The 60,948-nt window shown below is 37.3% G+C and overlaps 2 protein-coding genes across 8 annotated transcripts in view; both read right to left on the reverse strand.

The window, feature by feature from the left end:
* The window catches only part of LOC114665275 (nuclear GTPase SLIP-GC-like), a 170,475-nt gene extending 154,106 nt beyond the window's left edge, over nt 1-16,369 (reverse strand). For 3 of the 4 annotated variants that reach the window (XM_051918742.1, XM_051918740.1, XM_051918741.1), the window contains exons 1-5: nt 16,234-16,368; nt 12,045-12,642; nt 10,822-10,899; nt 5,839-5,944; nt 5,369-5,600 (exon numbers count right to left, since the gene is read on the reverse strand). In XM_051918742.1, the coding sequence (XP_051774702.1) occupies nt 5,369-5,600; nt 5,839-5,944; nt 10,822-10,899; nt 12,045-12,624 (996 nt within the window). In that variant the 5' untranslated portion in view covers nt 12,625-12,642; nt 16,234-16,368. Of the gene's footprint in view, nt 1-5,368; nt 5,601-5,838; nt 5,945-10,821; nt 10,900-12,044; nt 12,643-16,233 lie in introns of all 4 variants that reach the window. The other variant, XM_051918743.1, reaches the window with a different exon arrangement.
* Nucleotides 16,370-21,583: 5,214 nt separating this feature from the next.
* Nucleotides 21,584-57,145, reverse strand: LOC114664461 (nuclear GTPase SLIP-GC-like). Of its 4 annotated transcripts, none has more exons than XM_051918737.1 (19): nt 57,043-57,145; nt 54,122-54,960; nt 52,718-52,801; nt 51,153-51,261; nt 48,468-48,693; nt 47,517-47,735; nt 47,007-47,204; nt 46,745-46,914; nt 46,623-46,656; nt 46,265-46,363; nt 44,063-44,186; nt 43,665-43,798; nt 39,932-40,105; nt 39,622-39,779; nt 30,352-30,481; nt 29,383-29,491; nt 26,869-27,002; nt 22,521-22,608; nt 21,584-22,083 (listed from the first exon to the last, which is right to left on the reverse strand). In XM_051918737.1, exons 1-19 carry the CDS (start codon nt 57,066-57,068, stop codon nt 22,016-22,018), a joined length of 3,123 nt encoding a protein of 1,040 aa, XP_051774697.1. In that variant the 5' UTR covers nt 57,069-57,145; the 3' UTR covers nt 21,584-22,015. The 4 variants fall into 4 exon arrangements, 3 of the variants coding, with proteins under 3 accessions (XP_051774697.1, XP_028674393.1, XP_028674391.1); XM_028818560.2 differs by having other exon boundaries at nt 54,122-54,981; nt 57,030-57,145; XM_028818558.2 differs by having other exon boundaries at nt 54,122-54,981; nt 57,060-57,143.
* Nucleotides 57,146-60,948: the final 3,803 nt, after the last annotated feature.

Here is a 60,948-nt window from a genome sequence, read left to right on the forward strand (position 1 = left end):
TAAACAAAATAACGACTTGTTACAATGTGCATCATATAGACCAATTTCACTCCTGAATAATGATGTTAAGATACTCTCAAAAATCCTAGCTAGAAGGATGGAGAAAGTGCTGCCCTCGGTAATATCACAAGATCAAACTGGATTTATTAAAGGCCAACATCTATCTTCAAATCTCCGACGCTTGTTTAATGTTATATATTCACCAGCAAAATCAAACACCCCAGAGATATTACTATCATTAGACGCAGAAAAGGCATTTGACATGATCGAATGGAATTACCTTTTCACTGCATTGGAGAAATTTGGGTTTGGCCCGAATATTTGTGCTTGGATTAAACTACTGTATACCAGTCCAGAAGCTTCAGTTTGTATTAATAAAATTTGCTCAGACTACTTTAAACTAGAATGTGGTACCAGACAAGGATGTCCCTTGTCGCCACTGTTGTTTGCAATCGCTATTGAACCACTGGCGGTTCACTGCCGAAATTCTTATCAGATAAAGGGGATTGTCAGAGAAGGACTGGAACAGAAAATTTCTCTATATGCAGATGATATGGTCTTATATATATCGGACCCAGAAAACACTGTCCCTGCTGTTTTAACAGCACTAACAGAATTTCAAAACATATCTGGTCTTAGAATTAATCTGTATAAAAGTATACTCTTTCCAGTGAATTCACAAGCATATAATATTAAATTAGACACCCTACCTTTTACCATAGCAGATCAGTTTAAATACCTAGGGGTAAATATCACAAGTAAACATAAAGCTCTTTATCAACAAAATTTTGGCGTCTGTATGGAAAAAATTAAGCAAGACTTGCATAGATGGTCAACCCTTCATCTCACTCTAGCCGGAAGAATTAACATTGTTAAGATGAATATCCTTCCTAAACTTCTCTTTTTATTTCAAAACATTTCAATATATATCAATAAATCGTTTTTTAAACAGTTAGATTCAATAATAACCTCATTCATTTGGAACTCAAAACACCCACGTATCCGAAGAGCGACCCTACAAAGACCTCAGGCAGAAGGTGGCATAGCTTTACCTAATTTTCAGTTTTATTACTGGGCAGCAAACATGCAAGCCATAAAAACCTGGACGCAAATAAATGCACATACACAGGCTTGGTCCGCAATAGAAGTAAAATCCTGTAGTACTTCTTTATATTCCCTGCTCTGCTCTCCAATAAATGAAAGTTATCGCAAATATACTAATAACCCAATTGTGCTTTACTCACTCAGAATATGGAACCAAATTAGGAAGCATTTTAAGATGGAAAATCTTTTATCAGTGGCACCTCTGCAAGGGAACCACCTCTTTCAACCTTCGCAAGTATATCCAGTTTTTAATACCTGGAAAAGTTTTGGGATTAAAATGCTCAGAGATCTTTATATAGACAACATATTTACATCTTTTGAACAATTACGTTTGAAATTTAACCTCCCAGCTACACATTTCTTTTACTATCTTCAAATTAGAAATTTTGTTAAACAGAAATTGCCCGATTTCCCCCACCTTGCACCCTCCACAATGCTGGAAAAAATACTGCTCAATTCCGAGGAAACAAACACTATTTCCGCAATATATAAAATCTTATTAGAGTCCCTACCTTTCAAAGATCCAAGAGGACATTGGGAAGAAGATCTCTTAATCAATATATCAGAAAAGGAGTGGAAGGTAGCAAAGCAGAGAATTCACTCGAGTTCTATATGCGCAAAGCATAGAATTATTCAACTAAAAATTATATATCGAGCTCATCTGTCTCGCTTAAAACTGTCCAAAATGTTTCCAGGCCAGGATCCGACCTGCGAGCGCTGCAACCAAGCTCCTGCCTCACTGGGTCACATGTTCTGGGCCTGCACCAAACTAACATCATTTTGGACAAAAATTTTTAAGTGCCTCTCAGACAGCCTTAGTATCACAATCCCTCCTAACCCACTAACAGCTGTGTTTGGTGTCCTTCCAGATGGACTTGAATTGGAGAAGGACAAGCAAACGGTGATTGCATTCACTACACTCTTGGCACGCAGACTTATTTTGTTAAATTGGAAGAATCCTAATTCTCCTCTTATAAGTCAGTGGGAAACCGATGTTTTATATTATTTGAAATTGGAAAAAATCAAATTTTCAGTTAGAGGATCTGTACAAAATTTTTTCAAAACTTGGCAGGATTTAATCAATATTATTTTAGAATAAGAGAATTAACTATTATTGCATTTAACTCCCTTCTCCATCTCTTATTTATATAGATATTTACTTCTCCCCTTCTTTTGTCTAATGTTGCCTTATTAAAAAGCTTAAAGAAATTTTCCTTTAGCTAAGCTCTCCTTCTCAGGGGTGGGGTTTGATTTGTTTTCAAATTTGTTGGGTTATAAATTGATCTGTTTGTATGGAATGATTACAATGAAAATTAATAAAATAAAAATATTTAAAAAAAAATTATATTGATCAAAGTGAAAAATTCAATCAAAACCAGGATCCTCTTTGGAACCCACTGTGTGTGGCTCATTCCCCAACCTGTGATGCTCACAGCCTCACCACAGAGCAGGCACAGATGTTACCCATCAACTAAACTAAAGAAGACAAATGTGATCATCCATATTATTTATTATCATTGTTCTCTGCTGAGGTGGTATCATTATGAATTTAATGATATGTGGGAGGAATGTGGTGTTGAATTAAATTGATGAGAGTGGTAATAAGACTGAAGAAGTCCAGCCATACCTCCGCTTTATACATGCAAAAGTGTGTTGTGAAATGGTGGGGCTAAACAAATTAATCCAGCTTAATGTACTGTAGACAGGTGGCTTAACCAGGCTATAGTATTTCATAGTAGGAACTTTCAGTTTTATCTATCTTCTGGAAGTTTCCCTTGTTCATTTGTTGTCTGTCAATATCTATAAAATAAGGCAATTTCTAAATATGTAGGGTAAGTATCTTATTATCATAAATACTGGGAACGGAATGGTAGGTGTACACATTGGTACTTTTGGTTAGTACCACTTTCTCAGATCTCAGGATGCTGAATTTTTCCATCGTATATATAAACTGCTCAGAAAAAATTAAAGGAACACTTTGAAAACACATCAGATCTCAATGGGAAAAAAAATCCTGCTGGATATCTATACCGATATGGACTGGGTAATGTGTTAGGAACAAAAGGATGCCACATCCTTTGATGGAAATGATAATTATCAACTTACATAGGGCTGAATTCAAAGACACCCCGAAAATCAAACTGAAAAAATGATGCAGCAGGCTATTCCATTTTGCCGAAATTTCATTGCAGCAACTCAAAATTGTACTCATTAGTTTGTATGGCCCCCACGTGCTTGTATACGTGCCTGACAATGTCGGGGGGAGGCAGGCATGTTCCTATTGAGACGACGAATGGTGTCCCGGGGGATCTCCTGGATAGTCTGAGAAGCAACCTGGAGGCGTTGAATGGACCGAAACATAATGTCCCAGAGGTGTTCTATTGGATGTAGGTCAGATGAGCGGAGAAATCAATCAATGGTATCAATTCCTTCATCCTCCAGAAACTGCTTGTACACTGTCACCACATGAGGCATTGTTGTGCACCAGGAGGAATCCAGGACCCACTGCACCAGCATAGGGTCTGACAGTGGGTCCAAGGATTTCATCCCGATACCTAATGGCAGTCAAGGCGCCGTTGTCTTGCCTGTAGAGGTCTGTGCATCCCTCCATGGATATGCCTCCCCAGGCCATCACTGACCCACCACCAAAATGGTCATGCTGAACGATGTTACAGGCAGCATAACGTTCTCCATGGCTTCTCCAGACCCTTTCATGTCTGTCACATGTGCTCAGGGTGAACCTGCTCTCATCTGTGAAAAGCACACAGCGCCAGTGGTGGACCTGGCAATTCTGGTATTCTTTGGTAAATGCCAATCGAGCTCCACGGTGCTGGGCAGTGAGCACCAAATGCAAAACTAGTGAAAAAACACTCCGAAAAGATGACAAGGGAAAAATGTCAGTGGCATCCACCTGTTTAACTATTTCCTGTTTTGGGGGTCGTCTCATTGTTGCCCCTCTAGTGCACCTGTTGTTAATTTCATTAACACCAAAACAGCTGAAACTGATTAACTACCCCTTCTGCTACTTAACTGACCAGATCAATATGTCAGAAGTTTCATTGACTTGATGCTATACTCTAATTAAAAAGTGTTCCTTTAATTTTTTTGAGCAGTATATATGTATAGTATACACTAGATCTACCTGCACCAAGCATTCCGTAACTCAACTAAAGATGTTTAATTAATCATATTTATCTTCCATAAAACTTTCCAAAATGTACCCAGGGTAAGCCCCAACCATCAGGTGCTCCAGCATCAGTAGGCCACATGTTTTGAGATTGAACAAATGAACATCATTTTGGACTAAAATCTTTAAATACTTCTTAAACAGCCTTGGTGTTACAATAACTCAAAATCCATTAACAGCAATATTTGATATACTCCCTAATTGTATTAAAATGCTTTGGTAGAATTTGATTGTAACAGCTTACACCACACTATTAGCACACAGACTTACCTTGCTTATTTGGAAATATCTCAACCCACCATCTATAACTCAGTGGGCAAGTGAAGTTCTATATTATCTCAAATAAGAAAAAATCTAATTCTATCATACAGGATCTGTCTAAAACTTTATTAAAAAATATGGCAAGAATTTGTTAATATTATTTTAGAAAAAGCCATTTTGCCAAAGTCTGTCTTCTTATTTTCTTTCTTAAGGGTAGGAGTTGAATTTTTTTTTTTAAGACATTTTTGAGGAGACTGATAAAGATTAATTTCCATCCATCCATCCATCCATTATCCAACCCGCTATATCCTAACTACAGGGTCACGGGGGTCTGCTGGAGCCAATCTCAGCCAACACAGGGCGCAAGGCAGGAAACAAGGCGCCAGCCCACCGCAGGGCATACACACACACACATACACACACACACACACACACCAAGCACACACTAGGGACAATTTAGGATCGCCAATGCACCTAACCTGCATGTCTTTGGACTGTGGGAGGAAACCGGAGAGCCACCTTGCCACCCAAGATTAATTTAGTCATGAAAATCTTTTAATTTTTATAATCTTCTTAAATATGCTTTAGATTACTGTGAGCTGTACTGTTACAATAATTAATTACTAATGTATTTACAAGTTCCTAATGAGCACCTTCATCTTTCATTACTTTCATTATCTGTTTTCCTTGCACGATATGGTCGCCGTACTAGTTTTCAGGTTCTATAGATAAATAACCCCCCAAAGGTCATGTGAAAACACAGTTTCCCCTCTTGGATTAATACAATATATCAAAAGCAAAAAATGTGAAGAGTACCTCTTTGCTGATAAATTCAATTTCTGCCTTGTACGTTTCATTAAATAAATCTTCATGAGCCTTTACTTCCACAATGCAGGATGTGCACGCCTTCTGGCCTGATGTGGGCAACAAATTAATTTCATTCAGAAGGGCGTTTATCAGTGAACTTTTTCCAGCCCCAGTCTTTCCAAATATTCCAACATATAAGTTGTCATAAATCTTCTTGGAGCTTAGGATAAAAGTCATTTTCCTGAAAAATGCAAAAAAGTGCTGCTTTTATACCAAAACCAAAAGCCAAGAGAAATAGTTTAAAGGTGGACATTTTGTACAGTGCATCTGCCCTCATAACTTACCTATTTAATAAGCTTGTAGCATATTATGGACATGTTAGATACATGAGCTTTTTAAGCACTAAAGAAGCGAGGACTGATTATAAAATGAAAAGTAACTGTAAGGAATTTAATATTCATCACACAAGTAGCTCATACCTCAGTTGGTTTAGAAACTCTTCATCATTACCAGAGCAAGATAGCGGCTGTAGTTTTTCATGCACTGATGATATAATATATCTTGCTTCTTTTTCTGACTCATAACCTATCAGAAAATATTAAAAACAGAGCTAGTAATAATAAGTATAGGGTTGTAAGCAGCTTAGACAAAGCATATCTTATCAGACTAACCACTTTATTTTTAAACTGCAGAACTTTGAAAAAATTAAACTTATTTTTTTATAACTACCTGATTGCTTTTTAGTGTTACACAGGTGTACTTTATTTGCTTAATTATTTATTTTTTTTATTTTTGAACTTTTCTCCTATTTTGTATTATTTTTCTTAAATCAGTTGAATTATCATACCAATAATAGGCCTATACATATTCTAAAACTATGTCATATTTTTAGTTTTCACTTATATGTTCTTTATGTTACTTTTAATCATTCTCAGCTCAAAATCTTATAGAATAAATGTTGTTTTCCACAGAATTAGACAGATCCAATAAGTCCTATTAGTTGATCTCTGATACTGAATATCATACTTCATACAGTATGTGCACTAGATCCTCAAAAATATCAATAAGTGCTTTTAAATTATGAAGTGTAAAAGCTTCCTTTCTTTACTTTATTTCTAAGCAGTGGGATTCCTGTTTTCATTAAGCTTAAGGTTAAAATAACAAAACATCAGACTTTTGTTGAGTATGAAAAACGCATGTGCTACTAAAAATGCTTTGCTCTATAAAAATGTGCTTTACAAACATTTTATTTACATTGTTTAAATAGTTACATCTGTGTTTCCATTTTCTGCATTTGTTTAAAAAAATCAGTGTAATAGGAGGAGAGAGCCTATTCTGTCAACATCAGATGCAAGGAGGGGACCAGCCCTACAAAGATGGACACACACAATGCGACTTTTACAATTTTTGTGAGTCATATGAACATTTGAATAAAAGTGAACTTAACATTTAGTAGATGTTTAGTCAACTGTTGTCACACATAAGAAGCAAAAAATGTTTGGTGATCTAGTTATCTGGCTATCTGCATCCTTTGCATTCCAGTCGGATTTTCTAGCTTGTAGGTGAGGTTTGGTTATATGTTCACAAAATGTAAAATCTTTCCTGACATCTGTTAGTACTTCCTCTTTCTCCTTGTATACATAACGAGCTGTATATACCCGGCGTTGCCCGGGGCAGAAGTAACGTAATCGGTCAAACACTTACATATATACCAAAGTAAACCTAATCGGTCAAACAGTTACATATATAAAAAAACCGAACCTAATCGGACAAACAGCTTCATATATACAGAAGCGAACCTAATCGGACAAACAGCTAATCTATATACATAACCAAACCTAATTGGTCAAACAGTTACATAAATACAAAAGCAAACCTAATCGATGAAACAGCTTCATATATACAGAAGCGAACCTAATTGGTCAAACAGTTATGCATGTGCAGAATAATTTTACAAAGATTATGCGTGTTAACAATCATTAAAAAGAAAAGATTGAGGAACTCTTCTTCTATATGTGATGAAGCTGGATGAAGCTGACTTGACGAAGACGTAGGTGGCATAGATTGGTTTTTCTAAAACAGAAGAAAAAAATGAGTATCTATTATTATTTTAAATTAGAATGAAAATGAGAACCTTGATTAGAGATAGATTATCCGTATTAAAATATGTGCATGAATAAACTTTTGCTAACTCTCTAGCAAAAGTTTATTCATACAAATTGGCATGGGATGGCTTTGTGAAAAAGTAAAAATTAGATAAAAATAAATTGAGAATGCGTACTTCGATTTGACTGAGATTATCTGTAATGATGAAAAAAAAGTTTAGTATGTTTTTTTTTCCATACGGGAAGGATGTAAAACCTTACATAGGCACCCTTCAGCCCATACTGAAGGGTAGTGTCAGATTCTTACTGACTAAAAAACACCCTTTTTATTCCACAGCTACCCCAAAAACCACTATTAGGCATTACTTTGGGGTGGCAGTAGTTTAGTTATGAAACAGCTGGGTCCTGAAAAAAATCTGTCTTATTAGTGGCTTCATCACATATAGAAGAACAGTTCCTCAATCTTTTCTTTTTAATGATTGTTAACACGCATAATGTTTGTAAAATCATTCTGCACATGCATAACTGTTTGACCAATTACGTTCGCTTCTGTATATATGAAGCTGTTTGATCGATTAGGTTTGCTTTTGTATTTATGTAACTGTTTGACCAATTAGGTTTGCTTATGTATATAGATTAGCTGTTTGTCCGATTAGGTTCGCTTCTGTATATATGAAGCTGTTTGTCCGATTAGGTTTGGTTTTTTTATATATGTAACTGTTTGACCGATTAGGTTTACTTTGGTATATATGTAAGTGTTTGACCGATTACGTTACTTCTGCCCCGGGCAACGCCGGGTATATACAGCTCGTTTCATATAAATATAAATTATTAAACAGTAAAATCTTCTTCTGTAATTTGCTACCGTGGCAATTTGTGTGTCTGTCCAGGATTTTAAATGACCTGTAGCTCGCAAACCGTTGCACCTATACACTTGAAATGTGGTACACATATAGTACGTCACGTCTACTATCCGCTTTATGGGTGATGATTGTTTTAGTCTTTTTATCTTTATTTTATTTTATTGTACAATCAAGTGCTATCTGCGCACAGCAGGGCAGCCGTGGGCGGATGCGTATGGTGTATTCACTCGATGTTATCGTGCATTGCGCTGTCAGTGGTATTTTGATAAAAGAATTTGAACAACATATAAGAAGCGTATAAATTATTAAACAGTAAAACATTAACATTTAAGAAGTAAAGTTACATTAAGTACTACTGCTGTGCCTTCGGGTATACCTCATTTTTTGTTTGCCCATTACATGCTTAAATGTATAAATTTTTTGGTGCACCTACCCGAGAACACGCGACATATAACCGAGCGTGGGAGAAGCATGGATTTTAAACACGCGTTGAGTTGATGTGCTGGTCTCCCTCGTGAAATAACTGGTAATGTTTGACTAAAATCTACAGCGAGTAAAACGACATTAGCTCCTATTTTTTTTTTTTACGATCTCTGAGATGTTGCTTTTTTCGGTTCAAGGCTTCATAAGCTCTTTTATGTTGTATGGTGTACTTATCCCAAACCATCATCTTTGAATGTTGCAAGACTTTCGCCTTGTATGTAGATCGGGGTAATTACATTCATTGCATTCCTAGTCTGAATCACAATGTGATTGTATGGGTGGTTACCTGGCACTGTAGGGTTGCCACCCGTCCTTTAAAATACGGAATCGTGCCGCGTTTGAGAATGAAATTGCGCGTCCCGTTTTGAATCAATACTGGACGGGATTTATCCCGTATTTTTTTTATCATTTTTTTTTTAAAGCAGCGTCTCATGCAAATCATCCCACACGCATTTTATGAAGATGCCTCCTTTCCTACTTTTGATTGGGTAATACTTGATGTCATCGTTAGTTTGATTGGTGTTTTTAACTGTCCAGTGAGTAGGGCGTGTCTTTCAACCGTAAGCAGATTTTTTGCACTGGTATCACTGACCTCGACGACGGCGACGTTATACGTCAAAAATAAATTACGATAAATGACGATTTTAGCGATACTTTATTACGACAGCGGCTACATAGACACGATCAAATAAAAACAAAAAAATCAAATAATCATTCTACATTTTCAAAACGTCGAAAAAACGACGGAATGAAAAAAAGGCCCACCCGACGACCCACCCATTCCATTTTTATATATATAGATGAGGAAGAATAATAATAAATTAATAAAGTATAAGTAGAGCTGAAAAAAGGAAGCCTTAAACGTAAGACCTTAATTCAAATCATTAACATGAGCAGAAGAGATGAACTAAACCTCATTCATGAGGATGAATAAAAAAGCAAACCAAAATGGCAGTTAAATCATAAAAAAGTGAAGAAAAATGCAGAACTGACATAATATGAAGGAAGCCTTGGCAAAAAGAATGATCAATCCCATATTACTTATGTCCTGCCCAGTGTTGCCAGGTCAGTGGTTTTCTCGCCATTTGGACTATTTTTGGTCATCATCCACAGGAAAATTGGGCTTTCGCAGGTTGCCCTATTTTGGGCTACTTTTTAAAAACAATGTGGTATTTTGGGATATTTTTCAACCACCCCTCCAACTAATTTTTATCCTGTTTTTCATCAATCTGGCACCCCTTCCCCTGCTATTTATACTCATATTATGTTCTTTACCATTCTAAAATCCCCACCAACTTGGGCTTAAGTATTATCTAACACTCCATTGTTCTGATACCACCCGCGGTTTTCTAGTTTCTAGTCTATTTTTAAGCAGTCATTGGGCTATATTTTCTTTTAGGAAAGTGGCAAACCTGGTCCTGCCCTTTATTTAGTCTGAAGCCCTTTTTAAGACTGCACACAAAGGACAAGACTACCTACCACACAATTAAAACAAAAAAACAGAAAGACTATCTAACACAAGCATGAAAACATTTAAAAGTTTAAGTACACACTACACTCTTGCTATTAGCCATTTTATTACTGATATTGCAAAAAATTATTTTGTGAAAATTGATAAACACAAGGATTTTAAAAGCAGGGGAAAAGAAATAAGAATTGCATTAATAAAGACATAACATTCAATTCACTTATGCTTCAGCAATATTTGTCTGTATTTCCTTTTTAATTATTTATTTTGTGGATTATAAATTATATTAGGCAAACATTAAATACGATGGAGTCCTTAACGCAAAACTGGACATTTGTTATAGATGCGATCAAAGCTACACCACATTTGACTGCAGTTATTACTAAATGAAGTGTTTGCTTATTGACAGGCTAATTTGTGTCTACAGCTACTTACAGATTTTAAAATCTATTGCAAAGTGTAATTCTAATTAACATTTTGTGATGATTCTTAAATAAAACAACAACATTCCTGTTACACTACAGTTAATACATTATACTTTACATTTATCCAGTTTCTGTTGAGCTTCTAAAGGCAGGCTACTTAATTCTCTTCGTCTTTTGCAAGGTCTTGCTGAAAATTCTGAAATATAACAGAAATTGAAAGAGGTCAGATGGATAAATCATTACTTTGTCTCATTCACACTCTGATTACTGTGATCATGAAGTCATTGAGCCTTTGTTTGCCCCTAAAGTGGTTAAAAGTAGGCTTGGTTTATGAAACTTTTTACCACTAAGACTGGGTAACAAAAACAACATCAGTGGTGAGAATGCACTGTAACATTGGAGGATTAATAATCTGAACAAAACAAAAAGTAAGCCAGAGTTGAAAACTTTAAACAGTTTCTTTAATTTTTAGTTATCCTTCAAATAAATTCAAATTATTTCCATACCAAATGTTAGAATCACAACTTTTCTGCCATGGAGATTTCCTCAAACTCTACTTTACATATTTATTTTGTTTCTAGATCAGTTCATTGAGCTTTTCACTTCTATTCCAGGAATACATATCACTGATTTCAATAATAAAACTTTCAATTGATTACGAAACTGTGTTATCTCTCTATTATACAAAAAAATCCTGAGATGAGACGAGACTTTTTAGCCTGGGACAACGTTTTCAGTAAGATACTTTCATGTCCCGCGAAATAGGACTTTGTGCCAAGAGATTTAACCACACCTGGTGTCGGAAATAAAACACAAAGAGTAGATGACAAAGTAGAATGTCATAAAGAGGTTCAAAAACATTGGCGCGATACACATGCAGAGCAGGTTAGAGATTATGAAAGTCTCAAAAAAATGATAGTAAAGATCACATTAGCGCAAACAAACAGAAATTATGACTCGGTGAAATAACAGAGCAGTGAAAGGAGATCAAATATATGGACATAGGTGATATACAGAAGTATGTAAATATTGTTCAGATTTATACTTTAAGTCAGAGACTTGTAAATCATCTAATTTGTGTTGCCATCAGGGAAAAGTAAAGTTTCTTCCCGATGAAGAGGCGTATCCGCGAGAATTAAAAGATTTGTTGTTTGGTGAAAGTGAAATCCACATACACGAGTGGGAGAGACACAAAGTAGCTGGCACGTAACAAAGGCCGGGGGAGTTGGTGAGCAAAGTGAGCAGGGGGCAAAGCCCCCTAGTAGAAAATTAAAAATTAGTTATATAAAAAATATGACTTAACTGCAAATGTTGATTGAAACAGATTCAATTGTTAATTACCTGATTCATAAATTTCCAAATTGAGTCCGTCAGGATACTGCGTGCCAAGTGTTTTTATCCAAAAAATTTCACTTTTATCCAACATTTCTAAATCATCGTGTTGTTCAATTGGAAAAATTTTTAAATCTTGGAAGCTGTGTCCTTTGCTGTTGAAATGCTCGTAAACTGGCAGGCTGCATTTACGTGAAACATCTGATTTGTGTCTGCTGAATCTGCTTTTTAATGAATTTCTTGTCTTCCCCACATATTGTTTCTTGCAGTCGGGCTTCTGGCATTCTATTACATAAATAACGCTAGATGATTTGCATGTAAAAACATCTTTTATCTCATGGCTTTTTTGTTTAGTTGTGCTGGTAAAGATTCTGATATTTTTCAGATGTTTCTCACATAGTTCACATTTGCTCGAGGTACAATTGTGTACTCCTGGCTGCACAAGTGAACGTCTCTGAGGAGGCCTTGCCACCACATGTAAGGATTGTGGATTATCTACATAAACTTGACTTGTTATATTAGTTGCAGGGTAGGAAGGTCCTGGATCTTCAGATTGTGGAATGGAGGAGTCAGTTGAAAATCGACTCATCCTTTATAAAGAATGTATCTGGAAAACACAAAGAGTAAGACTAAGTTTGAGACATGCTTCTCATGCTGTATAAAGTGCTATATTAAGAATATTATACTGATCCATTTCTTATTTTAGGCTGTGACTTTAGAAAATAACATTTATAACAAGTTTTCAAAGAGAATTTTCTATCCATATTCATAGCCCACTTAATTGTTAATAAGAGGAAAATTCAAACAGGCTTTTAAGATTTTTTTAACTTTTTGAAAAATAGACAATCAAAATATAACATAATTGTATTAGACAAATCTAGCCCCAAACATTTATTCTAAAGATAGCAGCCATTTGTATCAGGGTAAGTTACAAAATAAATTCAATCTTCTTACCTAAATGGAGACAGAGTACAGGAAAACAGTATGATTTATATTATGCAATGTTGTGAAATTATATAATATATTAAATTATATTATATGATTTTATTTAAAATGTTTTGAATGTTAAGTCAAGGAACATTAACCCCTATAATGAACTAGTGAAAATACATTTGAAGTACTCTGTACAGATCTCACTAGCATTCAATTAGAAGAGACATACGCTGTGCAGAGAACAGCAGTCAATTTAATCCCAGGATTAAAAATCATGCTGTAATCTGTCAGGATAAGGAAATTAAATCTCCAGTCCTGAACAGAGAAAGCTGCATTAGGGACCTCATCCAAATCTTTAACATTCTCCAGAGTATCAATAAAATGGATACCAAAATTTTTTCAGGTTAATGCTGAATTATGTGTTTGAGGAAACCAGTCTAAAATGAGAGAGAAGTGCATTTAGGACGGACTCCGGGAAGCACTTTTTAACTCAAAGGGTTATAGGAATCTGGAAAAGCTGAAGCAGTTGCATGAGCAATTTTAAAACAGCATCTGGATGAGCTTTTGGGACAGCTTAGCTATTAGCCAACAAAAACACATGCTCTTACAGGGAATGGTGCCTACATCCATCTATCCATTTTCAAAGTCCACTTATCCAGAGTCAGGTTGTAGGGATGCTGGAGTCTCTCCCAGCAAGCATCAAACCCAAAGCCGGAACAAAGAGGAAAGATGTTTCTTTCCTGTTTGAAAGTATTTTAATGGCATGTGTCTTCCTGTCATATATTATTTAATGAAAGTTCTTTCATGAAAAGTAGACATTTTGTCCAGCTTCCAGACTAGTTCTGGTGATATGGTCCCCACTTTGCCAATTATGATAACTTAGTGATCACAATCCGAAAGACTCATCGGAGACAGAAGAGAAACTTGGAGCTCCACAAGACTAGAACATGTATAGTTTGAACCTTTCTGCAGAAATCAAGAAACAGGCAATGTTAACTTAACTTATGATTTTTTTCCTATGGAGAAAACACAGTGATGTGCATGATGGTGTGTTCTAACGTGACTTCATGTGGACAATACTCAGTATATCACATTTTCAAAAAAGCACTTCCCTCAATTGTGTTGCTGATTTTTAGTGACGTACAGTTTGTTTCACTTGTGATTTGGAGTAAATGATGTACATAGGCAAATTTACCTAAATAATGCTTACTAATAATATACAAACTCTGAAAAAGTTCCATATTGCATTGCATAATTCTGGTAAAAACATTCAAAAAAATAAAGTAATAAAAACTTACAAAGAATATCGAGTGAATATTCAACATTCAATTATGCTCTTTAATAACTATGTTTGAAAATCCTTGTTTTGAAATAAACACACCTCCACCTTAAATACCTCGCCCTCTCTGATTCATGAACACCTTTTAAAGAACACCTGCAGATGTATTTGCATAACACCAGGTTTCAGGAAAGCGAAACTTACACCTCAGTTTTTAGTGGAAATGAAAGCATCTGCAGATTAGAAGATTCACTTCTTATCTCTAGTCGACACTGAAAGAATTTATATTCTTGCAACGTTAATGTAAAAAATAAATATCTTTTCTGATGATTACGCATAATAAATTAAAGATTCATGGAAATATTATAAGCCTTGATCATTTAAAATACAAGTTAACATGCTGGTTTAAGCCACGTTAAGTCTTGGAGCCCCCTTTAGTGAATGATTTTGTTCCAAGCAGTTTCACAATCAGTGAGCCATTTTTTACCTTTAATTGATCTAATTACTTAATCAACTGCCTTTTTATTTCTTCTCTTATTTTGCATTTAGAAAAAAGCATTAGAGTTACTTTTACAGTTATAAAAAGTAAAATGTATATTTTTGCTTAATCTGAGACACTTAAATTTGTCATTTTCATTATAACTCATGTTTTCTGTGGAGTTTGCTCCCATTATTGTACCTGAACACTGACAATTAATGACAAGCATAGATGAAAGCAACACTGAATACTTAAGGGCAACTAATATTACCTACTTGTGCATTTATTAGTAAATAATTGACTTAAATAACCAGAAAAAATTATAAAGAACAAGATTCTGAAAAGCAAAAAAGAATTCTTAGTGCATCTAAATTCCTGCTATATTTAGCATAACCAGTTTGTAAGTTCTGGATTGATCTGATAAAACAGAAACTAGTAAGAATTAACATGAGTCCAATTAAAAGAAGAAACTGCAGCTACAGCAGTCTCCAGAACTGGACTTGAGGATCACTGGACTAGGCCAGGGGTTCCTAACTTCCATCCTAGACAACCATATACAGCCATCCATCCATTATCTAACCCGCTGAATCTGAACACAGGGTCACAGGGGTCTGCTGGAGCCAATCCCAGCTAACACAGGGCACAAGGCAGGAACCAATCCCGGGCAGGGTGCCAACTCACCGCAGGACACACACAAACACCAAGCACACACTAGGGCCAATTTAGAATCACCAATCCACCTAACCTGCATGTCTTTGGACTGTGGGAGGAAACCGGAGCGCCCGGAGAAAACCCACGCAGACACGGGGAGAACATGCAAACTCCACGCAGGGAGGACGCGGGAAGCGAACCCAGGTCCCCAGGTCTCCCAACTGCGAGGCAGCAGTGCTACCCACTGCGCCACCGTGCCGCCCCAACCATATTCATTTTATTTTAATTAATCCAGAAATAGTTTAGAAATTTCATGCAGGTATGAACACTTTAACCTGCTGAATTTGTGATCAGTGATGCCATTAAAACTTAAAAAACTAGCTTATAAACAAGGATTATTTTTGATAATTGGGAATAAAAAAAGCAATCATTTGTAAAAAGGTTATTTCAATAATGATACTGTACATGGCTCCTCTCATATAGTGGACATCATTCCAAACAACCCAAGAAAAGATTTCCAAGCTACAAGGGGTGATGAAAAATCGTTTAAAAAGAGGATACAGTATATCACAGAAAATAAAGATTCTAGAGTAGTAAAAGAAAAAGGATCAACAGTGCAGTAGTTTCTCTGAAAGTATGAGAATAATCAGGTAATTAATACAATGAGCAGGTGGTGGATGATTTACAATGCAGTAAGGACAAGGTGTGCCTTCCAGACACATTTTGAAAGCTAACACTGAAGAAACTGTGCATAGAAGAATTCTCAGAGGTGAACAATAGAACAAAATCCCGAAAAATGAATGTATTATGAAAATCTACACATACAAAATGAAAGAGAAAAATAGGGTGAATCTTACCTGCAGGAAATTTAGCAAAGATAAAATCAGATAAAAATACCCAAAGAAATGTGCTAGTTAAGACTGATGAAACCTTCTGTTAAACAGACGCTCAGGGGAAGCTGCTTGTGTAAAGTCTGGGCGTGAATATGATGTGTACATGGAATACATGCAGTTATACAGGAACAATTGGTTTAAGGAGGAATCACAGCTTCCTGAATTATGACACAATATAGCTGTTTGTTTTTTTTTTTTCTTCAAAGAGAAACTCTATTTTAATATGGAAATAAAATGCAGGTATTGTTCAGATACAAGAGTTTATTTAAATCCTCCTTAATTCTTGAAGTAGATAAAATCCAAGGTCTGCCATTGCTGTTGATTGAAGATTGTATTTGTAACGTTACCATCTAGTCCAGGGGCAGCCCAATTTATTAATTAGAAGCCAATTATGAATTAGAAATTATTAATCAAGCAAAATAAGTGTGCCGCATTTTTCATTAGATCATTTCTTAATTGTTTATTCACAATATTCTATTATCTCGCAAGCCTACCTGCTTGTGGGATTGAGACTTTAAAAGTATTATTCTTAGCAGAATATTTCTATAAAGTCACACCAGGGTAACATTTATAAAATTTTGTGTGGAGCTGAACTTGAAAGTATGCCTACACCAAAAAAACAGGAAAATGTGTTTATCAAAAAAAAAAAACGGATTTATAAAACCTGGTGTCCACACAATGGTACGCATTTTACCCTTTAGAAATCACAGTCATTTTGTAAATGTACATATGTGAACGCGCCTCAGATTCTGCCCAGTTTCCACCCTGAAACAACCATATATGGACCTTTATAATCAACCTCATACATACTGTATATAATGAACAGAGATACCTGAAAGGTGAGACAATGGTGACAAGAAAAGTTTGAAGAGTGCAAGATAGAAGCTCTCGTCTTTGAAGCAGAGGCACGCAAATAGCCTTTATGTGGTGGCTTAAGCATGGGTATCACTAACAAGTACAAATATATTGAAGGGCAGCATGTCACTGCTGCCATGAATGATGTGAGCTCTACCAGCCAAACATTCATGAAATCAAAGATGCCTTATTAGTTCTGAATTGACAGATGTATCAGATGAGAAGAGTGCCTAGAGCTCTGGGAAATATGGCAGTTGGGAGAGGAGAGTACATCAAGTTGAATTTTGAAAGTTCCTAAAGTCCTACTGTCCACTACATTACTTTTTATATGGTATGGTATGGTTTAACTAATATTACACTCAATATGTTGTGAAGTACAAACTTTACCTCAAAAAGACAATCAGAACTGTGGTTGGCCATTTCATCAGAATCATAAAACCAAGCCATGACAGTTGAAACAAGGCTTAAGAAAAACCTGGTGATTTGGTCACATTTGCTTTAAATAAAATACTGATTACTATCTAACCTGTCCTTAACAGCTATTGGTTATAAACACGTGGAGGTCCATATTAAAATTTCAAAAATTTTACTTAACACTATTAATTCTGTGTGATAATTATTAACATGATGTGTAGCCAAAAATATGAGGTGACCGTTCATAAAGTATTGTATAAAGATTATCAATAGGTAAAATCTGCTCTTACTTCTCTGCTGCTTTAACCTTCATAAAAAGTTCTTCCCTTCATTGTTTACATTTCAGACTCCCATGTCTTTTTTTCACTTACAACAAAGACGTCACTACAATACATTTACTAGGATAAAAGCAGTGCTTGAAGTGGGGTGGTACACACACCCCCAGGAAATGTTTTAAGAAGCCTCCAAACCGTAGTACCGACTGTTATGTTGTTCCACTTCAACAACAAGCAACTGCAAAATTAAAACATTGAATATATTGCACTGCCTAAATGTGCAGCCTCTAAATGACATTGCTGTTTGTAAAAGTTAAAGTACAACATGATTCAGTGTTACAACTTTAATGTCTGGCTATTGCCTGGGTAAAAAAAAAAAAAGAAAATCGTAAACATTGTGGTGGACGGATGGGGGTCATGCCCAGCCGAGACCCCTGGAAGGACCGGGAGAGGGACTATACCTACCCTGGGCCACAAGAGGGCAGCTGCCCTGATCTGTATGGGGAACACGGGAACGGAGAATGGAAGCTCAACCCTATTGGGGCACCCATGTGGGCTTGCTGCCATCTAGAGTTCTGGGGGAGATAAAGCCCTGTGCAAGCTGTTTCCCATGTCCTGTCTTACCTGACCAGGTAAGAACACAGGCCGTCCCTCTCAATATATATTGTAGGTGCTCCCTGCGATGAAGGATTGATCGTTATTTATCATGCCCACCCAGAGGGACACTAATAAATGTTGGAAATTGAAAGAGAAAGGTAAAGCAAATAAAGTAGCAGCCTTGCCAATTGAGTAGTTAACAGTATTGTTAAAGACAAAGATGTTAAATAATTAACCAACATAAAATTCACTCCATTTCTACATTTACTTTCCTTGGGTGGCCAAGTTAACATTTCTTTTTCAAATTATACACATCCCACGATCACAAAAAGCATGGGCTGTCTTGCATGTGCCATTACGTAAACTCTTATGAGAAGTGTTTTCCCATAATAAAAATCTCTTTGTGCTTTTAACTTTTGTCCAGAGCCTACTTGTGTTGGGTGTTTGGGGAGCTGGAGCACCCAGTGGTATCCACAATATATATATTTTGATAATATTATTCTTGATCCTTGTCTTAATTAAACATTTTATGTCTTTATTTGTCTCTATAAACATACTGTTTTCCATAGTTGTACTGTATCTATACTAATAAAAGGCAAAGCCCTCACTGACTCACTCACTCACTGACTGACTGACTGACTGACTCACTCACTCATCACTAATTCTCCAACTTCCCGTGTAGGTGGAAGACTGAAATTTGGCAGGCTCATTCCTTACAGCTTACTTACAAAAGTTAGGCAGGTTTCATTTCGAAATTCTACGCGTAATGGTCATAACTGGAACCTCTTTTTTGTCCATTATACTGTAATGGAAGAGGCGGAGTCACATATCGCGTCATCACGCCTCCTACGTAATCACGTGAACTGAAAACAAGGAAGAGATTTACAGCATGACTCAAACGCGGGAACGAAGGTAAATGACGTTAATTGTTGAGTGTCTTTTAATACTGTGTAAGCATACATATTAACACATGTGCAATTAAACATGTGCATTTACGGGGTGATTTCTCAGGCTTAAAAGCTCACCTTTTATTAAAAAGGTAAATGCAAACTGTTTTCATTCTGAAGGGCACAAACCACGTTAGATTTCAGCCGTTAAACGCGCAAAGATGTCGGTACACCAGATAAATAAGCGCAACATATTATCAGTTGTATTGTATGCTTACAATACATATAGAAATGTGTTAATCGTTAACTAATAGTATGGGATGGAGTTTTTCGACTCGCGCCTTGATTTAAATGATTGCATGTCTTGGTGGGTTTGCGTAGCTTATTGTCAGTATCTTTTCACCTCTTTTTAAGACTTATTCACTGAAATGGGCTTTCACGAAAAAAGTTAGGGCTTTGCTACAGGATACACCCTCCACAAGTTAAGGAAGTAAAAATAAAGGTATATATTTCTGTTTTATTTAAACCTTTTAAGTTCGTATGCATAGCCCCATTTGGCTGTTTTAGTTTTTTTTTTTCTTTCTTCAGTAATATTTAATCTCCTTAAAGAAAAACAACATATGCATTTTACTTTTTTTGTATCTCTTTAGTAATATTTTAGTGTAAAAGGATAACCAGTATTTAAACCTTTTATGTTACTTTATAAAGTTATTTTACACAATGTTGAAAAATTAATAAGAAAGCTACATATTTTGGCAGCTGCTGCTTTAATTTTCAATGAAATGAAAAAAGCTCTCCAAGAGAAAACCTCAATGAAGAAGAAAGAGTTTGCACTATCTAAAAAGGAGAAACCCTCATTTATAAAGGTTTGCTGCAGATGACTTAACTGAAAATAAATGAATAGTTCCTATGTGTATAATACATATTTATCTATTTTACTTATGCCTTTATTCCAGCAACTTGCAACATCTGAGGTACAATTTGTTACATTACTTTTGTTTTTTGCAGCACAGGAAGGTGAAGTGACTTCCTCAGGGTCACACAGTGGTGTCAGTACCAGGATTTGAACTGACAAGCTCCGGGTTTGCTGAAATATTACTGAAGAAAGAAAAAAAAACGAAAACGGGCAAATGGGGCTATGCATACAAATGTCCATCCATCCATTATCCAATCCGCTATATCCTAAATACAGGAGCCAATCCCTGCCAACACAGGGCACAAGGCAGGAAACAAACCCCGGGCAAGGTACCAGCCCACCGCAGGGCGCACACACCCATACACCACGGACAATTTAGAATCGCCAATGCACCTAACCTGCATGTCTTTGGACTGTGGGAGGAAACCGGAGTACCCAGAGGAAACCCAGACAGATACGGGGAGAACATTCAAACTCCACGCAGTGAAGCGAACCCGGGTCTCCTAACTGGCACCTTTCACTGCACCACCATACCGCCCGCATACAAACTTAAAAGGTTTAAATAAAACAGAAATATATACCTTTATTTTTACTTCCTTAACTTGTGGAGGGTGTATCCTGTAGCAAAGCCCTAACTTTTTTCATGAAAGCCCCTTTCAGTCAATAAGCCTTAAAAACAGGTGTAAAGCTAAACTTGCAGCACCGCTATTCAATTACACTTGCCTAACGCCTCTCCTAAGGGGAGATACTGTGGGATCTGGGCATCCGTCAAAGCACCAATCACAGGCCCGATTAGAAAGCGGGAAGCTGTGATTTGTCGTCTCCCTCCCATGTAACAATCACAGCCCGTGTTACAACACACTATCTATGTATGTATATATGTATATATGTGTATGTATGTGTGTATATGTATGTGTATATATATGTTGATATGTGTGTGTATATATATATATATATATATATATATATATATATATATATATATATATATATATATATGTGGATGTGTATATGTATATATATATATGTATATATGTATATGTAGATATGTGTATATGTAGATATGTATATATATGTATATATGTATATGTATATATATGTTTACATAACCTCTTTAACACACTACTTCTCCGCTGCGAAGCGCAGGTATTTTGCTAGTTTGTTTATATAAGGTCAAAGCAATCTTGTCAATCATTGTACAGCAGATTTAATAAGAAGAAAATAAAAAAGATGAGCTAAATATTTGAGCTTACAATGAAAAAGGAACACAGAAAGAGAAAAAAATAAACCCATGATTTATAGTAAAATATTAAGGACAGAGAAATATTTAGTAATTAATTAACACTACCAATAAAAACAAATACCCAATCTTTAATGAAAGAATATATTTTATTTTCAGTAGCAAAAAATATTTCCATTAATATTAAATAACTTTCAAGTCCCTCATTTGATTAGGAAGGAAATGAAAACCGTCATGATCTCAAAGAAACAGTGGCAATGGAGATACACAAAAAGCAGTGGAGAAAGACATTAATGTTATGAAAAACCAGCTTTGTATTTCCTTTGTTAAATTAAAGATTTATGGCTGCATAATACGTTGTGATTGATTTATATATAAAAGTAACAGAAAATTGTTGATATTTATAACTTTTCTTATTAACTCTTTTCAGTTAATATCAGTAAGTCAATGCATGTGAGTATTTAACTCTAAAATGAATTTAAATAAAATGTACAGTATTAGAAAGTAAGGCAAATGTGCAACATTTTCTTTTGCTTATAAAGGTTTATGTAAACTTGAGATTTTAACTAAAAATGTTAAGATTTAAAATATCACAGAGGGTCTTCATCTCCTCCAGTTCATCCAAGGAATCTAAGTAAAAGATAAAAATATATTAAAGAATAGTGCAATATATAAATGTCTGTTTTTAAAAATGTCATACTCTGTAAAGGTGACACCTCATCTACGATCAATATCTGTTTACACAGCAATGAATGAGCCACAGATTTGGTTGCTGCATTGCACTCAAAAATTCTAGGTTAGGCTTTGCGTCTCCTTCCCAGCAATTTTAAATTTAATTAACAGGTATATAAAATGGATAAATTAATATTTATGTGAGTTATTTATTCACTAAAAACATAAATTACAACTGGCAGATCTTTTTAAAATATCATTAGCTGTGTATGTATTTTCACTATCTGAATGTAAATATACAGTGTATATCAGTCAGCGCTCTAATTTAAACATAATTATACTGTTTATTTTAGATAAAATTACTTCTTTATTTTTGTACATGAATTATTTATTACCTGGAAAATGCAATCCTTCTGGAAACTGTGCCAATGCCAGCTTCATTGAAGCTTCCATTTTTTGTTTTAAAATTTCATTTACCTCCTCCTTTAAAAGAAGGAAAAATAATTATCCATGAAGATCTTTATTAGCATTTTTTAATCCACATAATGTAAGATGTAAAGTTAGTGTTTCATAACATGAAATTGAGTCTCAATAACTTTGCATATGAACTGTTTGTGGGTTATTGGACTGTCTCTCGGCCCTTGGGTGACATGATACATGCCAACTCACCCCACTCGTGATAAATAGAGAAATACAACTCCTAAATAAGCTGTCTCTCGTTCTTCTCAGTGCTCTCATGTAGATGTTGCTGCAAGCAGGTGTCATAGTTTCAGAGGAGCAACAAGTTGCCATGGTCACCATTGTTGTAGAGGAAAGGTAATGTCAGCTTTGTACCCTTGATAGTTAAGGCCATGCTTTCTAAACATTGTTAACACATTCAAACATGCTTTCTCTCTAGGTTTGTTGGAAGTGATAGCAAAAAAATAGATCAAAGTCTTTGGACAGGAGGCTTGCAAAGTAATCAAAGCACATATAGTAACATTTTTTTTTATCCTCCTCAGCTGTTTTTCCTCTTTCATGTATATAGAACTTTATTTGTACCCAGGGGGAAATTTGGCTTTTTACAGAAGCTATTTAAATAAACAAAACCATAAATAGGTAGATAAGTAAACATATAAATGCTTTGGTCTGAACACACACCAGAATGACTATAAATCAAGAAAATTAAAAAGAAAGGAAAGTTCTGACTTGGCTGTCACACTCACAGTGAGGCATTATGCAGATGTATTGCTGTTGGTATAAAAAACCCAGTTGCGTTTTTTGATACACTGCTGAATAATTTGTGGGCTGAAAGTCCTCAGTGTTAGTGTTTCAGAGGGAGGATGTGCAGCATTGTTCATAATGACACTCAGTTTTGTTTTCTCTCCTTTGCTAATACCTCCAGGTATGAGGGATCCAGGGTGTGTCCTACAATGGAGCCTGCCCTTTTAATGAGGTTGTTGATTCAGTAGGTCTCTCTTAAAGTGATGTTACTGTTCCAGCCCAGCACACCACAGTGTAGAAAATCTCACTGGCCATCACAGAGTTCATAGAAGATGTGAAGAATGTCACTCTAAACATTAAAGGAACACAGTCTCCTGAGGAAAAAGAGCCTGCTCTACTCTTTTTTGTATAGTTCCTCTGTGTTCCGAGACCAGTCTGACCTGTCATTAATGTGGACCCATAGAAATTTGCAGGATGGACCACCTTTACATCCACTCCTTGAATAGTGATTGGATATAGAGGTTCTTTGGTTTTGCAGAGGTTAAGATGCAGAAAATTCTCTTTGGACCAAGAAACAAACTTCTCCACCTACTCTGTTTCATTCCACTTATCAGTACAACTTGTAAGTGCAGAATCATCTGAGAATTTCTATAAGTGACATGACTTGGTGTTATATTTATAGTATGAGGTGCTCTAGTGTTGCTCAGCTTTGTATTAGAAACACAGTCCTTTAGACTCACAAATTGAAGCCTGCCCAACAGATAATCCATTATCCAGGACACCATAAGCTTATCCATCCACCTGCATATAGTATCTCTGAGTTTACCCCTTAACAGGGATGGCTGGATGGTACTGAAGGTGCTGGAGAAATCAAAAAACATAATCTTCACAGTGCTTGCCAGCTTTGTCCAGGTGAGAATAAGCCATGTGGAGGAGATAGATCATTGCAACCTTCACTCCAGTGTTTGTCTGCTAGGCAAACTGCAGTGGATCCAGGTAATCTACCACAAGAAGACTCATATAGTCCTGGACCAGTCATTCAAACATTTTCATGATGTGAGGTGTAAGTGCCACAGGTCTGTAGTCATTCTTTGGAACAGGAACAATGCAGGATGTTTTCCACAGCAGTGGTACTTTCTGGTACCTTAGGAACAGACTGAACAGGTGATAAGAGGTACAACCCTCACTTGTTACTGGCATAGATACTGCAGTTGAACTAACTTCTCACTGGGCCTGTTTCATCTTTAATACCAAAGAAATTAAATATAAACAGGACTTCTACAAAATATTGTGTATACTATGTACCATGGCTAATTATAACTTTGCAAAACATAATAGATGATTCATGCATAACTATAATATATTATTGTGTATCTTTCCACAGATACTTTCTTTATATCATGTATTCATAATAATATTGCAAACTGGTCATATAATTTTCTATAATATTGATAAATATCCTCAAACCTAAAGGCAAAAGGCAGTTACAATCAATTTGTCCTTCTCCACTTTATGCCCATCTGGGAGTCCACCAAACACAGATGTTAATGGATCAGGATGGACTGTGACACCAAGGCTGTCAGACAGACATTCAAAAATGTTTGTCCAAAATGATGTTAATTTGGTACACTTCCAAAACACATGGCCCAGTGAGGCTGGAGCTAGAATGTAACATTCACAGATTGGATCTTGACCTGGATACATTTGGGACCATTTTAAATAAGATAAAATCTTTCATCTGTCACATTTAAGTTAAATGATTGAATGCTTTGTGCATATGGAGCTAAAGTGTATTCTATGCATGGCTGCCTTACACTCCTTTTCTGAGATATTAAGTGAAAGATCCTTTCCCCACCGTACCCTAGGATCTTTGAAAGGCAGAGACTTTAATATGATTGCATATGTTATTGAGGTGCTGCCTGAGTCTTCAAGACTAATCAGATATTTCTTATGGAACAGAAATGGGTGGGAGGTGGGGAAAATTGGATAGGCTCTTTTTAGCAAAGTTTCTGATGTGAAAGTAGTGGAAAAATGGTGTTGACGGGAAGTTAAATTTGAAAAGAAATTGCTCATAAGATGCAAAGATATATATATATATATATATATATATATATATATATATATATATATATATGTATATATATATATACAATTCTCTTAAGTGTTTTAATTCCAGACATTTTCCAAAGATTAAATATTGTGTAGGTTTGAGAGAGTATAAAAAGGTGATTGTCATGTAGGGGTGCAACAGATAAAAGTTTCTCTGCTTTGAAGTGAATCCTTAAATGAATTATTGGTATAATTTGTATTTACTGTGGCACAAAGCAGGACATATAAAGAGGTACAGTAAGATTTTATTTCTATTGCAGACCAGGCTTGTGTATATTCACATCTTGCTTGAAGAAGGGGCCTGAGTTGCCTTAAAAGCTTGCATATTGTAATCTTTTTAGTTAGCCAATAAAGCGTGTCATTTTGCTTGACTTCTCTCTATAGCCCTGGTGTGATAATCAATACCTTCAGCTGAGACACCTTCCATCTTCTCCATGCCCCAAAGGTGGAGTTACATATCCTGTTGGAGTTGATGCTGTTGACTTACAGGGGGTGTTGGTAGTAGTTGTCAATGGAGATAAAGAGGCCATAGCTCAGTTCTAATATTCTGCCTAACTGCAAATTCTCATCGCCCCCATCATTCACAGTTTTGCTCCCACATTTCCTGTCGGCTGGAGCAGTGTAACATAAGTTTAATATGTCACTGTCCTCTGTACAAAAAATATTTTATAAATGTACTTTTCTTTCTACTCACATGCACAGTGGACACAGATTTAGCACAGGGGCTCATCATTTAGAACTGCTAGGCAAGCATTAGAAGACAAGACAGAGACAACTGCAAAATGGGCATTGTATTCTATTTTTGTGTGTCAAAGTCAGCATGAAACTGAATCCCCTTTTCCTTGTTCGGAATGGCATGATTCACCGAAGTGGGGGCCTGCACATGAAGAAAGAGTATAAAGCCTTGGAACATTGCCCGGCACACCTTTGAAACCGATGGACAGATGGGAGATAACGTCATCTGATCCAGAAAATTCTTCCAATACAGCGACGAAAATGGCAGACTCTATACATTGGGCCCCCTCTCCCGAAGGTCTTGTCATGGCTTCCTTCGTCTGTTATGCTGCGTAATCAGTCATTAAAGAAAGCTAAGTTATTTTTCCTATGTGATTTCTTACCGCCGTATCTCTAAGGGAGGGGATCGCCTTTTTATATTATATTTATATAGTTTCAGGTTATGTAACATGCCGCAATTACAAAAGAACTTATTCCAACAAGGGAGCTAGCAACTCCTGCAGTCTCAACCTCTCAGGTTGATTAAATATGGGATATCTCAGATAGATAATAAAAAAGCTAAATAACACAATAGATGAAACCAACTTCCTGATTGCACCAATGTTTACCTGGAGAGTGTTTAGTATTAGCATTGAATGAGCATAGAAAATTAATGAATACAGGTACATAATTGCAAAAACCTGCAGTTTTACTAACCTTTAATTTAGTGAAGTCTGTTAGCATTTTTTGCATTGCCTCTTTGAACATGTAGTTTTGGGATTCTTTAACTTTATCTTCAAGCATTTCTTGAATTTTTTTCATACATTGATGGCCATTCTTTTCACTGGCATCTTAAAGGAGAGATAGGGCAAAATTATTTTGATATATAAAAAAGAAAAATGTCTGCTATTAGATTTTCCTTCAGTGCTATAACACTTTTTGTGTTCTAAAGCAGTCATGAGTGCTGCAGCTGATAACAACAGAAATGAGCACAAGCAGAAATGAGTCGTGAAAAGGACATCAGTTCATAGCCTGGGACAAAATGACAAAAATCACACATCCTGGGGCAGGTGACAATGTCCAGGCCATCTGACTCCATGACACTGTACTGTGAGAAGAAATGTAAATTAACTTACAAGCCCCACACAGACAGCACTATGAAAGTAGCCATTTATTATTTTTTCATATATTGTGATTTTGTTTTTACTCTTCATATCAAAGATAACTCAGAGCTTTTCATTTGACCACAAAACAACTGAATTGCATTTAAGTGAAGAAGATTTTAAAAACATGTTTACTTTTAAAAAATACTTTAAACAAGTTTGACATACTAACATGTAAAATTTGACAAAAATTATTTTAATTTCAAAAAACAGTAAACTGTGTCCTAGGTGTCTTCCAGAGGTGGATTTACATGTTGATTCCTCAAAGATGCGGACATGTCACCAATAATCAATTAAATTTCTGTCTCCCGCCAAGATGTATGGTCAAATTTAAGTGTGTTGGTTATTTGAGAGTATTGGTGTCAAGATATTTGTAACAATTAATAAACAAAATCTCTAAAGAGGTATGGCTAAAATAATTCAGAATTGTAAGGCACTTTTAGCATCCTGAATATACTTCTTTTCTGATTTCATAACCAAGAGTCAATCCCAGGCTTAAAAATAACATTAAACATGGAATCACAGTGGCTAATAAAATGGTGCACTTTACTGTTTCTTTCAAAATAAAGCTTACATAGATTTGTTTAAAAAAGATTTATTTATTTAACGTAAGATCAGAGTCTATTTTTTTGTTTTTCATCTAAAATAACAAATACATACTGTATGTCAAATTTAAAAATTATTTTTAATAATTTGATCTCAGCAAAAGCCACATTGCAAGCTGTACTTTTAATTTCACTTAATCAGTTTCAAGTTGTTGGAGACAATATTCAGTGTTCATTTGTAAATAATGTTATTGTAAATTATTTTTCAAAATGATATTGTAACTTGTAACACTACATGAAGGGCTAGTGGGGCAATGCTCCCAAACTCATTTTGGTAATTTAATGTGCTGCTAAAATGTTTGTTAGCAAACTTAAGTTTTCCATTTTCCATGATATATTGAATGTGATTTCTTATCTTGAAAAATATTTCCTTTATGAGTATGAGAAATTTTCTTTGTGCCTGGCACTGCTTTTTGACAAGTACAATGTGCAATCTGAACTTGGAGCATGACCATTGTTCAAATTTTCAATGACTCAATGGCTTTTTAAAGGCTTTTCAAAAGTGTATATCTTGCCACAATCATATAGCCCTCATCAACATTACCATGAATCATGCTGATTATTTAAGTTCAATATAATTTAGCACTTTGCAAATTGACCAAAACCTGAAAATTAAATATTTGGAATTACATCAGCTTGAAGAATTATAATCTATGTTCTTGCATTGAAACTGAGAATGTTTTGAGTGTTGATTGTTACGTATTAGCTGTATAGTACATCGTTTACAAATGAATATTCATTTGCGTATTTGATACATGTTGAAGTATATTTTAATTCTATACTTTGGAGGTGTTATATTATGACAAAATAGTATTGTTATAGATCTTAATGTTGTGTGATTTTTTTGGCATTATTCTGCTGACATTTTATAATTTGTGATGCTAGTCGCCTAATACATTGTGAAACAAAGCGTCTCTCCCTGACTCCCACAGTGAGGTTTACTGGAAGCCATCTCCTTGATCAGTCACCCTGTAACAGCACTCTGATTTTCAAAGGGTACTTCCATGCAGCTCCAATTATCTTTTTTCTACTTAGTACATTACTTGCACATTTACGTCCAGGCTATGTCTTATACTGTTCACTTGGCAAAGGCAACACAATCTGCACACACTTTCTTCCACTCTGTTAGTCACTCCGAGCCAGAATACTTCCTGACACCCACAATGGCCACATACCTAATCCAATGGATGTAAGCAGAGTCTCATAGGAGTTGTAAGGAATGCTTTATAAGTGCTGAATTCTCGCTCACTCATAAACTAAATCATACACACACACTCTCTCCAAAACTACTTTAATGGCTGGCTTCTCAGTTTGGTTCCACCTGCAAGATTGTATAACATAACATCTATGCCACTCTTACTCCAAAATGTCCATACTTCAATAATAAAAATTAATTAAAGACTTACAAGATAAACACAGATAAAAAAGTTTTTTTTATGTCATTTACCAACACTAGCCTTTACCTGTATAAACAGGATTCATTTCATCTTGAATAGACACAGCAACGCTGTTGTAGATCATTTTTTTTCTGTAAAGGATTTTTTTCTCGAGGAATGCCAAAACCCGTCTCAGCTAATAAAAGAAAATGAGGAAAGGAAATGAGCACAATATTTTTAAAAGCATTTGTGTAATAAATAACGTATTTCAGGCATGCACCCCAGTATTTTCTTGTTGTGTTTAGCTCCTGTAGAGCCACAGCTGAAAGGTTAAAAACTTTGAAGTTTTAAAATTATTTAAAATAGCCCTTCTTTATAGGCAGCTTTATGTAGCTATAGGTGAGATTATTTTTTATGATTATTTACCTGGTCTGTTCTCTACTATACATTTGGAGACTTACAGTAGACTATGATTTTTAGGACTGTGATTGTACAGACTAATCCCAATACGATTATTTTGTAAAGCTTCCTTGGTTGAGTCCTACCCACTTGGGGTCACATGTTGCCTTCTACATGCCCATCTGCTCTTTATAAATCCCATCCTAAAAAATAGCTAGTATTGTCTTCTCATCCATAAACATTCTTTATGCCCACATGCTACCTGAAGCTCAATTATTGTGAAAATCACCAGAATATGCCAATGGATGGTTCTGCTGTGGTATGAGAAGCTCTCACAAAAATAGAGCTCAAAAAGCAAAATGTGTTTATCCAAAAGGTAATGTTGTGCTTATATGTGATGAAACATCTCTCTGTTCAAAAGAGATCATTCTCAGTTATGAAAAGATAAGCATTAAAAGAATGCAATTTACACAGTTAATATTTAGTACATGCCATAGTGTTCAGATAGTAAGATGAAAGAACATTGTTTGGGGGGAACCTTTAGGTTTCTAACCTTAGACTAAAATCTGATCACTGCATTGTTAAAATACCTTGCTGTAATTTTCCAATATTTTAAAATTTGCTAATTTTCCTATTATTTATTAAAAAAAATCATACTTCCGTTTTAATGAACACCAGGCGATAAGACTGTGCAGCTTTCTTTCCTTTAAATGCTTCATCTGCCTGAAAATTTGTCTGTAATAAGTCTAGGGCTGCTTTTATATTTCTTCTTGTATTCTTCTCAAACCTACAAACATAAATATTAACCAGATAAAAATGTGTTGTTCAGCCATGAAATTTAAACAATTTTAAATAAGAAAAAAAATACATAAATATTGAAAAAATATGAATCCATTGTTTAGCTCATCATACTTTGCATAATGTATTATTTACATGAGGAAGAAGAGTAATAGATGATAGCTTAAAATATGTGTTATTCTAATAGTGGGTTTAATAACCTCATCACCAGCAAGGGACAGGGAGAGAACAACAAGGATTACAGTGATAAGAAATGCAAAATACAGCACTGATCACAGAAGACACATTCATTATAGAGGCACATACATTAAATGTATATGTCAGTTGTGGCAAGCAGCTGGGAGTGGCATCCAGCCGGGATGACCGGAAGGACCGGAGGAGTGCTTACGCCTCCTCCAGACCACGAGGGGGCGACCGCCCTGGTGGCTTTGGGGATCACGAGAACAGAGCTTAGAAGCTCAACCCTATAGGGGCCTGTGGTCACCGCCAGGGGGAGCCCCGATGCCTGGAGAGCCCTGGTCCTCAGCACTTCTGCCACACCCGGAAGTGCTGGAGGGAAGACGACCAGGAACACCTGGCACTTCCGCCACACCGGGGAGTGTCGGCAGTCACTCATTGGGAGGCACCTGGAGCACATCTGGGTGGATATAAAACGAGCTGCCTCCCTCCATTTGATGGCTGGAGTCAGGAGGAAGAAGATGAAGTCTTGGTGGAGAGGAGTGGAGGCGGCGAAGAGAGGCATCCTTGTGTACAGAGGACTTTGGATTGTGTGCTGTTCACTAAATATGTTCAATAAATGTGTGTTGGGTTTTGTACCTATGGTGTCCACCTGTCTGTGTACGGGCCAAGTACCACAATGGCATCCCAGATGGGACTCTCTGCCTGTTTCAAGGCGGGGACCTGTCAATTTAAATAATTTTGTGGATGGCCCGGTGCAGCAGGTGTGCCCACACACGCACACAACCCTGCAAGAGAGACTCGTCCCACGGACCGCTACCGGACCACAGAAGGGCCATTCCCACCTGGTGTGGGAAGACAACAACAGGCATAGCCGGAGTGCAGCGGGCTCCTACGAGCGTGCCACCGCTGAAGGCGCCCGGGACGGCATTGCGTCTAGCGAGGTCACGCCTCAGACGTTTCCTTGGACAGACGGGACCCAGGAGGTGAGTTCCCTGCCCACCGGCAGCCGGCCCTAGGGGGCCGGGTGTGTTTTGTGTGTTTCAAGCAGGGACTGCCTGGATCCGCATTGGTGGCAGACGTATGCCAGTCTGCGGGGCTTCGACAGCGCGGCGGCACTTGGAAAAGCTGCCGAGGAGGAATCACTGCAGCTCAAAAAGCCACGGCAGCTGCGGTGCTGTCTGGAGGCTTGTCACCGCACCAGGAGGAGAGGAAGCAAGATGGCCACGGACCTGAAGTCCCTCCCCAAGACAGGCAAGGGATTGGACAGTGTGTCTTGCATGCCCGCCGATGATTGGATGGAGGTGGGACCAAGGAATGTCCATCCCGAGCCGGGGAAGGACCCGATTGAGCCGTTGGATAGCCCCCACAGGAAGCAGCCAGCTTGTGTGACTGATCAACAGGTAAGTCCACCGTCGGCTGATGAACTGTGGTTGCTCGCGGCTCTGCGTGAGCTGGAGGAGTGCCTTCAGCCCGCAGAGTCGCTCTTACAGGTGATACTCATCCTCCGTAGAGGCTTGAAGGAGCTGGAGATGAATGAAGTCGCGTCTGTGATGACAGTGGGCGGATTGGCGCAACGCTGGAGTCTTTGGCTGGAGGGACACGGCGGGGCAGGTAAGTGGAACCGACCCCGTAAAAGATAAACAAGACCCCAGCAAAAAGAACTGTGATGTGTCTGACCGGATTCAAGTAGAGAGGGCTCGGACAGTGGACGCGGCGGTGAGAGCTGATTGCGCAGTGAGGGGAGAGAGAGCGAGAGGGCAGACAGGATGCCGGCTGATGAGTGCTGCAGGTCCTAGCGCCCTGCACCCCGAGCCGGCGACGGTCTCACACTGCTCAACAGGGACGCAGACGGGACAGGGTCTATACCTTTCCCATAGGGAGGCCCAAACCGTCACAGCATCCCAGAGAAAGAGGAGGAATCGAAAGAAAAGAGCCGGTTCCTTCGATAAGGGCAGACGTGAGGCAAGGTGCTTATGTCCAGAGAAGGGCCGCCCTCTGCGGAGGCAGAGGGAAACCCCAGAGTCGGTTGTGAAGACGGGGTACGAGCGGTCCCATCCATTGTCCCAACTAGGGGGGTGTGGAACCCACTGAGGGGGTGCTGAAGAGGCAAATCCCGGGGTGCCGGTCAGAGGGGGGGAGAGCTGCCTGTGCTTGGCACGGAAGGACGCCAGGTGGTGGTATCCAGGCAGCTTCTCCGCCCCTGTTTCTGCTTGTTGTGTTGCAGGACCGGACCCTGGATACGCAGTAGGACATGCTTCTTTGGAGATCTGCCCTACCGGGACAGGCCGCTGGCCTCTAGGGGTCTCAGCTGGCGATGGGGCACTGTGGCACTCATTGGGAGGCACCTGGAGTACATCCTGGTGGATATAAAAGGGGTAACCGCCATCCATTCGATGGCTGGAGTCGGGAGGAAGAAGACGAAGTCTTGGTGGAGAGGAATGGAGGTGGCGAAGAGAGGCATCATTGTGTACAGAGGCCTGAACTTTGGGGAAGTAATGGGGTTTTGTGCTGTTCACTGTAAATATGTTCAATAAACGTGTGTTGGGTTTTGTACCTACGGTGTCCGCCTGTCTGTGTCCAGGCCAAGTACCACACAGTATATATATGATTTGATATTATGTGCCTGCTTATACAGTACAAGAGATGCCCCTTTAGTCTCAGACTCATTACTTTAGTCTAGCATACCCTGACTAGAGCTGCTGATTAGTTGTATAATTGCATTTCTGTTTGTTAGGTATTTGTACAGAAATATGTAACTATCGCAACACTTTTAAACCGTTACTAACCCTTTTCTATTCTGTTTTTCTTCTTGGTATCTAAATGTGGCAATTGGTGACACTGCTTGTTATGGTGTATAAAATCTACAAATTATTCTCTATATTTTTATTATTATATTTTGCTCAATCCCATCAAGATTAATTCAGATGCAGGACACTTGTATAGGCATTATAATAAAAAGGCATATCCTCTTCCCTTACACCTCACTTTTATAACAGTTGTTCACAGCATAGTGCTAAAATGGTTTTACACCCTGGGAAAGGAAGACTGAGCCGATACCTCAGGATTTTGATTACTTTATACATGTACATCTGGGGCAACAATTTGGTTTATAGTCTGGGAAAAGATAGATTAAAGAGTTTGAGCAAAATTCATCCATCATATTGACAGCCAGCCAATCAGGTGCATGGAACAATCATGTGTTGTGAAACCACGGCATGAAACTTTATAATAAATATGCCTCATTTGATAGCAACGTCAGAAGAGAAACAGCAACGACGGAAGAGCGATGTCAGAAAAGAAAACAAAGACACGTATGACCAGTTTTCATCCGATGGTCAGTTAACAGCATTTTCATGTACATCAATTGCTAAATCAAATGCCACCCTGGGACATTCATCCTTGACATCACAGATTCCCTGTCATCTGTAACTTTTTTCGTAAGCTTTTTCTAAAGACTATATATATATATATAGACTTATCTATCAGTACCTATTTTCTATTATTCTTTGTTCCAGTGATATTATTATTATTATTCCTGTAATAAATACCATGCTGCTTTTAACTTTATATGCTTTGTCTTAATGTCTGGAGTGATTGAAATAATAAGGTAGATTTGTATGAGCACCTGGTGCAGCCAGAGATTTGCCATTACCTCTGTGCTGCAAGGTTTATTAAGGCTGAGAGTGAGAGCTCCACCCAATAGTAGGGAACAGTACATAAAGTAAGACATTCTTGGCTGATAAATGGCCTATAGTCAAGAGTGCTGAGCCTTTGTATGTTTAAATGTATTCTTGTAGACCAAAAGTAATATTTATATTTATAATGTATCATTAAAACATTGCATGTTGTTTGTGCCGATAGTAAGTAAGTCTCTTGAAGTGCTGAGTAACAGGCTGTGTTATTCCTAAAGCATTTGTGTGGTTTAAAGTGCTAAAGGTTAATCAGCATGTGTGTGTCATTCATGGGCCACTGTTGTGGTTAGGGTTTGTGTGTATGCGTATAGCTATGTATGTGTGTGTTCATCTTAAAGTGCAACAGTAGACCAACCCGATAACGAACTTGACGAGTTACACTTACCCTTGGTAAAGGGTAAGTAGAGGGAAAGACTATGATAATACACTGCTGTAATGTCAAGCTGCTCTTCTACATATGGAGAAATCATGTCTGATAAAGTAACATTGAAATCATTGGATGGAAAGATTCTCTCATCAGATTTCACGGCCAACACAGACTTCATTATAGAAAACCCAGCAGCTAGTTAGCTGAGGTCTCCAGGACTTTGACAGTATCTGACATTATTTTTGACTTTCTCTTTTACAATTTTAATCTCCTCTGTTGTCAACTGGCCATAGTTCATCAACAGTTTAATGGTCAGAAATAGTTGGTTTGGACATGTATTTAATCAGTTTTAACCTTGTTCATTGTGTGTTTTAACAAATCTGTGTTTATATGTATACCAGTTCTGTATTTACTAATTAGTAAAACTATACTTGTATTTTATATGAAAGTTAATGACAGAGCTCTGTGCCTGCTCTCAATGAAGAGCATTTTGAATATTTTAGGGTTGGGAAGCAATTAAAAAAATTTACTAATTAATCGCATAAATGTATGAAGTGAATTACAATTAATCTAACACTAAAACGTAATTATAAAATGAATACATAACTCATGAAGTAAATACATGCTGAATCATAAATTTAATGTAGAATGAACACAAAGGAATAAAAAAAATGATGTAGTTTAAACTTGAACAATGATCTTAACCTGAACTTTTACAAAATACTACTTGAGCAAGTGCAGCCTGAATTTGAATGCCTTCCTGAAAGGTAAGTTGAAAAGAAGGCAATAAGGAAGCAAGGCCAATGTATTGGCATAGCATGTGAGACAAAGATGTGTGAAATTAAAAATGAAAATATCCAAATGACAGTTGACTTTGCACTGCTGAAGAATTAAATGTCCCACCCCTTTGGACAGTTTAGCAAGTGTATAGACTTAATGCTTTTTTGGTTGGTAGACTATTGGTGTGCCTTGGGATTTTTTGGGTTACAAAAAGTGTGCCACGACAGAAAAATGATTGGAAAACAGTGCTGTACATACACCTTTGCTCCTGGCACACTAAAAAGAACTGCCATATTAACTTTCTCAAGCCTAATATATATATACATGTATAAATATATATATATATATATATATATATAGTGGCAGGTGGCTGGGGTTCAGACGCCTGGAAGGACCAGGAGGCGGACTATACATCCCCCGGGCCATGAGGGGGCAACCGCTCTGGTTAGTGTGGGGACCACGGGAACGGAGCATGGAGGCTCAACCCCATTGGGGCCTGTGGCCACCGCCAGGGGGTGCCCCGAGCTTCATAGAGCCCGGGATGTCTGTTATTTCACCACACCTGGGAGTGCTGGTGGAGGAACTTCCAGGGACAGCTGAAGTGCTTATGGGTGCTCATGCGGCACTTCCGTCACACCAGGAAGTGCCACTGGAAGGACGTCAGGGAGCACCTGGAACACATCCAGGTGAATATAAAAGGGGCCACCTTCCTACAGTCAAGGAGCCAGAGTTGGGTGGAAGAAGGCAATGCTCGGGAGTGAGGAGGAAAGGCAGCCCAAGGAGGACCATTGAGAGGCCCATGAACTGAAGGGTGATTGGTGTAGGGGCACTGTGTGCGTGTGGGACTTTGTGCTGTATGTAAATGTGTGTTTTGTAGAACTGCCAGTGACTGTCTGATGGTGTTCGGGCTACCTCTCACAATAAATTATATATATACAGTCTTCAATAATACACGGCACCTCACAATACCCTAATCAGCCAACTCAGTGCCTTCTTTCCTTCAGTCTCTCAGTACTTCTGCTGCCTTTACTCCTCTCCTTCGAAGCACTGTCTTCTTCCTCCTGACTCCGGCTCATCTACTGGAGGGAGGCGGCCCCTTTTATAATAATCTGGATGTTCCTGATGATCTTCCGGTGGCACTTCCTGGTGTGGCGGAAGTGCCGCATGAGGACCCGGAAGCACTCCAGGTGTCCCTGGAATTCCTGCTGGCAGCACTTCCAAGTGTGGAGGAAGTGATGCTGTCCAGGGTTCCATAATTGTCCAGGTGCCCCCTGGTGGTGACCACGGGCCCCAACAGGGATGAGCTTCCAAGCTCTGATCTCGTGGCCCTAATGCAGACCAGGATGGCTGCCCTATCGTGTCCCAGGGGAGGTATTGTCCCTCTCCCGATAACCCGATTTGTACGCGTTCAGAGATGTTCATGAACTGAGGTTCCACTATATTAGGCTTGTAATGTGTAAAATTAGAACATTGTTTGATGTTTAATAGGCTTTTTCTTAACACCTCCCATTATCCGACATTTTTGCTTATCCGACGTTCTGCCGGCCCGTTTATGTCAGATAAGCGAGACTCTACCGTATATACATTTCTGCAAAGTATATTTACAGTATCTTCCTTTTCTTCAGTTTCTTGTACTTTGTGAATAAGCAATTAAGAACCTTACCCTAAGAAAATTCTGCACACACAGAAATCGAAAATGGAAATCTTATGCTTTAAAACTTGTATTTCTTTAACTCATTTGTTGAATTCTGTTTTGTCCACTTCCAGAATAGCACTATTCAGTATCTACATATTTGTAAAAATTCTTAAAAAATGTTCTGTACATCATGCAGTTTATGAAATGGACAAACCCACCATCAATGCTAAAGATAATGTTTTTTATTCATTTTATTCATTTAATCCAGCCTATGTACTGTATGACTGTCATATTATGGAACTTCAATTGTATTGTATAGATTTGAAACAAATAAAACATAATAAAGAGAATGTCATATGATTATTTATGTTTCAAATTTAAATGAACTAATTCAATGAATTTGACCATTGGTAACATTATTTAAAAGAAAAATGCCATATTCTGATTTCTTGCTGCAAAACTCCCATCAGTAAAAACAATTGTGAAAGTGCTGTAGATTAACCAAACTAAGAAAACTGCAGAAAAGTATGTTTCTGAGGTGCTGAGATAGGCTTTGGACCCATAAATCTGAATAAGGTTGAGGAGTTGTGGAAATGTTATATTTTGAGTTGAATACATGTGTTTTCAGATTCTCCATTGCCAGCTCAATTTTAGCTACTTTTGTATGTATGTAACTTTACTGTTTCTGCAATTAAATATTATCATAGTGTTGTTTTTAATTATTTACAATCTGTTAAATGTGATGACCCCCTCTTTTTGTATCAAGAAGTTATTGAATTTTATGTGTCAAGAAATGGTACTGGGGCTCGTTTATGACAGCACAATATAAGGACAAGCTGACAGAGATAGGATTAGATTCATACCTAGTGGCATGGATCGTGGACTATCTTAAAGACAGACCTCAGTATGTGCGTCTTGGGAACTGCACGTCTGACATTGTGGTCAGCAACACAGGAGCGCCACAGGGGACTGTACTTTCTCCGGTCCTGTTCAGCCTATATACATCGGACTTCCAATACAACTCGGAGTCCTGCCATGTGCAAAAGTTCACTGATGACACTGCTATCATGGGCTGCATCAGGAATGGGCTGGAGGAGGAGTATAGGGACATAATCAATGACTTTGTTAAATGGTGTGACTCAAACCACCTACAACTGAACACCAGCAAAACCAAGGAGCTGGTGGTGGATTTTAGGAGGCCCAGACCCCTCATAGACCCCGTGATCATCAAAGGTGACTGTGTGCAGATAGTGCAGACCTATAAATATCTGGGAGTGCAGCTGGATGATAAATTAGACTGGACTGCCAATACTGATGCACTGTGCAAGAAAGGACAGAGCCGGTTATATTTCCTTAGAAGGCTGGCGTCCTTCAACATCTGCAATAAGATGCTGCAGATATTCTATCAGACGGTTGTGGCGAGCGCCCTCTTCTACGCAGTGGTGTGCTGGGGAGGCAGCATTAAGAGAAAAGACGCCTCACGCCTGGACAAAATGGTGAGGAAGGCAGGCTCTATTGTTGGCATGGAGCTGGACAGTTTAACATCTGTGGCAGAGAGAAGGGCGCTCAGCAGGCTCCTATCAATTATGGAGAATTCACTGCATCCACTAAACAGTATCATCTCCAGACAGAAGAGCAGCTTCAGCGACAGACTGCTGTCACTGTCCTGCTCCACTGACAGATTGAGGAGATCGTTCCTCCCCCAAACTATCCGACTCTTTAATTCCACCCGGCGGGGGTTGGGGGGGGTAAACGTTAACATTTAACATTATACATAGTTATTGTCTGTTTTTCACCTGCATTATTATCATTCTTTAATTTAATCTTATTTATTGTATCAGTATGCTGCTGCTGAAGAATGTGAATTTCCCATTGGGATTAATAAAGTATCTATCTATCTATCTATCTATCTATCTATCTATCTATCTATCTATCTATCTATCTATCTATCTATCTATCTATCTATCTATCTATCTATCTATCTATCTATCTATCAATATGCCTACATAATGCCCCACTGTGACTGTGATTGTTTTTTTTATCTTAAACCTATTCAGGTTTGTGTCATTTTAGTGTGTGTTGAGACTCAGACCATAGTGTGTGTTTGTATTTATTTGTTTATTTATTATTTAATGATTATTTAACATTATTTAACATACTTATTTAACATCATTAAGAGGGGCCCACTGAATCAACACGATAATTAAAAGGACAGGCTCAGTTATGCTGCACATCCCCTTTCATTCATCTATCTATCTATCTATCTATCTATCTATCTATCTATCTATCTATCTATCTATCTATCTATCTATCTATCTATCTATCTATCTATCTATCTATCTATCTATCCATCCAGAAATTGGTTGAGTTAAGTATGTAATATAATACAAGATACAGAGATGAAACATTTTCATATTAATGTCTAAGATATACAATTTATTTAAATAATTGAGTATAATGAAGCATCAACTTACAGGAAGGTGCTTTTTAGGGTGTTATCCACAGCTGCATAGATTGGTGATGCTAATTCATTGTTGAGATCAAGGATATCACCTTTGTAAGAGCGAAAACTTCCAGAGTTCCTGCATAAAGCTTTTATGGTCTGATGGTAACCACTGAAGTTTGTTCTTGGCTATCAAGGCAATACAGTATATGCATTTTAATATATGCAAACAGTGTGTGTATAAAAACTTTTATTTCATGGTTATCCTGGGGGTTATTCTGGGGTGAGAGGAAATGTGAATAGTTGAAATAATTTTTGAGACTAAAGCTGGTTTTACTTACAGGTTTTAACAGTCGTAGAAGTTTTTTTAGACACTCTTTCTCAGCATTTACCACACCTTGCATCAATTCTGTTTCTAGTTTTTTATAAACCCTTTCAAAGAAACCGGCCAAACTTCTAATCTCGGTTTGAAGATTTTTGCTCAGCTTGCAATACAGCATTTCATTTTCTTCTGCCTGGAAGAAATGCATAATATATAAACAGAATCACTCCATTCAAAAGGCAAGTAATTATATGTATCAAATTAAACTCTTCAATACCATAATTTTTTTAAAAATTTTATTTTATCAATTTAATGAATAGTTGTATGTATTTTTATCTTTTGTCTGGGCTGCTCTGTGAGATGAAAAAAGAAAATGTATTTTAAATTCAGAATACAGTAACTTTAAAAACACTTTATGAATATAAAATAAATGGGAAATTCTGTTTTTTCACAGGGAGAGTTTAAATCTTTATTTGTACTCCTGGAGGCATTTGTGGAATAGAACTAAGAATTGCCAAAACAGTAAGTTGATAAGTAAAATATTATTTAAAATATATAAAAACATATTTCATGTGCAATATTGCCACTGCAGGCATAGATGTACTTTACATTAGTTAGCTTTTCTTTGGTTACTTACACATTTTATCATTTTCCTTAAGCCACATCAACATTTTTCTATCCCAAAAACAGAGAAATGTACTGGTAATGATGGTACAACATTCTTCCATACATATGTACTGTGAATGTTTTCTCCAGAGCTTTTCCTACTAAACATAGCTTTATTTCTTATGATGTAATTTCAGAATGGTGACAGTGAGACTGCATAATTAAACATAAAGCAAAATCCATGCTAAGTTTACCATAGTTTTGAACATGTCAGCTGAATTTAATAACAAATACTAATCCCTTTGAATAAAGTCACCAATTTCCTTACTTTGCAAAAAGAAGTGTGGAGGACGCACTGCTTGTTATCTTACGTCATATCTACTCTTTTCTTCGTATGCCTAGTACACATGGTAGAGCACTATGTTTGGATTTCTTGTCAGCATTAAATGCTTTCTTAGCAATACCTATTGATTGAGAAACTGAACAATTACATTCTGGATTCACTTTCAGTTGTACATACGTACAAGAGAACATTTTTTTGATATCCATTCATTTATGCACAGGGGCTCCTAAAGCTACTGTTCTGTCATCTTTACCATTGCACACTATACCAGTGACCTGAGATCCAACAATGACCATTGTTCCATTATCAAGCATTCTGATGAAACTCAGGTAGAGAATGAAAGTCATTACTTCAGCAATAGTTAAAAATAAAAATATTAAAGAAATGATATTTGACTTTCGAAGATGGAGAATTGGAATGTTCACCACTATTAAGAGACTGAAAAATAGTGAATGAATATAAATTTCACGGAACTCACATTGATAATAATCTAAATAAGAATATTAATGACAAAACATGAATTCTACATGCAATCAGTGGTTATTTCTGCATACTAAGATTATTCAAAGAAGACAGGGATCTCATGTTGTCCTTTGATCGCTGTGTTATTACTTTTAGCTGCTTATTATGTGGTTTAAAGGTTTGACAAATCTCTTTTTATAAAAGCTCCAACATGTTATTAAATATGCAACCAAAATGATTGAATCTGATAATAAATGACTTGAAACATGTGTGTCAGAAAACGAAGATGAAAAAACTGGAAATCACCTCAGCTGAAGATAGGCACCTATTACATACAGCACTTATCTTTATTAAATCAAGGAGGATAATCAGAAACACAAAGGGGTCTAGAAATGTCTTTCTCCCCTCTGCAATACCACTTTTTAACACACACACAAAAAAATTAATAAAATCAGTGGTAATAACAATTTTATAGCTGAAGTGTGTCTTCCTCTTTTGCATGGTGTACACGTCCAGGTAAAAACTCCTTTCAATTGCCAGATATATTGTTTTAAATTCAAATGCTTTACTTTTTATGTGACATTTTGAATCAGTTTTCTCTATGTGTTTTATTCATTTCTCTTTGGATTCTGTTGAGAAAGCAAATTGCATGTTGTATTGTATGAACAAGAAATAAATAAGAACATAGACCTTAGATTGAATAATGCCATGAACATGACAATCAACCCACTTACACAAATGTTTGTATTTGTCCGTTTGTTAATGGATTGTGGAAAACTTTTTTGTAAACAACATAATCTGTGTCCAACTATTACTAACTTGCTTACCTCTTTCAGGGTGAAAAGGAGTTAGAGCCGATCCCAGGAACACTGGCAAAAAACAAGGATTAACCCAAGACCGTGTGCTACTCCATCACGTGTTACACATAGGTGGCCAGTGGCCAGTTTTAGATGTGCCTGGTAAACTAACATGTATGGCTTCATAGTGTAGGAAGAATACTAGAAAACACAGAAGAAAACACATGCAGGCATGAAGTGCACATGTAAACTCCACACAGTGACTGAGCTGGGAGCAAAGCCAAGAGTCTGTAACAGTGAGATAGCTGTCACCTTGAAGGGCATCTATAGAAAGTATGAATAAATGTAAATTACTTCATGACATGTAGACAATTTTCGTGGTGACATTTTATGTTTGGGATGAAGCCATTCAACAAGCAGATGTTCTAAGAATAGTCATCAATAATGAGCATGAAATATGTAAAGCTGATTTTCTAGAGAGAGAGTTTGGGAGCATGTGCTGATTACAGAGTATTACCATACCCACCACACGGTGAACCACCTGGATTGAGATCCAAGTGCAGCCTTGCAACAGGTGACACCTCAGCACCACACTGAACATTGTGAGGCTTTTTACAGTGGCTGGAGTGCCAGTCCTGCCACAAACCCCCAGGTTTTCCCTGCAGGTTGGAGGACCTGCTTGCAGGGCTGGATACAGATTAAAGTCATACCCAGGATGGAGCAATTGCAGTTTAAGGGCCTTGCTCAGTGGCCCAGCAGAACAGAGTCTCTTCTGGCGATTATGGGATTTGAACCAGCAACCTTTATGATTGCCAGCACAGATCCCTAGCCTCAAAGCCACCACTCCGCCTGCTCTTCTAGAAACAGGCAAATAATTCTCTAAAAAAAATCTGCTAGACCAAGAGATGGTGTTTAGACAGTGGGTGCACAAGAGATATAAAAGCTACATTTGAAGTCTGATGTTTATTGTGTGATGTTTCAGTCATTATTGCCATGAATACAGTACAGCAAAATTCATACTTTCCAGCGTGATCAACATGTAACAAGTCACCACTATCTGATACTTTGTGGGGAACAGTTGTGCATCTGTACATTTAGACAGAGTAACATTAGCAACTATGTGATATTTCCTGAAGTAATGTTTTACAACCCACTTAGTAATATTTAAAATACATTTTTTCAAATTTTTCTCAGGTATGGGTTATTAACTTAAGTAAACAATAACTTGTGTTAACAGAACAAGTGTACTAGTCATAAAAAGAGTGTGGTTTATGTGGCACAAGTAGGTAAGCTGTGAAGATACCCCATCGATTGATTGTAAAGCCTTCCTGGAGTTAGTTAGCTTTTCATCATTTAATGCATTAGAAGACTTAAACCAATTACACTGCAAACATATCAGGGACTGCAGCTGAGCAAAATACAGTAAAAGAAAGTCACTGGTGTAAAATACTTTGAAAAAAGTATGAAATGAAGTCATTTAAGAGATTAAAAAAGCTGAAATCGTGTCATTTAAGAGATGTTACCCAAAATATTGAATGGTTTACCTTCTCTTCTGCATTTTCCTTAGGAACATTAAGAAAGGATATAATCCCAGACACCTCAGAAACATAATTTTCTACTGCTTTCTTGGTTTGATTGACATAAATTGCCTTCAAATGCTCTTTCAGTGATGGGAGTCCTAGAATAGAACAGAAAGCAGAATATAGTTTTACTTTTAAATTATTAGTATCGGCAACAGAAATAATTTAAAGAGTCTGATTAAATGAAAAATTAATAGTGCCTTTTTAAGTCCATTGTTTCATAAAAATATTACATGTGGACAAACTATACCTTTTTAGGACAATTCTAGATTGTAGAAGCTGATGTTAAACATATATTGCATTTTTGTCAAAGGAGGGCAATTGGAAAATGTATAATTTTCATTTTTTGCCCACAGTCTTACCAGTTTCTTCATATGTTAAGATATTCTTTTTTCTTTGTGTAATATTCCAGTATTCCTTAGAACTCACTGTAAATACTTCAATAGGACTGTTACCAGAATTTTCCTCAGAGCCAAAGAGAAATTTCTGAAAATTAGAAATTAGAAGTTCAAATAAAAAATATAAGTAAACTAATTTGATTAGCGGTACAAAAGAGACATATTTGACTTTAAGTTTGCTGCATGGCATCATGTGAACCTAGTGTGAGATATGTGTACTTGTATACAGACCATCCATCTTGTGAGCCTACATATTTCATAGCAAGGCCCAGTACAGCAGCAACAGGAACAAATCATGAATCAGCCCTTTATCGTCATCAGTCTACAACATGATTTCACCCATCCAAATTTTTTAGGGCCACTTAAGAGACACTAGTTTAGGCTAGCATGTATTGACTTGGAATCTGGGAGGAACTGGAATGCCTAGGGATAACCCACAATAACATAGGGACAGTAGGCATATACTCCATATTGATAGTGACCTCAGAATGGGACAGTAATTCTTTAGCCTGGTTGAGCTGATTTTTAAAAGCCTGTAATGTCACATCAGAGGTGGAATGTATTATTTAATTCTCACTTTTTGGGGACCCTTCAGTTGTTATCTGGATGGCATCGTGATGCCATGGGTGCTACAACTACATTATTTTACATTCACGCGTTAATCCCACTGATTTTCTCGGTGGATTTTCCACTTTCTACCCTTAAAGTCATGGGTTTTACTTTGAGAGCTCTGGTTTTCCTTCCACATCCCCAGTGATATGGTGGTTCAGTTGACTGGCTATTTCAAACTGCACCGTCCCAAACATGTGCGTGCGGTGATGTTAGTGACTGGACCCAGAGGTACCCTGGCAACCTATCCAGGGATGTTAATCTTGCCTCGTGCTCGGTGTGCTGGGATAGGTATGTGGCCCTTCTTCTAACCCCAACATTTTTCAGTGTGAGAATGTTATGTTAGACCTTATTATGATCCTTTAGTGGGAGAAAATTAGTGAAGTATTCTTTGTTTTCTCTGGGGGCTTGTCATTACTCAAATGTTTATCTGCAATGCAGACTTAAGTTTTGCTAAAAGGTACAAATGTTTAATCAAGTTAGACTGCAGTTTATCATGACCTTGAGGGTACACAAAATGAAGGTGCCAGGTTTTTTTTGGGGATTTTATGTTCTTGTGTATAATAATATATCGAGTGCATCTCTCTTGTTTAAAATTGTCCAAAATGTTTCCCGGGCAGGATCCAACCTACAAACGTTGCAATCAAGTTCCGGCCTCACTAGGCCACATATTTTGGGCCTGCACCGAATTAACATTATTTTGGTCCAAAATCTTGAAATGCCTATCAGACAGCCTTGGTGTGACAATCCCTCCTAACCCATTAACAGCTGTGTTTGGTGGACTCCCAGATGGTCTTAAAGTGGAGAAGGACAAACAAACTGTGATTGCCTTTACTACACTATTGGCACGCAGACTTATCTTCCTCAACTGGAAGAATCCTAACTCTCAAAGTCAGTGGTTAGCTGATATTATATACTATTTGAAATTAGAAAAGATCAAATTCTCACTTAGAGGATCTGTATAAACTTTTTCAAAACATGGCAGGATCTAATCAATAACATTTTAGAATAAGCTTTTAAATTGAGGAAGTGGATTCCCTTTCTTTCTTTCTTTCTTTCTTTCTTTCTTTCTTTCTTTCTTTCTTTCTTTCTTTCTTTCTTTCTTTCTTTTTACTATTATTAAAGTGCTACTTTGCTGACCTACCACTCTTTTTCATGGGTGGGGTTCAATTTGTTTCAAACCAGTTCTGTTAAACTTGACGTGTATGTATGGAATGTTATTTGATTTTAATAAAATAAAATATATAAAAAAAGGAAGTGCTAGGATGAAAGAAATGCTAATGCCTTGTTACATTGATCAGTCTGTTTTCTCCACTACAAGTTCATATAAAGCACAAATACACTAACGTGGCACTATCAAACCACATAATAATAATAAATAATAATAATAATTCTTCCTTCAGTCATCAATACTCATAATTGACAACATTTACAGTTGGATTTATTTTTTAATACTTTTTAAAAGTCTAATTTTTAGATAGGTGATTTTGCCATTTCCAGTATCATACACATTACACACACATGAAGTGCCTGAAAAAATATAAAATAAATCCTCACTTTTAGTTTGTTGTTGCATTTGTCAATAATATTCTGTTTGACTTTATTATTTCTTTGGTGTATAATCTCTCTTTTAAATTTGCATTCATCACTTGGCCCCTGTAAACAAATATATTGAAAGTTTCAATCTTACTCCATATTTAACAAAAATAAGCCTTTTAAATGCTACAAACTAATAATTTAAAATAGCTATAAATGAAATGGAGTTTAATTCTGGTATTAAGAATATGATAATTTCAAAAAACTTTTGCTGAAGCTCTAGTCTATAATAAAATTATAGTTTCAAAAACTGAAATACAAATTCTTTACATATTACTAATATGTATGTGAGGTACGTGAAAAATATAAATCTACTTACTGCTTGTTCTGAAATCCCATGTATTTTGTAATCACTTTGAAAAAAATAATGAAAAAAAATGAAATCAGAGTATGAATAGTTATTTAAATGAATAATGTAAACATTTAAAAACCATGATTCACCTTGGAATGCCAATTTCATCTGTTTTGGTGCAGATGATGGTTATGTTTTGGCATTCTCCTCCACCGGCAATGCCTCTCAGTCCTGTATTAAAGATTTCTGATGTGTTTCTGTCGGATTCTGCTCGTGTGATTTCCGTAACAATCCAAACGCAAGAACACTTGCTAATATACTATTTGAGGGAATTTAAAAGAGGTATTCATCACTTTATTATTTAATTTAGGATTAAAAATAGAATATAATCAAATGAAATGGGATGCATACCTCTTTCCACATTTTATTTCTCTCTTTATTAGAATCTCCAGTTCCTGGAAGATCGACCAGTACCACTTGACTTGGTAGGTCACATGTTTTTGGCACATAAATTTTAACAACCTTAACCAGGGGCCAGTAAGAATGTTGGGTTTCGTCATCTGCATCACATCTTATATAAGGGCTTATCTTCTCTGACAACTGGGATGCCTAAATGAAGTAAACAATAAATGCAATGTGGTACATTTTATGCTTGTTTCAGGCACATAAAAGTAATGGAATGCCATTGTTAAAAGTATTTCAAAATAACCAAAAAATTAATTAAACCTCAAAATTATTCTCTAATTGAGTCTAGTTGAAACAATGGTCTGGGGACTTAAATGTAAATGTTCTTCTAAAAAAACTAAAATGTCACATTTATTTACTATCAAAAGCTGTTTTATAATCTGAGACAATGTAATAATGCAAAACAAATGCATGTATCTATCTACTGAATCCACTTAATCAGAAGGAAATGCTTACATTTTTTTCTGAAATAATTATTCTACAAGATTTCAAAATATCATTTTTTTTATCTATAGCCAATTCATGAAAGCTTTTCTTTAGCCCATCTTCTCCGTAAATGGCTTTTATTTTTGCTTTTGCACTTTCGCTTTCAGTATCTGCTCCATCATCACTGTCATCCAGGTCATGATCTTCTTTACTGTTCTCCATCAGCTCTTTCAGCTCCTCTTCCCATTCCTGTAAAACCAAGCAAGGATGTTGAAACTAAGCTCAGCTTAATCATTCATGCAACACGCATAACCCTGCTTGGTTAATATCAATTTCAAAACAAATCTGCATAGGAGTATTTATGGTGTGACAATGCATGCTTGATGTAAAAGCCTATGTATCAAGAAGCATGAGTCCTCCATCATTAATGACTGTCTTTTCCCACTAATCCCATTGCCCAGTAATTTAAAAAAAAATCATTCAAAGAGAAATAACTACAGGACACTGCAGTACAAACATTGAAAATAAAAAGGAAAATGTGTCCAATTTGTGGGACTTCTTTAAATGTATGAAGTAAAAAAGTTTTAATCTCCTCAATAATATATGTATGTATGTATGTTTGTATACATACTGTAAATACAGATGTGTCTTTACACACTGCATTCTTTGTTGTGTCATCATTTTTATACTAACTGTGAGTTACAACTCTTCTTTAACTTTGTTTGTTCATAATTTAATGGTATCAGGTAAATTTAAATTGTGGCAATACATTTTTTTTGTAGTAAAAGATTCAAAATCACAAAATTGAAAATATTCTTGAGTGAAATTGAAAAGCTAAGTGTTTTAATGCAGAAATTTTCATAGTAAAAAATGAGGCTTTACAGAAATATTGAGAGAGTATAAGATAAACAACAGAAAGAGACAAGTGTTCAAGTGCCTTTTACAAACTGTTATTTGTATATTATTTAGAACAGTTGACACCTCTTTGCTGATGAGCTCAATCTCAGCTTTGTACTCGTAGTTGTTTTCATGAGCCTGCACTTGGACGATACAAGATGTGCAAGCTTGTCTTGATGATGTGGGTAGCAAGCATAATTCATTTAGAAGAGCATTAATCAGTGAACTCTTTCCAGTTCCTGTCTTGCCAAATATTCCAATGAATATTTCCTCATAAATGTTTTTTCGTTTTAAATTGAAGATCTTTCCTCTGAAAAGGTAAATGAAAAAATGCTTTTAGTATGTTTTTGGAATACAAGGGTTTGACGTGTAAAATAGCAGCGCATGGCAGTATGATGCTAATGAGTGTAACCAGTGACTGCGTTCTTCCCATTCCCAATGCATGTGTCACTCCTCTGGGTGCACAGTAACAATCCGGTCAACAAGAAATTACAAATATATATTTTTTTTAAATGCCTTATCACCTTGAAACAGTAAATATAAACATTAGCCATGATATTAAACTATAAAGTGAGGATTTCATATTTCAAATCATTATGTTTAGTTAATAATAAAAATATACAGTATGTAATTATAAAGTTTATTATGCCGGAACAGCTTTAGCATTTTGCACATTTTGAAAATGGATTAAAAAAATACAAAATATTACATCCACAGTTTTCAATTTTTCTTTCTTATTAGATCAGTTTAAATGAGCCAAACAAACAGTGCATATTGGTTTCTTGCTTTTGTCAAAAAACATTCAAAAATAATACTGAAATAATGCATTTAATAATGACAATAATCTAACATGCTTTTGAATAAAGCTGTTGAATTCATTTTGGCCTTATTTCATTATTATCCATATTACTAAACGAGGATGGTAAACCAGATATGGACGCAGGGACCTGCCCGTGGACGCAAAAGACATAGTGCGCAGGTGCCACACATAGCCACCCCCCAGAGTGAAACGGGAGAGACTACGCACGTGCGCAGGCACCACACAAAGCCCCCCCCCCCCCGCACCAGAGCAAAACGGGAGAGACTATGAACCGTCAGAGTAGGAAACAAAGTAAAACGTCATAAAGAGGTTAATGAACAGGGACAAACACATGGAGAGCAGGTTACAGAACAAAGCTCCCCTCCCCAGAGTAAAACGAGAGAGACTACGAACCGTCTGACATGCCGCAAGCAGGATAAAGCGAGGTCAGAAATAAAACACAGAGTAGGAAACAAACTTTATAAAGGGATTAAAGAACGGGGACGAACACATGGAGAGCGGGTTACAGATGATGAAAACTGGAATGCAACAGGTTCAAAAAAACCTAGGCACGAAACACATGCACACCGAGATACATAATATAAAGGCAGAAACAACGACAGTTAAACGTCCACACCACACAGCGGAGGCGGACCCGGAAGGTGCAGGCACCTACATCGTGCGTCGGAAGGCACGGTAAAGTACAAAAGGCAAACGCGCCTACACAGCATGGTAAAAACCGACATAATACGGAAGGTGCAGACGTCGCCGCCATATTGTGAGTGGCACTAATGCATGGTCAAGGCGCAGGAGGAGACATAGTAAAACAAGAGGAGTCAACACCCCGCCCCCGAGTCACACGGGACACACTACGGAGTCCACAAAGGTTCATACAAGAAACCCGAGATGGTACGGACACGCATCTGAAACCGCGGAAGCAAAACTGTCTCAGCTCCAAAACCAAACAGCTCAACAACTAACACAGCTTCGACACCGAGCCCGTGTGGACAGATCTAATGAACGTGGACGCCTACAACGCACATCTCAAACTGCGTAGGCAACGCAGGCACGGATTCAACACGACACAGCTCGAGTGACCGAGATACAAACACGCACCTGCCTGGATATAATTAATGAACGCAGGCGCCTACAACGTGCGTCTGAAATGCCGCAGACCAGGCAGGCACTGCTCCAAAAAGAAAGAGCTCGACTAAACGAAATACGAATTGAAACGGGAAACACTACAGAGTCCGCAGTGCTCCACAATGCAGCGCATAATAGTTCGGAAAGAGCTTCGTAGTGACAGTGGGGAGACCCAGAGTGACACGGGCAAACGCTCCGTATTAAACATACGTCATCCTCACACATCCAAACTATACAGCATAGGTGAATCACATTACAGTGATGCATTATTAACAGTACGATAAACATCACAGTATCGCAAACAAATGAAAATTATTACTCGAAAAAGGGAAAATATATTCACCATGGACCAGGTGTCATTGAAACAAAAGCAGAATAAAGCAATATCAGAAATGAAAGACAGAGTAGAAAGCAAAGTAAAACGTCATAAACAGGTTAAACGAGGGTGCCAAACACATGGACAGCAGGTTACAGATAATGAAGACCGGAATTCAAAAGCTCGAGTGACCGAGATACAAACTGAAACGGGAAACACTACGGGGTCCGCAGTAGTCCACAATGCACCGCATAATAGTACAGACGGAGCTCCGTATTAACAGTGGGGGGCCCCAGAGTGACACGGGCGAACGCTCCGTATTAAACGTGCGTCATCCTCACACGTGGCTGCCCAGCGGGCATGGATTCAAAACGCCGGGGGTAGGCAAGCGAAGCGAGCAGGGGGCCGAGCCCCCTTGTGCTGAATATGTGCAGAAAACATATTTAAAGAAGTGGCAATGCAGAAAACACATAGGTAGGCAAACATATAAATAAAATAAAAGTGTACATACTTCAGCTCTTCTAAAAAGGAAGCTTCATTTTTTCCAGTGCAGGATAAATCTTTTAATTTTTGAGACATCCTTGATATAATATCTCTTGATGTGTCTTCCATTTTATAACCTAAAGGAAAGTTTTTAGTAAATCTTTTTGTAAGTTTTTGTTAATCATAATAAAATTACCACAGCACTAAGACATTTTGAGCATAACTAAGCATTTCTTTACTTTAGTGTTAAATTCACTTGTGACAAAGTATTGATAATGTAGGCTTTTCAGTATATAATGATTTAAATGTTTTATTGATACCTGTTTAAGCACTTGAATATATAACAATAACTGCCAAGTCATAAACACAACAAAAAAATAGCTTTGCAAGTGAGCATATTATTAGTTATTTATATGAGAACTACAGGTTAATATTTAAGCTGCTAGTCTAGAAATCTAGACATCTGGCTCTGAGAAAGGAGTAGGATCTCCAAAATGCATCAGCCAATCATATGAAGTTGAAGATACCTGAGATGTCTCCATGGAGGTAAAAATGGGCTCTTTGTATATATTCAGTATTTTGTTTTTTAATACAATAGTTTATTTCATAACATTATTTTTGGTGTTAATGCTTGCATATATAATTGCTAGCTTTAGATGTGTTTATGAAAACATAAGAAATTTGGTAAATGACAGGAGACCCTTCAGCCCATGAAGCTCATTTGATTAGATAATAGCTGATTGTCATAATATCTTACCCAGGTTTATTGCCATATCAGCTTGAAAGTGCCAGATCTTATCTGCTGAGATGCTATTGTTATTGGTAAATTGCTTCTTATCAGGTTAGGACAAAAGGAAATCAGCAATAGCATCAAGCAGATTGAATAATTTAACAATGTTCTTACTTGGTAGTTATGCAATATGAATGTTTTTAAACATTAGGGATTGTTTCTGCCACAATTACGAGGGACGTTCAAAACATTTCCGCACTTTTATATTTTTGTTTGTACAGCGCTGGGAAAACTGCATCACAAACGAAGGTGACTATGTAGAAAAAGTGATTTGTTTTTGAAACTCTTAATAAATAGAATTAAAAAAAAGTGCAGGAACTTTTTGAAAATCCCTCATACAATTTACAATACACTATTCTAGACAGGACGCCAATATTAAGTTGCTATTGCAGAAATGAAAGCCTAAAGAAAAATACATGGATCCTTGGATGTAACTATTCAGTGCATTATCATATGATGGTAGGACATAGAAGAACTACAAATAAGTCCCCTAGGCCAATAGTTTGCAGCGGGGACCCCTACTTTATGAATGAACTCCCAGCACTTCTGTTAGTCAGCCCTCTGTAGGTTCAGGAGGGCCTTTTATGGTTGACTGAGGTTCATTTTTCTTATTAGTGTTGTTTTCTTCCACTTTCTTGCTTTCTTTCTAAAAAACACTTTCAGTTTTACTTGCTCTTCCTTAGTATAATTTGGCATTTCATGTTGACTCACATGTACTTTCTTACAGATCTCAAAACTGATTGCAGTTTTAAAGCTGTAGTATAAAAAGAATATCTGTGATTTGAATTTTTAAGTATCCTTACAGCTTTTCAGAGGATCTTCATTTTCATGAGTCGATCTCCTTTTTTTAGCAGTAGATGAGTAATCTTCTATAAATTTCTTTTTAGCTTAAATTAAAAAAAAAAAGACAGGAATGAACAAGCTGTAGTTAAGAGTGTTTTACAAAAATATCCCTGTGATTACATCCAGCAAAATAAATTCATCAACAAAGAAGTTATATTTCTAAAATAACCCACTGTAGCCTTACCATTAATAAAAGCACAGTAGTGCTAAGGTACTACATGTAATAATTAAAAATGTTCTCTTTCGTTTAGTGGAATAAAGTCTTAATCATGAGTATGGTGCATCACAGGCTTCAGCCAATAAATCCTAAAATCTTGTTCTTTTAATTTACTGTTGCTTCACAGAAAACAACATCACATAAATTTTACTATCCATTTGGAAATAAAATACAACATTTTACAGGAGAGCGATTAAATTATAAAAACAGTACATCAGACAAAAAGAAATGCTCTAAATAAACAGTCTCTTGGATCAAACTATTAAAGTTCATATTTATTATTGTTCTGCCATTCAGTTTGCCATTGCATATTGTCATACATGGGTGTCAGAGGGCCTCCTTGCAGGCTCAGTCAAGGTATGTATATTACCCCCCTGAGACGTGAGGGGGTGTTGCCACTGATGCTGTCTTCTCCTTTTTTCCCTGCAGTGCAGAGAAGCCGCCCAGTGAAGACACTTAGTTCCGCCCCTTCCAGTCCCACTGCAGTAAGATCCCAGGCAGTCCAGAAGGAGGCATCATTTCTTGGCCAGGGCAACCTGCGAGATGGAGCTCTGCTAAAGACCTGACTAATTTAAACCTGTTTAAGGTTTCCTGCAGGAGAGGCATGCGCCTATGGGCACTGTTTTTGTTTTTTTTACTTCTTTTTTCCTTTCTTCGGGTGATTAAAAAGAACAACAAACTCTTTCCTATTGTCTTGAGCTGTCATTCCCACACCCAGACACAATACAGTACGTGTGTGTGGGTGTGTGTGTGCGTGTGTATTTATTTATTTAATTTTATTGGTTTTATTGTAATCATTCCATACAAATAGATACATTTTTACAAATAAAAAAATAGGATTGAAAACAAATCCATCCCTGTGTGTGTATTTATAAGCATTTATAGTTTCCTACTTCCATAGCTCATTCAGATAACAATATATAAGCCACTGTTGCATACAACATTCTGCACATTTTTGTACTTGTTGTTTTTTCAAATATCCAAAATTAGAACTGACTGACAATATTTAAAGAACAGTGAAAAGTATTATCTGTTTTAGATGAGAATTTCAAACTTTAAAGGTTCTCCACTTACAGACAATTTCTATAAATTTATTAAATTAATGGAATGGCAAAAGGAAACCCCTTTCACTTGCTTTTGCTCTTACTTTTCTGTTGTAATGGCCAGTCATCATGACTCAGAGATGCAGCCTTTTCCTGGAGTCTAGGTGGGATGTTTACCACAAAAGCTGCTCTTTTTCTAGAGGGTAGAATGTTATCAGGCATACATGACGATGTTGGGCTATTCCTTTGGTCATTTGCTAATCTGCAAATTTGTTGAGAAGGACCTTCTTCAGTGCCTGATAAAACTTCAGACAATTCCTCAGCAAATTTAATTGCAGATTCCAGATCTTCAGGCTGCTGCATCTGCACCTGATCCTGAACTTCTTTTGGCAAAATCACCAAGAACTGTCCCAACACAACTTTGTCAAATAATTTCATTTTGTCAGTTTCCATAGGCATAAGCCACTTATTTGCCAAGTTCTTTAATTTCTGAGCAACAGCACGGAGAGACTGTCCAGGCAGCAACTTTAGTGAATGGAACTGCTGTCGGTAAGAGTCAGAATTCGGCCTAAAGCGATGCAGAATGGCTTCTTTGACTTTAGCATAGGACTGCGCACTTATATCATCCAAATCAGCATAGGCCAACTGAGCTTCACCACACAGAAGTGGAGCTAATTTAATGGGCCATGTCTCCTTGGGCCAGGAATAGTACTGTGCCACTCGCTCAAATATTTTTAGGAAGGCCTCAGGGTCATCTTGTAGGGTCATCTTAATCAAGGGACCAGATCTTGACTCAGGGCATTCAGATATGGTAGAATTTAATGGGCTAGTTATTGTTTCAGTTTCTCTCCTATTTCGCACTGCCTCCTGTTGAGCATTGAAAAACTTTTGCATCATATCTTTGAGAGCATTTTGATCCATTGTGTTGTGAACTCTTTTATCACTTCAAACAACTTTTATGGCCCTGAAAGGGAAGCATAAGATAAGATAATATTAAATAACATCAATATCTGCAAAATGTAAATTAGAAATTATAAATATACTGTGCTTACAGATATATTTTTAAGTGATAAATACTAATTCTAACCGCAGCTGTTGTAGCTTGTATTTTAGTATTTAAAGTTAATATTTGCAATCCTTATAATGATCTAGTACAGAGCGTCTCAAACTCGGTCCTGGGGACTCCCTGTGGCTGCAGGTTTTTGTTGCCAATCAGCTTCTGTTTTTAATTAGACTCATGGGCTAATTAAATAAACTGTTATTTCCCAAGTTCTGTCTTTTGGGAATAATATATAGAAATTAGAAAACTAAGTTTGATAATATATATATACAGTATATTCAATATATTTATTGAATGCCAGCTAATTAAATGAGCTCAGTGTTATCAGTTGTTGTCGCTGATTATGAATCTGGTTGGAATACAAACCTGCAGCCACAGTGGGCCCCCAGGACTGACTTTGAAAAACCCTGATCTAGTATATAAATATACAATATTTGATTCTTACCGCTGAATTACATTCATCATATACAATATTTACCAAGCAAACATTAAATATCTATTCATATTTTTCTACATTCTACAACATTATACATTTCATGTATAACGACTATAAGTCGGAGATACTTGATTCTGTTTTGTGGACAAGGTTGTAGAACATTATCAGTAAATTACTTATATCTACAAAGCGGGATGCAGCTTACACTTTGGCCAATGCCTCCATGTTCAAAAAGAAAGGTATAGTCCTAGGATGTGAAGATGCCTTCTGTTAAAATTGTTTTGCCTCACATACATTTTTTGTGGTCCTGAGACTTTAACATTTTCAAAGCCAAAATTACAATCTTCATTTTCATGCATGGTTTTAACATCTTTTAACATTATTCTTAAGAGCAAACATACCATTTTAGAATTTCTAAAGGAAGTTAAGAGTACGCCAAGAAGCGTTGTATAGTTCCTAGGACTGTCTCCCAGGAGACACCACAATTCACATCATGAAGACTTGATTACAGTGATGAGAGAAACGATTTGTGCGAAATTGAATTCATGGCAAAACTCACTGTTTCACTTCACCAAAATAAAATGCATGAAACAAACTGTATAAACTACTGTATGTGCCATTGATGCAAGAACACAGGTGTTTACCCCTGTCTGGATGTATTTGCATGCACTAGTTCTACACGTGTCTACCTATAGTAAAAAAAGAAAAGTCACCTGACTCCTGTCCTGTCAAGTGTAGACATTTTGCCGAGTTGCCAGAATGTTCTGGTAGTGCAGTCCCCACTTTGCTAACTATGATGACAATCTTCTCAATTTAAAATCCTAAAGAGGGATTGTGCACATTCTGAATGTCTAATGCAGAAATCAAGAAACAGGAAAGGGCTGTTTCAAGGTAATGGCGTGGTGGCAACTTTCAGTGAGATTTACCTGTGGTACATAACAATATGCACAATGGAGAGGTTGAGTGTGTCTATGTGTGGAAAATGTGCAGCATGTCAAATTTCAAAAAGTGCACTGTGCTTCTCTGTGATGACATGAACAAGAGGCATAAATAGAGGATGTATCTGCAAAAACACCAATCTCGCTTGTTGAGACATTATAAACAAGACTTTTCTATAAGAAACCCACAAAACCAAGCAGCTGTTTCTGGATGTTAATAGACTTTTTTTTATCAAAATAGGAGGAGTCATCCTTTTTTCTTGCTACCTTTGTATGTTTTACAATTTTGGTAAAATTAATGAACGAGAATAATTGTGTATACCTCAACATTTTTGTTTCAGTTCAAAGATGATATTTATATTACTCATTTGTGATGAATACACTAACACTGTAGTGCAGATAGTATCAAACTAAGTGATTCACTGTTGACTACCCTGATCTTTCAAATTCATTACCAGACAGCTTTTTAAGGAAATAAGGAAGCAAAATATCCTAACACAATAATACGTAAGCTGCAACTGCAATAAGCAAGGAAGTAAAACCTGTTATTATTTATTTTATGAATAAGAAGTTCCAACTTCATGGTTAAACTTAATACTTGCAAGTACCAAGGCCATCCAGGTCTCTTGCTGACTCTCAAAGGAAAGCCCTTTAAAATCTGCGCTGCTCACTGTTGAAGAGAAAATGTTAGCTGGGACTTTCAGCTCATCTGATCACATATGCCACACTTGTTCTCTCTAAAATTTCATTTGTAACCTGTTCAGTCACATTTTTAACAACTCCTCCTTTTCCTGTAAATGCTACATGCCACCTTAGACTACACTGACTCAGAGAGTTAGCTGCAAATGTGCCACCTAACCTATCCTGTTCTGTAACCTTGCCTCACTTTTGCCTCATTAACTTCTTTGTAGTTTTATAAGGTAAACATGTTTGTTCTATAAAGATCTTTCTGACAGTACACACAGTTAATATTTGTTACATTCCAGTTCTTTCTGGTTTCTATCAGTGTTGTTTTTATGTGAATTTGCTATATTTGATTATTGTTTTTTTTTATGAATCTGCCTGGCACACAAAACTCAGATTATTGCTTGGCCTCTAGATGTAAACTTCAGTAGTCCATTGAGGCCTATTATCAAAATGAGCCTCTTCTTCTTCTTCTTCATCCTAGCATTGTTCCCTGGTGCGGAGTCCGCTTTTTGGATTGCAGTAAGCCATTTTGTGAGATCAAGTGCATGTATCGGTTGTAGTTGACTGATTTTCATTTCCGCTCTTATCATGTCCTGCCATCCTCATTGGGCATTGGCTAACAACTGGGAAGTGATAGGGGATGTCTGTGACAGTTCCCAGTGCTGCTCATAGGATGTGTCCATACCACTGAAGTGGTATCAAAATGAGCCTCACCCCAAACTTAAGAAGTAGTTTTCAGCCCTTTGCAGGCCTAACAAAAAGTGGTGTTGTGATTAATTTTTTTATTAATTTTTCTAGAGTTTTCAGCATTCAAATTTCCTACTTTGTTCTTTGAGAGATAAAAGAGCTTTCAAACTCCCTCAGCACAACCATATACCTCTTCTTTGGCCTTTCTCTTTTTCTCTTGCCTGGCGGTTCTACGCTCAACATTCTTTTCTTGATGTATCCTTCATCTCCACTCTGCAAGAGCCCAAACCACCTCAATCTATCCCCTCTCACTTCATCACCAAACTGTCGTACCTGTGTTGTTCCTCTGATACACTCATTCCTAATCCTGTCTACCCTCTTTACTCTGAGCAAACATCATAGCATCTTCAACTCTGCCACTTCCAGCTTTGTCTCCTGTTTTTAGTCAGTGCCACTGTCTATAAACCATACAAAATAGCTGGTCTCACTACCTTCCCTTTCACTCTTGCAGGTACTCTTCCATCACAAATCACTCCTGCCAATTTTCTTCACTCAATCCATCCTGTCTGCACTCTCAGTTGCTTTGGACTGTTGGACTGTTAAACTCAATTATTTAAGTTTGTCTACCTTCACCACCTCTGCTCCTTGAAGTCTCACCCTTCCACCACCTTCCCTCTCATTCGCGCACATGTACTCTGTCTTACTCCTACTGACTTTTATTCACCTTCTCTCCAGTGCTTACATTCACCTCTCCAAGTTCATCTTAACCTTCAGTATGTTCTCATTACAAATCGCAATATCATTCACGAACATCGTAGTCCATGGAGATTCCTTTTTGACCTCATCTGTCAACCTGTCCATCACCATTGCAAACTGGAAAGGGCTCAGAGCCAATACTTAATGTAATCCCACTTTCACTTTGAACCAGGCTATCATTTCTACTGCACACCGCACTGCAGTCATACTGTCCTTATACATATCCTGCATCATCCTCACATACTTTTCTGCTAAATCCAATTTCCTCATACAGTACCATAACTCTTCTCTTGACACACTGTCATACGCTTTCTCTAAATCCACAAACATGCAATTCAATTCCTTCTGACCTTCTCTGTACTTTTCCATCAACACTCTTAAAGCAAGCATCACATCTGAAGTACTCTTTCCAGACATGAAACCATATTGCTGCTCAGAGACTGACACCTCTCTTCTCAGCCTAGCATCGATCTCTCTGTCCCATTTCTTCATGGTGAGGCTGATCAACTTTAACTCCTGTAGTTACTGCAGCTCTGCACATCTCCCTTATTCTCGAAAATTGGTACTAATATACTTTTTCTCCACTCCTCAAGCATCTTCTCCTTTTCCATCTCACCTAAACATTTCCATGCCTCCACTGGTATATCATCCAGGCCAACTGCTTTTCCACTTTTCATCCTCTTCACAGCTTCCTTCATTTCAGCCTTGCTGATCCCCGGTACTTTGTGATTTGCTATCTCCACTTCATCCAACCTACACTCTCTCTCATTTTGTCATATTCTTCATATTCATATGTTCTTCAAAGTACTCTTTCCCCCTTTTCAACACACTCTCCCCACTTGTCAGCAAATTTCAATCTGCATCCTTTATCACCCTGGTCTGCAGCACATCCTTCCCTGCTAGGTCCCTCTGTCTAGCTACTTGGTGCAAGTGCTTTTCTCCTTCCTTTGTGTCCAGCTTCTCATATAGCTCGACATACACATTTTCCTTTGCCTTCTCCACCTCTCTCTTCACCTTGCACCTCGTTTGTTTGTACACATGTCATCTTGTAGCGGGGCTACATAGTAGTAATAGTGTTGTCAAAGTTTGTGCTGAGTGCGTTTTGTTGACACCGTCCCATTTGCTGTTTATGTGTGTGTCAGTGAATGTCGTCCCCGTAAATACAGGGGGGACAGACGATGGGAAGAGACCACAGCCCCAAGATGGAAAGCACCTGTTTTCAATCACAATCAGTTACATCCGGCTCTCAACTATTTAAACAATCAGGCGGGAACAGAGAGGGGAGGAGAGGAGAAAGATGCAGATTTCACTTTACAACTACAAATCAAGTTTACCTGCTGTTTTCCACATCGCGCTTTGTATCCAGTTTATTTTCATTCCGCCAGACTTACTTCAATTCCCTCATCGCCAGAGACCCCGGGGTCAGACTACATCATCCACCACATGCCGAGGATTCACGGTGAGGTTGTTCCATTTGTTCCGGGAAATACAAACACATCACATATCTGTTGACCAGTCATCCGCCTTCAGGACAGTTGTATACTCGGACTCAAGTTCACGATCACTCATTCCGTATTCATTCATTGTTGTTATTCGTGTTGTTTGTTATATGTTACAGGGGCAAGGGAGGGTTTGTTATTGTGTATATATATATATATATATATATTGTGACAAATAGAGGCACTGTCGACCCCTTGAACCCTCAGACCAAACGTCAGACACCAGATAAAAAGTCCAATAATTCCATCCATCCATTTTCCAACCCGCTGAATCCGAACACAGGGTCACGGGGGTCTGCCGGAGCCAATCCCAGCCAACACAGGGCACAAGGCAGGAACCAATCCCGGGCAGGGTGTCCTCTATAGTCCTCAACCCGGAAGTGTTTCTCCCTCTTGGTCCACGTGACATGGGACACACATGGGTCAGATAAAAATCCTTTTTCTTCACCCCGGAAGCATGTCATTCCTTGTATCGCTGTGATTAAGATGCACTTCCGGGTTATGGTGCAAATAACAATCCCTGGGCCTCCCTGCAGCGACTCCTGGCAGCCCCCGTGGTATCCAGCAGGGCTGTGCATTAAAAGTCCTGTCCATAATTCCCTGCTGGCATTCGGGGTACCTCTATGCTGCAAGGAGGGCTCCATCTGCCGGCCTGGGGATATTGGCCGGGATAAATAGCCAGCCATATTTCACAATATATACTGTATATGGTGTTGTCACGTTGCTGCTTTGGTGGAGGGATATACATATATATTTTTTCTATGTTGGGAGTGTGCAGTAGTGTTTTGTTTTCCATTTAATATATTTACTTATTTAACATACCTGTTTTTGCGTGCTTGTGAGGGGAAAATTTAATTTGTTAGAGGTA

Source organism: Erpetoichthys calabaricus, chromosome 14, assembly GCF_900747795.2.
Source record: "Erpetoichthys calabaricus chromosome 14, fErpCal1.3, whole genome shotgun sequence".
Classification (NCBI taxonomy): domain Eukaryota; kingdom Metazoa; phylum Chordata; class Cladistia; order Polypteriformes; family Polypteridae; genus Erpetoichthys; species Erpetoichthys calabaricus.

Excerpts from the sequence above, each read along its gene's own strand:
- LOC114664461 (XM_051918737.1), bottom strand. The coding sequence starts at position 57,068 with ATGGCCTTGGTACTTGCAAGTATTAA. Across the intron at positions 51,262-52,717 it reads TGAAGATCCTCTGAAAAGCT|GTTATAAAATGGAAGACACA; the intron begins GTAAGGATACTT and ends ACTTTCCTTTAG. Across the intron at positions 46,915-47,006 it reads GAAATAAAATGTGGAAAGAG|TATATTAGCAAGTGTTCTTG; the intron begins GTATGCATCCCA and ends TCCCTCAAATAG.